This window comes from Calonectris borealis, chromosome 12 (genome assembly GCF_964195595.1).
Source record: "Calonectris borealis chromosome 12, bCalBor7.hap1.2, whole genome shotgun sequence".
Classification (NCBI taxonomy): domain Eukaryota; kingdom Metazoa; phylum Chordata; class Aves; order Procellariiformes; family Procellariidae; genus Calonectris; species Calonectris borealis.
This window is the reverse complement of record NC_134323.1, coordinates 19,475,119-19,547,207: the sequence shown is the minus strand read 5'-3', so window position 1 is coordinate 19,547,207 and position 72,089 is coordinate 19,475,119. Positions and strand designations below refer to the sequence as shown.

At 40.1% G+C, this 72,089-nt stretch overlaps 2 protein-coding genes and 1 long non-coding RNA gene across 5 annotated transcripts in view; 2 read left to right on the top strand and 1 right to left on the bottom strand.

Moving 5' to 3' along the window:
• The window catches only part of KCNG4 (potassium voltage-gated channel modifier subfamily G member 4), an 18,863-nt gene extending 11,955 nt beyond the window's left edge, over positions 1–6,908 (top strand). Inside the window, exon 2 of the mRNA XM_075160729.1 lies at positions 5,384–6,908. Coding sequence (XP_075016830.1) covers positions 5,384–6,169 — 786 coding nt within the window. The 3' untranslated portion in view covers positions 6,170–6,908. The remainder of the gene's footprint in view (positions 1–5,383) is intronic.
• Positions 6,909–13,230: 6,322 nt separating this feature from the next.
• Positions 13,231–41,586, bottom strand: LOC142087031 (uncharacterized). Of its 3 annotated transcripts, none has more exons than XR_012675306.1 (4): positions 41,423–41,586; positions 37,761–37,924; positions 36,336–36,453; positions 13,231–13,419 (listed from the first exon to the last, which is right to left on the bottom strand). It is a non-coding gene; the product is annotated as an uncharacterized LOC142087031 (long non-coding RNA). The 3 variants fall into 3 exon arrangements; XR_012675304.1 differs by lacking the exon at positions 13,231–13,419 and adding an exon at positions 26,615–26,909; XR_012675305.1 differs by lacking the exon at positions 13,231–13,419 and adding an exon at positions 29,691–29,706.
• Positions 41,587–42,166: 580 nt separating this feature from the next.
• Positions 42,167–45,119, top strand: HSBP1 (heat shock factor binding protein 1). The gene is made up of 4 exons (XM_075161499.1): positions 42,167–42,295; positions 43,027–43,093; positions 43,312–43,431; positions 44,858–45,119. The coding sequence occupies exons 1-3, from the start codon at positions 42,251–42,253 to the stop codon at positions 43,428–43,430; spliced, it is 231 nt and encodes a 76-aa protein (XP_075017600.1). The 5' UTR covers positions 42,167–42,250; the 3' UTR covers position 43,431; positions 44,858–45,119.
• Positions 45,120–72,089: the final 26,970 nt, after the last annotated feature.

Here is a 72,089-nt window from a genome sequence, read left to right as displayed (position 1 = left end):
AGGATGGGAACAAGCTACGACAGCGGCTGCAACAGAGGTCTACAAAATCACAAACGGTAGGAAACGAGTAAATGCCAATCAAGCAACGAGCGTCCCTGCCAGTGACAGAGCTTAGGGCCGTCAGAGGGAACTAACAGGAACCTCGTCCAAAGCAAAGAGGTGAGTCTCCATGCAACAGGCAGCAGACAAAAGAATGGCCAAACTTTAGAGAAGAGCAATTCAGTTTGCCTGCACGAACACCACCTTCAGCTCAGGAAGCTCTGGAGTGGAAAATAGAAGCTGGGAGATTTGCCTTGGGCATTGTTTTCTCAGGCTTTTGGAACAGGGCACTGGGCTCACTGGACTCAGTACTGCCGTTCTTGTATGTTATTATGAGCCTATTTTTTCATATCTAAAGAGAAGTTAATAGAAGTATCCTAAAATGAGCAATTTTACTGTAACACTATAAACATTCCATCGCATAAAAGAACCCAGAAAATGAGCTATTGCCTTATACAGTGGAAGGCAATAATGAAAAGGAAGCATGAATTGATTATTATCTCTGGTGGTACAGAAGTTTGAAACAGCCACTTTGCTTCTTTGAGGTGGTTTATAGATTTAAGAAATCACTCAATATTTCAGGCATCAGGCTCAGTATATATCTTTTTACGTACAAAATATTGTTTCCTTCATTGCTGAGCCAAATACTCTTTTCATACGTAAGATCAATACCAGGAACTCATTTTATTACATTTATATCATACATTGCAGAATTTCAGCTAGAGACAAGTTCCATAAATCCTGACAAATTCTTGCATTGTTCAAAAGTAAATCTGCAGGATGAATAAAGTATAAAGAGTTAGATACTCGCTCACCACTGGCTTTGTGGTAAGTGTTCTCCCATCAGAGTCGATGATAGTTTGAGTACTGACTGACGCTACGGTAGTGTAAAACATGTCAGACGGTTTTGTTGAAAAAGCCCATACAAAATATGTTGTGGTCAGTTATAAATAAAACCTCATCTTCCCCTCACGTTCACAGTCAACACCATTATGGCTTGGAGCTTTTATAGGTTCCACTACACCATGGTACTTCGGGTGAAAAAATGCAGACGGGGGAGAAAGAAGTCAGTGACAAATTTGACTCAAAGATCTGAAAATAAAAGCTCAGAATTCCGCTCTATTTAATGGCGAGGTCAAGAGAGAGAGTTGTTTGGAGTGTTTTGTGTTGGCAGGCACTGATGGCTAGAATTTCCCAAATGTGTTTGCTTTTTTCAGAAATAGGAAATATATAAAAGTTGTTGCGGCACAGAAATTCCTTTATGGGCCATTTATGCAAAAAAGCCCTTTCATGGATCAGAGTATTTGGGCTCTAATTTGACAGTTCACTGAGAGCAATCTAACGGGAATTTAGTGACAACAGCAAATTCGAAATCTACCACTGACACAGAGGCATCCGTACTTTGGTAAGAACATAGTAGTTGAAGTCAGTATGTTATTCTGCCTGCTCTTTGGACAACAGTTGTAAGTGGAACATAAAGCATTCTGAGATCTAAAAATCATCAAAAATGCTGGGAGAAACAGAAATTGGCTTTGGTACTTAATATTTCCTCTTTTTCCTCCTTATTCCAATATTCACTGCTTTTGAACATCCTGTTCAAGAATCTTCAGAGACTGACGTTAGAGAGAGATATTCTATATAAACCATATCACATATATTACATAATATATACAAATATTCCTAATATATAAAACATTCACATACAAACTCACCAGATGAAATCTATCTCCCAATGTGAAATCAATAAGCATGTTCTCATAAAATACCACAGCGCCAGGGTCTTACACTCTTCTTCCAGACACTGGTGACAGAGAAATAAAGACAGGCAGAGAAAGAGGTTTGGAAGTTTCTGGCAGATGTCATATATGGACTGGCTAAATCATGGTACGCCTACGCTACGTAATGGAGTCAAACGGCCCTGCGGCGAGATGGCAGCCCAGCTGCATTATTTCTAGGGCTCGAGTTGGTCACCTCCGTACAGAACTACTGTCCTGCATGGATAAATCAGTTCCCTCTGAGAGAAACAGGGCTGGGTTTGCTGCACGCCTTCACGTAGTGTAGGTATGTCTGAAGCAAACACATCCTTCTTTTTCTGTCTCTTCCAAAAAAAATGAAGCACAGAATTCTCTGCATTAGTCACAGTGTCAGAAACTGTGATATTGTCACTCTTTTGTTTGCTGCAGCAGAAAAAGGGACTGCGGTTTGAATCATATGCAAACATTTCTGAAATGTCTTTTGCAAAGTACATTAAAAAGACAAAGTGTGCTAACAGGGGAGAACTCACTGTACTTTACATCCACAACTATGCATAAAGGAAAAATAAAATGTGCACAGTAACATTCCTGAAAAGTTTGATTTGAAGGATGCTCTTCTGAAAAATGAAATACACGTTTAGGAAGCTGACTGCACAAATTGCTTTCTCTAAATATAGATAACTTTCCATGGGGAATACTGAGGCAACCGTGGATGGCGAGAAGAAAAAAATCTCCCAACCAGTCCTTACAATGCTACACCTTGAAATTTCACCCTCAATTCAAAAGACACCCTAGATCTTAATGGTTAAAACTTCCAGCAAACAAAATTTATTTTCTTGTATTTTCCAAGGAAAGAATAGTGAAAGCCACATGATGATCTGAGAGCAATGTCACCTGTAAATGTCTAAAGGTAAATAAGTAACAGATGTACTGGAAATTCAGCCCAGTTAACAAAAAATAAGATGGGAACGATGAATAATTCACAGGCCACACCACTAGAGTGACCACAGGCAGGTCTGTGCAGAGTCCAGGCTGCACTGTACAAATAATTTACAACTCAGAAAAAGTGAACACTGCATAACACAACTGCTGATTGCAAGCAATCTCATCAAGCCAAGTCAGCAGCTCTGCAAACATCAATGCACTCTAGGCACTGCCATGGCAATGACTTCAAGAGGGGCTATAACCTGACCCTGTACGCCTAACTCTAGCAGGGCCAAGTCTTCATTACCTTTCGTGATGTTTACTTTAAGACATAAATGATGATCTTGACAGTCTACTGTTCAGAAAGAGGAAAAATCCCCAAATGGTGCTACAGAGCTAAATTGTTCTGAGGGTTAAGCAGGGTAAAACATATATGTAAGGGATATGTTACCACTTTACCTGGGGAATCTCAAATAGCCAACGATATAAACACTGCCTGTTACTCCCATGAATAGCAGTAATTCTATCACAAGGGACACTCTAAAAAACCAACATCGCATTGCAGTGCAGAGGGTAACTGAACACTGGTAGTAAGTTTAATTAGTAGGGGTATGTGTTTCCCGTGATGTTTTTAATCAATATTGCTTGTGAAATTTGGCTGAGAATGGATAACACTGTATGAGGAACTGTTCCTCTAAATTGCTTAATTTCAGAGACAGGCTATCAGGAAAGATGCATACAGTAGGCCTGACTTCCTTCTACAGAGGTTACAAAAAAGCCTTTCACGAACCAGGGGTCTGCAATTATTCCTGAATAACGCATGGCCACTCTGCTCTCCCAAAAGGAGGTTCTTTCTCTGCACAGATCCTCCTTCGTCATCCCTAGTTCTGCTTGATCTTCTGCAGTTGTGAACATCTCAGAGATGCAAGTCCCTGTTCAGCAAGAATACAAGGAGAAGACCCTTTAACCTTGCTAAGCCTTCATGTACCAAAGTTGTAGGTGGAAAGAGCTATTTGCTAAATATTAATTTTCAAGCAGCTTAAAAATCTAAAATGAAATTACTGCCTTCTACATTTGGGTTTTCTGGAATATGCAGTGACAACCCATATTCTGAGTCCAGCCTGGAATTTCAAAGGGTTGCCATACTAGTCAATCCCTTTCTCTGATTCCCAGTTATAGCCAAGATTTCTCATTTTCACCAAAAATTCAAACCCTGTACACTTCATATGCCAGTGTTTTGATAATGTGCTCAGCAAAGAAAAACACATAAGACTGCTTCAAAGTCAGCCGAAGTCCATGAAAGACTCCACTTCATTTGAACTGGTTTTGGATTAGAACTGCAATCCAAATATTTGCACCGATGCAAGAACTTAATGTAAATAGCAGCATGCCACTGTGAAAATATCATACAAGTACCTGTTAGGTGGAATTCTTCAATAAACTTATTCACAATGCTTAAAAAGAAAAAAACAGCGTTAGTCCAACCACAAGACCACGTTTCTTAAGAACATATTAAATCTCTGTACAGGAATGTATTTATCAATAGGATGGATAAGGTGTGTAAGAAAGCAGTGACACCAGTATTTAAAAACAATGTGTTCCTTTCAGGGGGAGGTATCCAACTGCTAAGCAGTATATGCTTGCTATTTCTTACCTTCTATAAGGCAAAAAACGGTGGCAGGACCTGGTTTGTCTTCTGCCAGTTGAAATCCAGTAAGCAGACACTTGTGCCTACGAAGGAGGCAACACGTACACCCCAGTCCCTGTAACCGATGTGTCCATTTGTCAGCTCGCTCTTTGGATAGATGTAACCTAGTGGCTGTCCCTCACAAACGGATAAAGCTCAATGTAGTCTCTTGCTTACCCAAATAATTATGAGTTAACTTACATTTGCCTCTTCGTTTCACTGGAACAGGCCAAAAGAAGTTTCATTTTTTAAGCTCAGCTCAGGAACATAAAAATTGTGAATCCAAGGTAGTTCAACTGAAGCAATTCCTTTGATAACAAAACCAAGAAAATACTGCTTGTAGCTGCAGGAGAGGATTCTTCAAGGCAAGTTTCACCTACTAGGTAGATATTTATTTTCCTTTAGATTAAAACATTTGCATGTACAGAAAGAAACATGATTTATATATGGCATAATTGAGCCAAGGATCCAGATGACTTAATGAATATCTCTGAACCACTTTTAATTGCACCAGAGTACACAGCATTTGTGAAAGCACCATGCATTGATCAGCACCAGAAGTTTACAGAGACATTCAAACATTAATCTTTCTTCTGAAGAGAAACAGATTTTTGTACAGGCTTATAAGCCAGTCAAGTTTAAATTAATTTCTGTTTGAGAGCAGAAAGTGGGACTTACTTGGGACTTACAGGCTGCATGCCAAGACTTTATACAGAGATGAGTTTCATTCATTTAGACTGGAAGAAGCAACATAATAAAAATAAGCAGGTGAATATATCTGTTCATTCAGATATTTCACATGCTCATTATCGTCTATACACCATTGAAAGATGGCTGCCATACGACTACCTGCTAGCTGGGATTTGTTCATTTCCGATACCAGTGACTCAAGCAGATACATATTGCTTCTTCCTTAGTGTTTTTGGATGCTGGTTCACAGACTGTTTTTTTATTTAATTCTCTTTCTATTTTGTGTCAGGGCGAGTGTTCCCAGAAGTGCTATTACATCTTCGTCATAGAGACCATCTGTGTGGCTTGGTTTTCCCTGGAGTTCTGCCTCCGATTCATTCAGGCAAGGAGCAAGTGTCAGTTCTTCAAAGGACCCCTAAATATCATTGACTTCTTGGCTATTTCACCTTATTACGTTTCCCTCATCTTCTCAGAGGATGACTCAAATGAGGAGGATGACAGGCCAAGCAGCAACACATATTTGGAAAAGGTTGGTCTGGTGCTACGGGTTTTACGTGCCTTGAGGATCCTGTATGTAATGCGCCTTGCCCGACACTCCTTGGGCTTGCAGACTTTGGGCCTCACAGTTCGGAGATGCACACGGGAATTTGGCCTGCTTTTACTCTTCTTATGCGTGGCTGTCACTCTGTTTTCTCCTTTGGTCTATCTCGCCGAGAATGAATCTGGGAAGGTGCTTGAATTTACAAGCATACCTGCTTCTTACTGGTGGGCTATCATTTCAATGACCACTGTGGGCTATGGAGATATGGTACCGCGGAGCGTCCCAGGCCAGATGGTGGCTCTGAGCAGCATCCTCAGTGGGATTCTCATCATGTCTTTTCCTGCAACATCAATATTCCACACTTTCTCCCATTCCTACTCGGAGTTGAGAAAAGAACATGAACGATTGCAGTCTCGGCTAAACAGAGTAAAAAATGCCAATCACTCTGGTGAAAGTGACACCTTCAATGAGACAGACAGCTTGATCCTGGAGGATCAAGCATCACCAATCAAATATATTTACACAGGGAACTAAGCCTGGTTGTAAAATGTTCCCAAGAACAGGAATAGAAATATACACATATGTATGTCAACATAATACACAAAGCAAAGCAGCAACATAGGTTATGATGCTAATTTTCTCTGCCAGCATAGGTATAATAAGCAGTCAAGCCAACGTGGCTAACTCCAACACATCATTATGGAGCTGGAGGTTTTGAGAACGTCAAGTCAGAGTTTATTCAATAATAAATATTCCTTCTTCTCTGTGACTAATAAGAATAAGCTTTGTCTCTGCCAGTCATGTATCTTGCTGAATACCTAATATTGAACGAGTAACAAACAAAACAGCTTCTGTTGGCACAAATACACTTGTTATTTTATTTGCCTTTGAGTTTCCAATGTTCTTGCAATTAACATCTTGAGCCAAGCATTAGAATGGATTCTTTCAGGGCTACGCACCCGTGTTGTTTATACAATGCTCATCCACCAGGCATACAGAAGAAGCCTCGATACAAATCTGAATTCTGTATCTAAAGCCACTAATAAGCTTAAAATAAAAGCACTGTATGTGAAAGCTTTCAAAGTTTGCCTGTAGCCAGACGATCAATCTAGAAATAACAAATGGCACTGCTATTGTATAAAATACATAGTGTTTGCAAGAAAACTTGCTTGAAATGCAGTTGCAATCTGCAAACTGTAAACATTTCATACTAGACAGCAAAAGTTTTCAAACTTCTTTTTCATATACTTATTTAAAATAATAACAAAGAATAAAAAAAAACAAGCTTATTGACCATATTAAAAAGAGTTGGTGTTATCTTTTTTACTGAATGGTGATGGCTTCTCTGGAAGAAAGATAAAAAATAGAGTTATTGAAAATGAGATGACAGCCCAGAAGTATCCAAAGGTATGAATAGTAAAGAATGAGGTGAATGATTGCCAGAGAGGCAGTGGGAGTGATTTCCTAACACAAATGGAAGATGTCCCTTTTGGGATATCCAAGAATAGCCATAAGAAAGCGACAGGACTACACAGAAGTCAACAATGCTACTTCATGGGATAGTCTATATGATCATTTACAGTTCGACCTTTCAGATGCTGTGAATGCAGTTAGTGAAAACGGATACCAAGACATGAAGGCCGGGTCTGTGCAAACACCTCTGTGTTTAGGGCCTGCGTCAGCTCACAGATCCTCGGTTTGTAAGCAGTCCCGTTGATACCCGCAGAACTTTGACATGCTGAATGTTGAGCATGTATTTAAGTGCTGAGATGAATTAAGACCTACATTACTTTTTAATCAGATTTTCAGCTTTCACTATTCCATTTCTCAAATCTTACCAAGGTCCCCATGACCTTGTGACGGAGCAAAGCTCGGTGAAGTGACGATTCCGTTCCAGTTTTCAGCAGGCGCCATTCCCGCACAGGACGGTGCGGTTTGGAGCCCGGGGGTGCCCCAGGCGTTGTGACCTGTCTCCCACGTGGACACGCGAACACGGTCACTTGCAGAGTTATGCAACTTCACGCAGGCATTTGGGAGTTTCGGTTTTTAGATACTATCCTCACTGCGCTGCATAGCTGAAGTACAGAAAAGCACAGTTCTTGGCACAATTTGGATCACGTGACTCAAATTAATCTCTTGGATTTATCTTGCTACTGACTCTATGATTTAAACCAGAGAAACTGCAGCGGATTATAGATGGGCTGTTGCAACACAATTGGAACAAGTCGACACTAGATAACAGGTATATATATTTGCCACAAAAAGGGTGGAATTTATGCTGGTTTATGCCTAGATCCATCTGATTTTTTATTTTTATTTTTTGCAATTAGCATTTATTTTTTGCCAGCAATTCTTTACAATAGGACTACTTAGGTGGTAAACCAGTCAAAATCCAACCCCGATCTGGACCATGATCCAGACCTCTCCAGGGTCCTATGCATGGTGATGCCACCTGCATTTCTCTGGGAGAGTCTGTATTTCTTTAGAGTTATTCCAGTTTCTTAGGAAAAACAATTGCTCACTGCCACAATACCCAGCACAGCCCACTTCTGCCCCTCTGGTCTGGCAGAGCCAAAGACAGTGCTTGCTCCCTGCTGACTGATCCCTGCTAGAACGCGTATCCTGATGCAGAAGAGCCACATCTTTAAAATTTCTCCCCACTGACACACACTTTGGAAATACAAACAATTAGGTAGTGCAGCTCATTTGCTTTTTCTAATTAACAGTTTTCTTGCAAGTTCAGGAGTTAGTTCAACATGGTCCCACAGAAAATTAGCCCAGCCAGATTGCTCTAAACATGCAGATAGTTGGAAAAATATCGGAGATGTTACTGCCCGAGTACTTATAACAGCATAATGTCCAACAGGTTCTGTGATGTAGGTGGGGTTGTGGACATAACATGCGTCCAAATTCACAGCAATCCAAACCTTGAGTCAGTCAAGCATTTAAGCTTGTGTAAGTTCTTCCAAAACACGTGAAACATGGAGGTAAAACAAACAAACAAAAAATCATCAGTGTTGGAAGTAAGTGCTTGTACTTTCAGCAGAATCAGGACCATAACATATATTTTTGTTCCTAACTTAATCTCTTCCTATAGCTGGGTCTGGGCTGCACCAGCTTTCATAGAAAATGGCCTTCATGATTCATTGTTACTAGGAAGGGAAAAAATATGTTGAGAGGAACATTTAGTTCCTGTGTAACTCAACTGAGTAACAAATTCAGAACAAGCAGTTACAATTAGCAGATATTGTTGTTGCCAAGATCATACCATTTCATAACCAGACTTAATTAAAAGAGCAGTTTAGGTGCCTGGCATCCAGCTTCTCTTAGTTCAAAGCCTTTTCCCTGAATCTAAATCCTAGAAGCAGCCAAGGAACAGCATCCGTTATCCAGGGGAAACCATGTTGTTCAGCCCTCACCAATACATTACATCTTTTTTTAAGCTGCTAATTGCTACTCTGATATAGCAACAACTCTGTCGTATAACAAAGGGACCCACAAAACTCCCCACTGTGCTGCTTTGTTTGGGGAAGTCGATAGATATCCTGCCCTGCAAACCAGCTAGGGACACCAGACAGAGAGTGACACAATCCCATGGAAATGCAATACAGGCCCCTTCCAATTAGTGGTCTGACTTGGAACCAAAACACAGTGAATGGGTTTTGATCACGGACTAAATGCAAATTTTCTATGATGTTGAAATAGTACTGAGGGGCTAAGACCTTTGCTTTGACCGAACTCTCATTTCTCCAGGGATTCTGCAGACTGTTTCAAATTCTCAGTGCAGCCCTCGTACCTGCCAGCTATTCTCCAGCTGTTTCTGCTCTTTGACTTCCACCAGTTCCGCTGGTAGAGAAGCATTACATAAGATGGACATATTATTATTTCAGTAATTAACTCCCGTTACTTTCATAGGTTCAGTATTTTATTATTTCAACCTACTGTTAGATCTCCTGAAATTTGCTTTTCATCTGTCTTTGGCAATCTGAAATTTGTATCCAGTCACTAGTATTCATAATATAATTAAAGTTACCAGGTTTATTACTTAAGTCACATAAATTCCTCGAAGGGAATAGTAAATTATTTTAGGAGTAAATTGCAAAAGAATTCACTAAGTATACTGCATATCCTATGTATAAATTATAGCAGAACTATTTAAAACTTGTATTGGGCAATATTTTTATTTCGAACATACCCAAACAGTATTCTGCAGTTATTTTGAACAATTAAGCACATCTGCTGATAAAAATTACACTCTGAATGACCCTTCTGATTTTATTCCTAATGAAAGATTTTTTTCCCTTTATTTGTTCAGAAAATTATTTTAATACATTGCAGTAATCTATAAATAATGATGAAAACCTAGAAGGTCAAGGAAATGAGAAGTACAGCACATTCCCTGAAGAAGCATTAGAAAGTTTTTACTTCTACAAGTAATAAATTATTAGCCACATGTTAAAGTTAAAGCTGATAAAAGGCAGATACGATACTCACGTTTCCTAAATGTAGTCTGTTTTCTGCATGGTAAAAAGCTAGATATTCTAGCACATCTTACTGAAAGTATTAAATTCCTTCCTGTGAACTATCTTGCTTCTGTAGCAAAGGCTTATCTGAGCTAAATGGGGCTTTCACCACTTCCCTGAGCCCTAGCCATAGCACGATACCTGTCAAAGCCCTAATAAATGGGACAAGGTTGTGAATATATCAGGTACTCAATATGCATACTGGGTTCTCTGCTGGCCTCTGACATGGGGCATTAAACCGGATTTTCCAAGCAGGCAATGCACAGAGACTGAGCTGATACTTTTCTCTCCTTACAGGACTCCAGCACTCAGCTGAACCCAGGTCTGCAGAACTCCCCGACCAGTTTGGGCAAACCGATAGTTGCATACGGGGTGCAGATCTTGTTAAGAACCTTCAGTTCTTAATTTCATAGAATAGTTTGGGTTGGAAGGGACCTAAAGGTCATCTAATTTGCAATATTAGCATGAAACCTAATACTCCAGGTTACTCTAACTTTTTTTTCTGGATGACTAAAATGATACTCACAAGGAAAAGATGATGAAGAGAAAGAACTAAGGTGTCTCCCTTCCCCCTGCGCTCCTGTCCTCATCATTTTACTTCCGATACAAGCCAGTTCCCAAAAAACTTATTTTCCCCAAAGTTTAGTGTTTCTGTAGTTCCCTTACGCCTGTACTGATCACCATAAAAAGCCCACATAGAGGGGAAAAAACCTAATCCAAAGCTACTTCACTATAAGAGAGATCTTCATTCAGAATAGTACCAAGTAAATTCACATAGAAATTGCAGGCCTGGATCATCAGCACCAAGTAGAAGTGCTTAAGGAGCACCTTAGCAGAATATAGTAGGTTCAGCAAGAGGGATAAAAATCCAGCTCAGATTTCATTATTTCTATACTTGATTCCTGTCACAGCTACAGCAGTTGTAAAAATCAAGCATAGGTCTAAAAGGGAAGGGCTGTAGAAGACCCTTCAACTGTTTCTCTTCTGAAAGTTATAGTCTGTTATATCACCAGTAATAAGGCCCATAACTAAGTAATAAAACTTAATCATCCTGAAACAACACTTAAAATTTTTAAATCTTAAATGAAAAGGTCTACTGCTTCATACCTGACAATTTTGTTTAAAAAAATCCTTTAGGATTTAACGTATTAGCATAGAACTATATAGATGCATATAATAAAGTCATAATGTCTTCCAAAATTTCCTGCTTGCCAGTTCTAGCATCCAGCCAAGTATTAGTCAGTTAGACACCAACCATGAGTCAACAGGTTTTATCGCAGCTTCTTCAAAATAATTTCTTTCCATCAGCTTTCAAGAAACTCTGACTATTCTCAGTCAGAACAAATGAAGCGATACAGAATCTTTCTTCTGCCTAAAGTTAAAGCAGATGACGTACAATTTATATTGACCTTGCAGGGCAATGAAGCCCTCACAATGCCTCTGTGAGAATCTAATAATGTTTCACTTATTTTCAGACAAACAGCGAGATCATTTGCTGATGTTCCACCATCTGCTTTAACTCCGCATCCAGGTCCACATCACTTCCCACACAGACAGGACGCTGACCAAGTACCTTCCTAGTTTCATAGCTTCTTTTGTTTTCGCCTGCCTACTTTGGAACCCCACATCAGGAATTGTTCATTTGCTACACAAAAAGCCATCTCGTTAAAGAATTTTCTTATTAAAATTCATAACCTTAAAGGTACCATGTGACAAATACTAAAGATAATTGGATTGCACTCATGAACAGAGAATACTAACAAAACAAAGGAAGTGCTTTTATGTCCTTCAATCAACAGGTCTTGTACTGTCCTTTAAGTGACTTACACCATCTTTTAGGAAAATATCTGTTAAAATTTTCTAATTAAAATTTCACTTGCAAATCACTGTGCTTGAAATATCTTCACCAGAACAACAAAGCAGGTAACAATCATAAAACTTTATGCCTTGAGGATCTACTTCTCCCAATTATTTAAGTTTTCATTAGTCTGATGTTTTACCTAGCTATCCCGAAGCTTTCCTAAGTGCCTGTGGAACTTTTGGTTCCACACCAAATTAGTTAGAGTTGTTCTACCTCTGAGAGACTTTTATATGAGAATTTCACAAAAATCATCTCAGCTCAAAGACAACAAATTCCAGGAAATTTCAAAGCTTCAGAGAGACGAAAAAGCTATGAGCTACTCATGATTAAAGAAAAAGAAATTATTTCACAGTTCAGCAAAGACACATTAATAGACTCATACAGCACAATTACCATGGTTTTTACAGGATATTTTTAGGAAAGAGAGGGTGAAACCATACAAGTTGAAACCAGCTCTATTTGTAATTCCAAGTCTGATACATAGGTTCATACCTTGAATGGTGCTCGCAGTCAGTAGGATTTAGCACAGTCATTTCCAGAGTTGATAAAGATAATGCTATTAGCTCATTAAGGTGTAAGTGTGCATGCTTAAACAAATTAAACTAATTTCATACTGATACAAAGATACCTAAGGAAAATTGAAGGTCAAATAGATTTATGCCATAAGTGAGTCAGAGATTGTGAAATGTTCTAACAGAATTTAAACCTGCATTTTGTCTACAGAATTTTGCATTTCTGAATAAAACAGTTACCAAGGGTCCATTCCTCAGAGTTATTACACAAATGGCATTTAAAAAAAAAAAAAACAAACCATCAAAAAACACAGAAATGCATTTCAAGAGCAAGAATATTGGACGGAACACTACACAGAACAACAGATAAATCAGTTTCAAATTATTTCCCAAAAGAGCAAAATATGTCAGCAGTAATAGGATAATAGGTTTCCTCGTCCTTAATCACTGTTTGTTGAAATAACAGCAAATTAAAGGCCATTTTTGCAGGTTGTCGGATAATTCCTGTGAGCTGCTAAGTGAGTCTGGCTTTGTGAAAGTCTAGAGAGTTTGAATCACCCAGTATACTGAAAACTCTAAGAAGTGCAACTAAATATTACAATAAGGTAGTTAAATTTTATACTTGACTATACTTTATCTCACTGAAGTAACACAGACTCTGACTGGTTTTAGGAAAGACCTCTGTGTTTCATGCTGCCTGCTTCTGTATCTCAGCTTGGGATACCAAAGAAAAAAAGAAAAGAAAAGCAGCCTAGATGTGGTGTAAATCAGTATCACTCTTAAAATCCATAGACTTAATCCAACTTACCACAGCTGAGAATAAGGCTGTAAGCACTTCTACATTGCTGCAATATGTTCGCTGTCATTCTCCTCCTTCCTCAAGGGTTTCTAAAATGTAAAAAAGCCAATCAGAAAGCTGAAGAGAAAGATCAACCTTCCTTTTACCACCAACCGTGATCAACACTTCAGGCTTCACGAGTTTTGTTGGACTGTGACCCCTGCAACCTGTTGACAAGAATTGCAAACACAAACACAAGCCTTTGTATTTCCATTCTTATCTATACTCCTATCACTGCATGCTGCAGTTTTATATATACATTAATCTTCCTAAAAACACAGACCATGCACTCTCTGAAACGGCTACACCAAACGCTCCCAAACACCCGCATTTCCAAAAGGGAGGGAGTTTCATAAGACCTTCAAAGATTTCCACCGTGGCTGATTCTGGGCGGGAAAGTGGAAGAAAAGGGATGCAATTCTTGATTCATCCTGTTTCCAACAGAGAGAAGAGGGGCCACCAAGGGGTCTCTACTAGCCGGGAATATCCCAACCTGTAAACCACTATTCGACAATCGTGTTCCTGTGGATGGGGGAGAATACACTCCAATTATAACTACACGGAGGTACTGAACCTGCTCCTTAAGGGCATGCTTGTTTGAGAGAAAAGCTGGCATAGTCATAGCTGTTTGCTTGCTCAACTCTGGCTTAAAAGCAGCACTGAGGACTGCCAATATTTATGTGATTCTCTCATTTTATTCAGAGAGCAAGAACAACCAGCCAAAAAGTCTTGGAGCACCCTGAACGTAATAAGACAGCAATAGCACTCATTTCTCCTAACTGCTTTTCTGTTGAATAATCAAGCTTATATTAGTTTTGGAAGTTTTCCTCTTCCAAGATGTGGTGGGTAAGTCAAGCTGAAGACTCTGCACGGAGCTTAACCCTGCAAAAATTTGTGCATGGGAATTGTCCCAAGGAACAGTATTTGCATGACTGGGTCTCATGAAAGAGCGGCGAAGCAGGTCTACAGGAACAAGTACTAATGGAGGTTTTTCCTCAGGAAACCTGTGGGTTTGCCTGTAAGAAATTACTCCAATTTCCACAGCTCTCTGGTTGCCACAGATACAGTTTCCCTCTTTCTTTCTTTCCATTCATGCCTTTTGTGCTGCACGGGGGCAATCCATTTTTTATTCATAGGCGTTAGGAGGATCAGTAAATACACTGTGCCACGGCAGACAATTTTTAAGCTAACATCTCCCCAGCTGTGACCTGCAATTGCACATCTGAGGAGTGAAGTGTATCTTTGTAACATTGCATTGGCCTGCCTCCCAATACAGTCACTCCGTGTACTTTTACTGACTGAATAAAATTGTTGAAGAAGCATCTTATCAACATATGCGCCAAATGTCCAGATGAGTGTAACTGGATCTGCAGGAACACCGCTTTGGTGTTCAGCCAATATTAAGACATCAGTGTTCAGGATTTTCTCCCACTCTTCCAGTCCATCGAGGAAGTGAAGCACACATGGACGGATGAAGCTCACTCTTCACGGGCCCTGTTCCAGCTAGATCTGAGCCTAAGGCTAGGCGCCAAACGGGACCCCCACAGTCAAGTCACCGTGCTGGTCCCCTTCTTATTCCACATCTTCTCAATTTTGTTACTGCCTTCCGAGACAAACACTTTGTCTTATCACAAGGCAGCTTTAAGATACACTTCTAATGCTGTTACACAAATTATAACACTAAGTTGAAAAAAGGAAAATGCTCCAGTGATTCAGCCCTTTTTGTCTCTGGGACCTTCTTTCCCTTCAACATATGAACTACCAAATCAGAGCTCACTTAACCTGACACCGGTGGCTCATAGAGATGCCTCCAGCCTATGAAAACCCCATAGCAGACATGAGCACCCTGCCTCTGAGTGATACTTTACAAGCCAAAACATCAGTTCACTTATAATTAACAGTGACAACTCGCCTCATACAAACACAAGTCAGTATGATTAAGTCTCTCTCCCTGTCCAAAACTTTCTGATAGTTAAGACCCCACCTCAAAACCACTTTGTAAAGGCTCTGCATTGAATCCTGATCTGCCCTGGGTGCTCTCCCGGAGGTCCTCACACCTTCTGTCTGACAGCCATCTAGTGGTACCTGCACTACTTAGCAAGGTCAAGGAGCAGCTAACTCAGTGCTCAGACGGATGGGTCCTCTCCTGTTAGAACCAGCAGCTGTTCTGTGAGGAAGGAATATATATTCTATATTTATGTCACTTTATTTATTTGCTATTATCCTATTAAAAAATTACTATGTATAATACATTAGACACATCACCACAATGCTGTTCGTGGCTGTCAGCTTTTTACGGTTGGCAACTGTATTCTCCGATGCATCCTGCCTCTGAGGTGAGTCGAGATAACGGATAACAGGGCTAGCACAGCTTCTTCTACCAAACAAATGATGGTGCAAGACCCCCCTCATTCCTGCAGCCAGGCCTCACTTCCTCTCCAGGGGGAAACTAAGCATGTGGTATTCCTGCTTCCGTCCTGCACTGCCGCCCAACGGATGATTGCTCCAGGACATATACAAGGTATACAAGTGGTTCAACCACGGGCACAGACACTGAAGACACCACTCCAGCCTCTCTGAAAGTCTTGCCGAAAGGTTTTCATTATGAAACGCACATGGCAGTGATTCTTATGGCTGCCTTTAGCTGCTGCATACTCCTTCTCGGTGCCCCTCTTGTCCCTCCCCTGCTTTCAAGCATGCATCTTGTGCAACGCAATTAAAAGTTGTCAGATTCCTTCTGCAGACTAAGCTCCTTGCTACAGTAATTTCCAGTTGACTCAAAGGACTTCCTGCCCACTGTAACAAATGCAACCTGAGCTTTTCTAGTTTCTTCCTCAGTTACCAATTGCATCCTTTTGTACTCCAAATGCTCAGATTTACACCACCTGCCCAGAATCACCTAGAAATCTTTGTCATGCTTTTGCCTTCACATATCCCCTTCTGTAATCTCCTTTTACTTGAGCCTTGGTCTGTGTTGTCCCCAGCAGAAGCAATGAGAGCTAGAACAAATCTATAAGATACTTTGCATGACAAAGTAACAGAAACCCATGTAATGCTGAGTACATTTCTAAGCTCAGTAGATTACTGCACTCATTCCTAACTGCAGACATCGTTCACTAGTTTTGAGACTTTACAGGTGCTGCATTGCCTTGAGGTTCTGAGAACTGTGAAATTAACAGTAAAATATCTTGGGTAGCTTAGCATGAAGACAAGAAGATTGCAAATTAATGTTAAGTTTTATTCAGGTTTACCCAGTGGGCAGGAATGTATTCTAGTGTTAAGTGAAAAAAAAAAGGAAAAAGAAGATTTATAGAGTCAGCATGAGTATTCAGAGTCCGATACGATTACTCCATATACTACAAGCAACCCAAAGAAAACGAGCTGTCTCCGGTGTTTGCCTTCAGTGTACACGTAGGGGTTAATTCATAGTAGATAGATTGACACAGTTCAGGGGAACACCTCATTGCCAAAAGCATGATTTGACCCCGGAACACAGTAGCCAGTCAAACTACTATCCGAGTGGCATCAGGCAGATTACTCAGCCCCGGGTTCCTACTAGAAAGAAACGTTCTAAATAGGATTTGAAGGAACGTGAGTTCTGGTCAGGAACAAAGATAAGGATATTGGCAGATCTCAGCATACTGGACTTCAAGCTTACTTTTCCTCTACCTTCAATACATTCAAGCCCTAACTTAATTAAACCCCTCAGCTTATCTCAGCAGAAATACCTTATAGAGAAATTGTATGCGATGTTTTCCTCCAGCACTCCGAAGAGATACATGAAACCCTACAACCAATAAATAATGCAAGAGAAACTAGTTCTAACTTTAAAGATTGACAGAGAAAACCCCCCTTACTTCCTCTAGCCTGAATTCTCTACAGAAAAGAGAAACTTTTCCTTCTGTCCACCAGCACACCGACCACCCAGCCCCAGCTGTCTGAACTTCCCATGCTGTTCCTAGCAATTTATAATGATCCCAGCTGGCCCTCATCTCCCTGCCTGATTAATTAACACAGAGATGTTTCTTCACTTGCTGTGGCTCTATGTCTCTTTGTAAAGTCCTGCAAGCAATCAAAAGGAAGCAGAGAAAGGGAAAAGCTTTAGCTGGCACCCATCCAAACATATATTGTTATGTGGAAGATAATATCCTTAGGGAGGAAAAATGACACAATAAGCTTCCCAGGACATAGTGCAGCAAAATAATGCTGTGTTATGCACTCTCTGAGAAATTAACTTTCAGCTTCTTTGCCCCTATTAAAAAAGGCAGCGGGTTTTGTCATAGGCTTTATACCAGCTCCTTTCACAGTTCAGAGGCATCAGTCACAGGGCGGTGTCAGGACCAGCCCTCCTTCACAATGAATTCACACTGAAAGAAGTAAATAGACTTGATTACTGATGTATACCTTTCCTGAAAGGAAGCTCCAACTAACAGCTCAAAAGCTACCTGGGACCTCCTGGTGAAACAAATTACTTCTTTTTTTAATGTATCAGAGCAAGTAGACCAAATTACAGAAGTATTAAAAATCAGGCTAGTATTTTGTCATTTACAAATGCAAATACAATGTGTGCAAGCATACAGAAAAGCAAACAAATTACTCCCTATCCCTCTGAAACTTGAAAAGGGGGGTGGGAAAGAAACATGACAAAATGAATTGATCTTTAGACCTCAGCCTTTTCTCTGCAGACAAATCTCTGTTGAAATTAAACACAAGTAAGCCAGATTAAAAAAATCTAACCACAAAACCAAAAGAGAACTCAAGTTAGTAATGTAAGAGCAATAGGAAAATAGGGAATATTGAAAATGAACTCACATCTTTATATTGGCAAAAGATTAAATGCCATGTTTAAAAGATTTAAATTCCTTCATCGTGTTACATTAAATGTCTTTAATCTATAATTGTCATTTTTTTACAATGGTTTGCTTTTACACTGAGTAGTAATATCCAATGTTACTTGAAGTAAAGCATAAAATTCTTAAAACAATTATTCTTTTAACACAGTGGTTCCATGTTACATTGACAAGCCCCTACAAATGTGGTCCCATTAAACTGGAAGCCCAAAAACATGATTTTGATCATCCAGTCTGGCCTATAGACTTTGCCTTCACATTAAGCCACTGAAATGACTGAATCTAAGTCCGACACAGGGTTACTGCTGATTGTCTGCAGGTCCAGCAACATTGTATACTGAATGTATTACCTGGAGAAAATTAAGGTATCTGCTCAAAAGAGTTCACAGTCAATGCAAAAGGTAAAGGAGGGAGAGTGATTTATTATGAACATTTTTCATGTGTCTTAGTGGTTCCACACTTTTATGCAACGTTCTTATTTTCAGCCATCTATTTTTAAAATATCTCAGAAGGATGTGCCAGTAAGTCAGTCAGTGGGAAGATCTGAAGGAGGCAAATTAAAAAGAGAAAAATGAAGCACAGTGGCCAAGGTTAAGCAGGCGAGTCCATGCACAGGGAACTGGGCTGGAACACGTACAGTGTAGGAGAGCTGTCCCACTGCCATAAAAGCACATTTTGAAATGTGGCTTTAATTGTAGCCCTAAAGCTTGTAATCACCAGGTCTCACTGATTTTCACTGAACTACTGACTTGTCTGTGAAGTACTCTCACGCCTGTATTTTGTGTGGCGTGTACCCAACAAAAAAACCGTGACCATTTCCCCTCCCACATGATAGCACTAAATATGCAGTAAGGCTAATAGGAGAAGCAGAATGTTCATTAGTACTATTTATCAAGTAGATTTTCCCCACTTCAGGAACAATGCAAAATCATTAATTACGTTATTGACAACACGTGAAGATTCAAATCCTGGGAGAGCACAAATTCCAGCTAAAAACCAAAGCTGACACCTGACTTAAAGTTACAAAGCTCAATCCTGACCCAATTCTCCACTTCTCTGCTCCTTACATACTAATGTACTGAAAAAGCCCCTCAGCTGTTTAAGTATCACATACTAAGCGTGAGGCAGCACTAGCAGGTCCATGAAGAGTAGCTTAAAGTGTAAATCTCAGCCTGATCGGACATTTTGCTGTTGGCCAGGCAGTTTTTAAACTTACTTAAAGTTAACTTTTTGCCAGTCTGTGTGATTGCTGCTGTGGAAATTGGACTCTTAGGAAGATTTTTTTATACAGAAAATGAGCAGAAAGCGGCAGATTAGGAACACATATCTTTTGAAATAGCATAATACTGCGGAAATGTCCTTAAGGGAAATGTTGATATGGCATTTTTGTCTCAAACGGTCCTTTTTTTCAAAAAATATTTTATCCTCATATCAACAAAAGATATTAATGACATTTTGCAGATTTTTTTCTATTTATATATTTTTTTTTCTTTTTACCAAACAGCTGTTTTTCTTCCCAAGACAATTAAAATCGTTGATTTATGTGAAGCTAGATCAGATCTTTAGACATAAACACCACCTGTAATTAACAGGTTTTCTTTTCTTACTTGTTTACTGATGAAGTGGAAGGGTGGACCTTTGGTCTGCTCTAAGAGAATATAAAATGAAACCCAGTAAGAACTGACCATATATGATGAGGATGCCTGAAATAACTGGGAATACTGTAATTAGAGATTTCACTGAAAAAAAAAAAAGAAAATTGAGGAGAAAAAAAATCACATTTCATTTTTTTCTGTAACAGCAGAAATTTTAACATAAGCTTTTAGCTGGCAGCAGTAGAACATGAACTGTTTCTTAGGCTGAATTATCACTACATGTTTCATAAGGATTAACTAGTATGTTGTTATTAGAGTAGTCAGTGATTCAGTACGCCAGAAGATTGGAAGATTAAACAAAAGCTAATCTCTAGAAAAGTAGGACAAAATCCTTTGTTTCTTTTTCAGGAAAAAGAATTTACAGCTTGCAGGTTCTCAAAAGCTGGCTTCCCACTTGCTGTCTCGGTAAGACAAAGTTTTTCTCAACAGCAATACTTTCCCATCCACCTCTCCCAGAAGAACGCAGCTTCCAACAGCCGTGCGTTACAGAACATTAGGGATCAGGAAGCACCAGTGTTGTTCATTTTTTTGACAGCTCAGCACTAACAATAATGAATTTTTCTATAAATCAGGCAACTCTTCTGTTGCACTGGTGCGCAGAGTTTGACACAACTAGAAAAGGCTGACACATCAGATGATTGCCACAAAGTTTGAAGAGGTATTCAGCAAACAACTGATAAACAAAATGCTGTAAAAAGTGTTTATGTGTATTTTAAAGAAAACTGTTGGCAGATTCAACATTTATTTTAACTTGAATGCACAGTATAAAGCATATTTCAAGTTCTTGTCACTGACTTATCAGCTGTAGGATCCATCTTCTAAGAGAACAATGAGATCAGTTCGACACATCGTGTTCTACCAAAAATCCCTTGCTACGAAGGACATATTGTCACTCTCACATAACCACGAGTGCTGCCAACCTTTAATTATTTTCAAAAGAAAATAGCAATCTGAGTTTTGGATGCAAAACCTCAAATCAAATTATTCCAGGTTATAAGCAATGCCTCTTTATTCTTTTCTTGTGTTTCCATTATGGCCTGTAAATCTAACCCAAAGCAGATGCGTGTTCACGTCTTAGCTTTTGGGACTCTGTTTCTAAATGTAGAAACAACATACTATTGACATATTGATGGAAAAGGTTATATCCAGTTCTTGACTAGGCAACAATGTCACATTCTTCAAAAGAACAATGAAACAGATAAATTTTCATTTAGCATGATATTTAAATAATGTTAATTTTTTATATGAGAAAGATGGTGAATTTAGAGCCAACCTTCTAATACAATTCTACATCAGGTTTTCCTTTTATATTTAAGTATTACATTTTCAGCAGCACCTCTCACCAAGTTCTCTATTGGAAATATCAGTGGCATTCAGGACTCTGATGAACAGCTAAAAGATAACAATGATAGATACAGTTCTCGGTATCATAAGACACAAACAGCAACTGATATGCCTCCCACACAATACTTAAGATTTTCAAAGGTGGCTTAGGTTTTGGACATTTTAAAGAGATTTTTAGTATTTAAGGACCTTTGAGAGTTATCAACAAAAGATCCGGGAGTTTAGCACTCAACTCATGCAGAAAATTATGGAAATGGTCTAAAATAGCCTTTGAAATGTCCAAATATCTTCAGGAGCTCTGGAAAATATTTAGTGTATCATGCTGTATGACAGAGAAACACCACATATTAAGTAGATCTCTTGTATATTTCTATTAAATATTCTCCAGCACTGGAAGAAACCTCCCATCCAAATACAGGAGATTGGCCAGGAATGGCAGTAGCACAAATATCACAGTTCCTGGGAGGATTTATCCAGGAGAGAGAGAAGCTTTAAAACATTTGCAATTCATACCCGAGTGATCTCTTACTTTCCTCCAGGCTCCCTCTGCAGTCATGTTCTGCTGAGAGTCCCAATTAAACAGAGGAAGCTGCTAAAATTAGTTATCTTAACAGCGATGCATCGGTTCATGCCTCTGCTTGGGATCAAAGGCACCTCAGCGGGAGTGACACTCTGACAGCTGGAAAGGTCACCTAGGAAGTTCCTGCTCATCTGCTCCAGGGTCAGATCTTTCCGGTGGCAAGGTCTGGACCCAGCAGTTGGTAGTGGGCACTTCTTGCCTTCAAGGAAGTTCTGACATGGATGCAGTGATGTGCTAAGGAATTCGCAGCAGCAGGACTGGGGTCTTAGGTCTGCACAGCACATCCCCTTTAGTTGGACTATGTAGGAAAATGTAAGGACCAACCTTGACTTCCTGAATTAATTAATTTTAGTATTTCTTGTCAATCTTGCAGCACAAAACTGTCTATCGTTTCAGACTGAAACTCAGCATAGATTGACAAGCCATAGATAGTGGTAATCTGCAGGAGAAAAATGTTAAGACTACTTATCAGAAATAAAGTACATGAAACATTCTTCTCAACAGGATTAGGCAAATTACAACAAGCTTAAAAGTCCTTGTTCCTTTTATCTCTATTTTGCTTTGCTCTCCATCTCCTACGTATGCCACTTATGGTACCTGATTTAATGTCGCCCTGTACATCTCTCAGGAAATGTGAACCGAATTAGTGTTCAGTGAACCCACGGGAGGCCTCTTACTGATTCGTAGTTTCAGTGAGGTCCGTGTGTTAAGCATCATTGCATAAACAAGTGAGAGCGCGAGCTAGCTTTCAACTGAGGATACTCCAGACTAAAGGCTAGAACGGAATGTTTATTAATCAGATCATATATTCACTTACTAGCTTGTTCTGTTCCCACAAGTTCCTCTATCCAATCCCTTAAAATTAGAGTAACCATTCCTCAGTAACGAATAAAGTTGCTAGAGTTTCAGATCTCACAGTAAAAAATTAACTGTTATCAGTGTTACAATATTTAGCATCTGCTGCAAGTCATTCACAGCTAATTATCAGCTCTATCTGTGGCTCCCTAATGACCTTCTTAGAGAGGGAGAGGCAAGGACGAACTACATTCGATCCACAGTGAGTTGATTTAGCTCATGCTGGCAGGCAGATCCGGCAAAGGTTTCTCTTGAGTGACATTTTTGATGGACATGGCTGCAATGACACTTGCCAGAGCAGTATCTGTAAAAGCGTAAGGGAAGAGCACATCTATACCTGTATTCTGTGCAGGCCAGCTGAAAAAAAGCTGTAAGGAAGAACTTACCAGACGTTACTGTTTGCAAACAGCCATTTTGGAGGATTAATAGCTCCTATAGCCTGAATAAAATGGCATAGTTGGGGTTTTTTTCCACTGGAAAATAACTTTCCTAACAGACCCCAAATCAGAAGGCAGAAGATCTGTTCAGAATTCTACACGCATCATTCTACTTTCAGTGAATGTTCCACCGAAATCAAAGGTATGAAGAGCATCATTTCCAGGCTGTTTTTGCCAAAACGCGCTTGTGTATATTTGATAGGTAGGGCCTAGAGTCCTTCCACACACAATATATCTCAAAAACCACACAGTCAGAAATTTTTATCCACATTCACAGGTATGTATTTCCAAAATACTGTATGTGCAGTGATTTGTTCAAGATCCAAGGAAATATCCATCATATCCTCAGCTGACGTAAACTAGCATAACTCCACCGAAATAAATAAAACCAATTTCTAACAGATTCAGCTAATAATTTCTTATATGAACTGTATGAGATTTCCTCTGTGCAGTTCATTTCTAAGGGAGAAGAAAGATGACACAATGATGTCCCATTTTTAACAGGCTACAAAATGAACCCTAAGCACCTATTGAAATTATTAAACTGTGATGACTTACATATCAGCAGCTGACCTCATTCTGCGATTCAGGTATGGTTACCTGCCTGCTCAGTTACTTAAATTTTCATTGAATAATCATTTTGGTTGACACCAATTCCATCGTATTTTATCATCTTGGGCTCACCATTCACTTGAAAAAAGAATCTGAAAAATTGACTATTCATATCAAGACTTACGGAGTGATGTTACAAAGTGTTTTGTTGATTAAACACATATCAAGACTTAGAGTTATGGTGACAATTCTTAGTTTTCCTGAGACAGCTGGAAATTAAAAGAATGCAGAATCTGGAGACTTTTATGACCTTTTCACTAAACATGAATTAGACATGAAAAATCATTTTCTACACACTTATTTACAGTTACTTGAAGATTCAGGCTTGAAAATAGGGATAATTCTTAAAGTATCTTTCAGAGACATACTAATTGTTCTTTCTCAAATCAGCTTGTTTCCCCGTACATTAACAGTTCCTTTGTGCAAATTTTTACTCTGAACACACTGCTGATTTGTAATCTACTTTCATATCTCCATACAGTTAAATGCCACAAGAAGATTTTCTGTTTACATCCAAAGTTGTAGTGACTGGTTGGGATCTTAAAACACACAGTAGGACAGCTATCCATCGGGAACGCCTAGCATGGCCTGGAGAAGCAGGAAATATCATTGGCAAAAAGCAGTAACACATCCCTCCCCCAAAACCAAGTGCAATCTTACACAACTGGTAGCTTTTGGAGTAGATCTGACCAGTAAGAGAAATCCCACCAATATGCCATATCCACATGGAAGGAAATGGTAAAGTTGGAGAATGCCTTGTCCAGTGCTCCCATTTAGCTAGGTAATTGGGGTCCCAAATTAGCATCATTTCCACTAATACCTTGTATCCTTGGTATTAGAAAGGCTGAACTACTGTTTATGACTGTTACTCAGGGTGAGGTGCATTAGTAAGGTTCAGAGTAGAAGGGCATTAGAAATTAAGAAACCTGACTTTTATGCTTTGCATTTGTCAGAGGTCCTAACAACAGGGTGATTCTGTACTCAGTCTACTAAATGGACTTAGAAAGAATTACAGTTCCCTAGTTGTGAATGATTGATTACTCTCCTTGATTTCTAATTTTTCCTGAGTAAATATTTCAGGTTCTGGTCTCGAGGTTGTAAAATAAATCATAATATAATTATACCTTGCCAATGTTGCAGAGGAAAAAAGTGCATGAATTTATTATTTCTGATGAGCAGTCTTATAATAACAGAAGCCTGAGGTTTACCAGCAAGACAAACAAATTAACTACTTTTATCCGTGCATTTCATTCCAGATTAAAATGGCTAAACTCAGAATTTAAAACCGAGCTACTTCATTCTGGAAGATGAGCAGTCTAGTGCTTATAGACACAAGGATCATGCAGCAGGACAAGCACTTGTACGTTTGAAAGGCAGCTAGTTCCAAGCTATCAAATACATCAAGCCAAACAGTGTGCACTGAAGCATTGTATATACTGTCAATGGATATAAATTGCTTTATTTTACATAATGAAAGTGCAATTTGTAAAGCCAGTGTTTGGAACTCAAGATAGTGAATTTATATTGTAAGCTACCTGATTTTTGGCTGTCAAGCTAAAAACCTGTCTGGAGTGGATGGAAGTCAAAGGCTGAGATTCATTCAAATTCCAGAGCAAGATTGTCATGACAGATTGGACATAAACTGTGTGACAGAAGAGAAAAACACTTAATTGTATGTGATAATTCTGTATGTTTGTAGTTGGGAGAGTAATTTCCTTGTAACCTCATCACTGTCTAGCTCCAGAGACGCCTGCCACTTCCTTTCCTTTTCTTAGGCACATAGGTAATAACTCTCCTCCAGTGCATAAATAGGAGTTGGCCTCAGTCAGCATGCAGAAGCAGAAAAGTGCAATTTGGAAAGACTGAATTAGCTCAAACACTTTTGATTTACCCAAGCAAAAGCATGAAGACTTGATCCTGAATTCATCCTCAGATGCAAAAGGCAGACACTTCTCCTGGTCACTTCCCTGCCCTGTTGCTAGAAAAACTGGGCCTTATTCAACAGCCGTGACGGATAATAATCTAGCTATTTGAGTTAATGCATACTCACTCAGCCAGAACAGGGCTCTGCTTGGCAGTAATCATGACCCAGACCCATAACAGCACTTAATGTCACCAGTCATCTAAATTTACTGTGATAAATGGAATAGTTCAGTGGATCCCTAATGATTTCTATTATGAGAGTATAAAAGGCAGAGACCTGAAAAACCTAAATCACACATCTCATTGCTATTTGAATGATAATAGCTCTGCTGCCTGTTTGCCTGGCATGCAGAGTGAGTCGCACAGAGCAGAAAGTGGCAAGCTCCCACTGCATTTCTTTTCTCTAACCCATTTTAACCAAGCAACACTCAATCTGGGAGACATTCATGTTACATCTGGCATATTATCGGAAAGCAAAGGGAACTGAAGCTTGAAGAAGTGGAGTCCATGCTTGCTCTGGACAGCAGGTAGTCTCTCCATACGGATTACTTTCAGCCTTCTAGTCTTTTAAAACTTTTTCTCTTTTGAGAAGTTCTGAATTATCTACCAATATCTTTTTTAGCAATGGAAACTCATTTTAACCACTCTGCTTCCTAATCTCATTGTAATTGTAGCATTCAAGAATGAGGAGGTCTCAAATTACATTAAACTCATCAGGAGACACTCTGGAAAATGCTATGTTTTAAACATCAGATAGCAACCTGAGCCATAAATTCAGAACAATGGACTGTACTAACTAGATAAGGAAAAGAGAGTTAATTTCAAATTACCTGATTTAAAAAGACACTCAGCTGTAGTCTTCCTATAATCACCAGATTAATTCTTCAAGGACTCAGCTCAGTTAAAGCATGTCATCTACCTAGTGTGATTCCTGCGGTACTTTTTTCTTGCTCATTTCAAAGATATGGGATTGCTAGAGCAGCTCTGTGAGATTTTTATTACCTACCATCAATGCTTCAAGAGGGGAAGGTATGCTAAAAATTAGGGGTATGGAGCCCCCATCCTTCTCAAACACAAGAGATTATCTCAGTTGATGCAAGGCAGGGGCATGTTGGCATGATCATTGTGGGAGAGAAGGTGAACTCTTGCCTCTGTGCTGCAGGGAATCTCATTTCTAGCTGCACTTATCAGAAGACTTCACCTGGTGTGGGCAAGATCAAGAAGATCATGCTGATCATGACAACAGATCTTGCTCTGCACTGGCACTGGCTCCATTGAAATGTCCTGGGAGGAAGACAAAAGTTTAGGAAAAGCATGATCTCTCAGAAAAATAGGATCCAAATGCACTCAAAGCTCTAAAGCTCAAGTCTAATATCTGTTATACAAATATCTAAATTCAGATATAAAATAATGTTTGGCCAAATCCAGATATCTGGTGAAAACACTCCAGAGTTTTGGCTTAGGTTGCATCCAATTTGAAAATGTACATACTTAAAAAGAACCTTTCACAAAAGTAAAGGAAAAAGAAGAAAACCCCCAGCAATACTAATTTTGAATGCAATGAATTTGAAAGAACTACGCAGTCATATACTGAGAGATTGAAATTTACACACAGTGGGTTGAAAACAGAACCTAAGAAGGACATTGATGGAGCAGAGGCTTCATGACAAGCCCTTGCTCAAGGCTGAGTTTTTCTCTGAATGCCTAATTCACTGTAGTGCACTCTGAAAAATTCCTACTCATCCAAGGCTTTTAAAACTCAAATGATCTCTGAAACTGGCGATTGGTCTCCATATTCAAATTTACCCAAATATCAATTCAATTCTCTCCTGTTTGCTTCAAAACTTTCTGTTTTGACAAAGACTGCCAATTTCAGAGCACCCACAATGATGTAGCGATTGTCATCATCTAAACCATAAATAGAATTGCTCAGGTGGTGGTCATACTGCTACAGTCATTCTGGATTAGAAGACTGCTATGATTCACTATGGATATCTATTCAATTAATTAAAAGTTCTATAGAACGTACCTACACAGATTTAAAGCTAAGTGGCGACTGACGTGTGAATGGGTTTAACCTGAGGTTAGCATTAAACGAAAAACAAAGGTAAACGACATGGCATTTGAATGGACGGTAACGCCAAGAAATAAAAGTTTACTACATGGAAAAGGAATTTTAGAACAAAATCTTGTATTAAAAAGCTATTGACTATTCGAGGATATTAAAAAAAGATTTCATACAAGCCACTGCTAGGTAATGTAATTTTGTAGAAAAGCCACAGTGAATTGAAAGAGTTCATATAGTGGTCAATGGAAGATTAAAATAATGAAATTTTGACCCTGCAAGATATTTTAAAGCATATGATTGGGATATGGCAATCCCATTATCCGGTTCATCATCTGATTTTATTGAGGAAAGCAGCTAAGAACATTTCAGAGAGTGGATTAGATACTGTGAATAAGGACCTCTATGGCTGTGAAAAAAAGGCTAGGGTGTGGAAATGCATCTCTTAGTCTTTGCAGCAAGTCAGAATGCTGAAAATAACATAGTTGGGGTGACACTGAAACTTTTACATGCATGGAAGGATGGGAAATAGATGAAGATCCCTAATGATTTCCTTAATAATTTCCTGAGAATTTGACATTCTACAAAAGTACTAGAAAGCCCACAAGGATGAGGATACCTCTTTAGCAACAACGATCAATAAAAACACGTAGAATAAATAATAAATGCTAGATCCTATAAGCAATCAGACATTCTGAAGCCTCGTTTTCCCTTATGGGAACTATTAACCTAATAAAAAATTCAAAATGGCATTTACACAAACAGAATTTTGCAAACATGCCTGCTACAGAGACCAATCTTATTGACTGTGGGGGATTCCCAAGGTGAGACACTTACAAATGCATTCCTCCCCATATCAGTACTCAGGAACACTCTGGTGAACAAAAGGCTTCGCACTGGATGAATCTAGGTCCACGATACTCAGCACAAATTTTGCTATTGAAGGAAGGGTCCCTCTACAGAATATCCCATTGAAGAGAAAAATTTTGTCCCAAACTGATGACTTCATTGCCATTGAAAGTAGTCTTTTAATAATAAGGAAGAGTTTTTAAGACAACAGGTTTCTAGTTCACAATCCAGGCACCAATGTTAACTCTACCATACTAGTCATTTCTGTTTAGCTTTGTATTTCAGGTAAGACTTATCACCTCATTTACACGTCTGTGGCGAGCATTGACAAAATATCGTCCTTTTCAATGCACATGCAAAGTCTGCAGCAAACAGCATTGATCGTTCTATTATCACTCTGTTATGCTTAATTTCCTCTTCATCTTTCAAGTCAAACTCCATCTCAGGCTACATCAATAGTGGTGGCAACACACTGAATGATTACCCTTGCCTTTGGCAGTCATGCCTGCTGCAGGTACGTTGTAAGATTGCTTTTGTGTTACCCCAGCACAGCTGAGCTCTACTAAACTATTCAAAGACACAAATTAACAAATGCATTGCGATCTTTAAGCAGTCTGATATGACTTTGTAACAAGCAATTAACTGAAGCAGCCAGACAGTTTGATAAAGCACTAGAAATCTCTGCCAAGAGGAGGACTCTGCTGCGAGCATAAACCACCTTCAGCATCCACCTGGGCAGCTCCTTGCCTCAGTTCTGCCCCGGAGAGGAACGGGCGGGGCTCAGGTGATCCTACCCTTTCCTAGGCACGCAAAGGAGGCAGCACGACTGCAGTATGGAAAAGCAGGGATAGTCATTCAGTATTCTCCACTCTGAATGAATGAAAGCAGAGCAGAAAATTAAACGCCAGAAACTTTGTGAAATGAAGCAACTCCTTCATCCTTCTAGAGCAAAAGAGCTTTTGGGAAGGAATGTCCTTGGAGTTCCTCCTGACAGTATAGGTAATTTCCTGATGAAATCAATGGTTGCCATCGGCTTTGATTTAAAGGATGAAAGAAGTGCTTTTCCTCTTCCTTCTCCTTTCCAGATCCAGCCAAACCACCAGCACTTGCCTCATCCACAGCCCAGCCAAACGGTCCCATTGTCCTATGGCCCCAGAAGTTAAATTACTGAACACAGTGGACATCGGGATTATAAGAAAATTAAAAAAAAAAAAAAGGAAAAAAATCTCATCAGTCCATCTTTTCTGATACCTGAAGATCCTTTGAACCTTTGGCATTTCCAAACATACCCAGGATGTTATCAGTAACTTGATTTCATAGTTTATCAAATAGTATCTTGCAAACTATCCTGCGTAACAGCAGTCCATAGATATGCAACTCTTCGAGCAGACAGAAACTGAACAGCAGGTCAGAAGCTGTTTTGTGAAGCCTCTTGTTTTGTGAAGCCTCTTGTTTTGTGAAGCTTTTGTCCCTTTACATTTAGCTGTGCTGGCTAAGGCCCAAAGCTTCCCACAATGACAGGTATTACCTGCAGATGCTGCTTTCAAACCTGTGTTGTAATCTGCAAGCCAGTGGTAAATCAGGGAAACTGCTCTATTCCAAGATCAACCAACTCAAACAAGGATATTCCACAAGTTCCTTGCCACCAGCGCAGAACCCCCACTTGCAGGTTGTAGTAACGAAGTAAGCCCATTTGAGAAAAAGAGAACTTTTGCTCCATTTTTTCTGACAAGGTCAATTTAGTAATTTGCAGTAATCATTACAGGTGCTCTGAGTCTACTACTGTTTGTGTTCCCCAGACACTACTGGTGCAGATCTGAACAGAAGTGGTAACTAAAACAGCCAGCATACATTATTAACTCTGCACTAGTTTAATTTCAACGGCCTTTGATTATGGAAAGTGCAAGAAAATAACCACTAGCTTTAGATGGAGTTTTATTCATGGCTGGCTGAATAACGAAATCACAATGTGCACAAATAACATGTTGACAAGTATTGATTCACAAGTATTTATCACATTGTTTCTAGGATTGTTTTCCAGTTCCAATTTATTTTCAAAATGTGACTCCTCTCAGTTTCCATCTTTCTCTTATGTATATGACTATGCGTTACTGACTCTGCTTATGTATTTTGACATCTGAAAGTAGGAAACTTATAGTATACAACCTTAACTCTTCCCCTGGCAGTCATGCATGCACACACAATTTTTGAAATAATACATCGCTTGAAGTTTTTCAGCCCACGTAGTCTTAGAGCAGGGAAATGAAAGATGACCTCATGTCCCTTTCAGGTTATGCTTCTAATGGATTTCTTCTACAGCTTGAGATACAGTAAAAGCATTTCTAAGATAATGTAACCAGAATTATAAGAGTTGAGTTTTACTGCCATGCAATTAGGATGCTATTAAAGTTTAATTCCATTTCTTCTTAAACTTGCTGGTTGTTTCTTCCAAAAGGGTTATGACTCTCTGATCCTTTCAATAACCTTCTGCTTGGCATAGGCTTCACATTTTTGCATGGAGCTAGACAAAACTATATTCATGCAACAGGAGATTATAGCAGTAGTCCTGCATACACTTTTATAGCTTGATATTGTATATTGTTATGCATTTTACTGCATAAAAAAGCACTCGCTATTGAATATCAAAGGAAAGGTATGGAAATGTACGGCATCCAAGAACTGAAAACAATCATGTACTACCAATGCAGTCTAAAAATAGGCAGTGTTTTGAGACCCAAGAACAGATATGTTCTCTCACACGCAGACAAGTGTAACTCTCATTTATCACATGCTCTGAACATCTTTATACAGTTTATAACAACATAAAGAAATGTGGATCGGTGGACATTTTTTCACAGCCAAGCGTTAACCGCTTTCCCTGTACTGGGAATCTTATTTATCTTAGCAGAGGCATAAGTCCAATATTAGGACCTATCTGCTGTTAAGTTCACATGAAGAGACCTTGTTGAATTATGATCAATAGAGACAGAACAGCATTGACATAACCTGAAACTAAGATACAAATTGATGAGGTGTGGTAGCATAAAAGGCTAACAGGATCTTTAAATGTATGCGTGTGGGACTAATAAGTGGGAGTAAGAAAGTTATTTTACAGCACAGCTGAGGCAGAGACTGGAAGACTGTGTGCGGTTCTGGTAGCCAGGTTTGAAAAGGATATTGAAAACCCATGAAATGATGGATGAGCTGTGCCTGGTACCCGGGGTTCTGTCCGACTGCTGCGTGGCAACAAGGGGTGCACGCTCTTGGCCCAGCTCTTGTTCTCAAAGGAGCGCCTTTGAAGGGAACAGATCTGCCAGCTGCAATCTTTCCTACAAACCCTCCTCCATCGTCTGACCTCGTACATGGATTGTCAGTCGAGCTCAGGAAAATGGTGAAAAGTTTTCATTCCTCTCACAGATAAAAGGAAGGGGCCCTAAAAAGAGACAATCTAGGAATGTTATGCTATGATATGAGGATATCATATACGCTATGAGGATATCATAGGATATGAGCTATCACCTATAATTAAAGCAGATTTCTTTTACTTTGAAGCACCTCATACTGCCAGTTATGATGCGCTTGAAGAAGCACCTATTTTTCACTAGTAGTATTTCTAGTTTGTCTGTGATAACAATTTTCTGTATTTTTTCTACTGAAGACAGTTCAAGCTTTTCTTGAGGAAGAGAAAGGACTAAAACAAATGATTTTTTTTTCCCCAGTATTGGAAGAAAAAAAATCCAATCTCCTTTTTGCTATCAGTTTTTGCCATGTGGTAGAACAAATGATACATACGTGGCTTCCACGCCACGTTTGCAACTTGAGGAAATCTAAATCTCAGGGCTTTAATTTTACAGTACCATTTTGCCATTTTTTAAAGACACAATCTTTCCTTCCTGCAGTAGGGGCAACAGGAGTACACCCTCCATCCCATTCCTTACCCCCTAACTCTAGGGTTGAAAAAATAAAGCAGTCTCCCACACTGAGGCAACTGATATGCATAGTGTCTAATGAAGCAGCTTGAAGACTCAAAAATCAAAAGTCAGACTCCAGAACCTATACAATTGCCCCCAAAGAAGACATATTTTACTACAAAAAAATTATGCTCACATGCACAAATGTATTCTGTCCTTCTGCCCCACTATCTGTTGAAAAGGATCGATGCATGCCCCAAATCCCACCAGGGTTACTGGAGAGACCCCTTTTACTTCAGTAGTTTTGGGTGTGGATTTTTGTGAGCAAACCACCTTTTCCTTTTCTGATTCCTACTTATTCTCATCCCAACCTGATCTAAACTGGCCTAAGGGCAGGGAGTGCACTACCATTAAATGATGAGGATCTTGCCTTCACTTTATTAATGCCTGCCTTGGGAGCGCTAAGGACCGACTGCGAGAAGATGATCACATTATCAAAAGCTCTATTACTCAAAGAGACAAGTCTTGAGAGTTTGTTTACATCAGATGTAGTGATTGAATTTCACTTGACATGTCACAAGCATCCAGTCTGTTGGCCACAGAATAAAGTGAATAATTTAGCAGGGACCTGCTGTGTGCCAAGCAAACAGGTTGTAAAACAGTACTGCACAAAATCTGGGGAACCAGCTGTCTAGATCTGAGGCACAGAATAGTATTTATTGCTTATGCATCATGCTGAATTGCTAACAACAGGGCTCAAAACTGGGAAAACGATGATGAACATGGAGGAATTCTTTTTTCTTGTCCATCATCATAAACCCTTTTAGCACATGGAAAACTACAGGGAACTGCAGGCACTACTTCTAAGGTTGCTAACATTTAAAGAAATGTATACTAAAGCAGATACTTTCACGTTGCAAACATGGGAATATCACTACAACAGATAAGACTACTGCAGATTTTCATGAGATGAGAGCACTGGTGCACAGTTTGGGCAGGAAACGGAGGAGTCATTCTCATGAGTAATTTGGGAAGCTAAATGTAGACCCGTATTTGCCTGGATGTTGCAGTTAGAAAACCTTTCCTTTCCTACCATGATACTGAACAAACAAATGCTGGGTTTATTCGTTCCTCGGTGGGTGGATTTTGCAAAAGAGCTCAGCATTGACCTAACTGTGATCGTGCCGGAATCAACAGGAATGTAACACCAGATTCAGCCAGAGTAGGAATTGGCTATCACTGCCCCAAGATGTTCAGTGTTACAGATTTACACATTCTGCAAAGCCTTTATAATTACCCCGTTATTCAGAGTGGCTGTACAGCCATGTAATTGCCGCCTTTTTTGGTCTGGCTTCCCTGCTGGCTTCCACGGTTGTCCATTTGTTTTCCAGGTGGCACCACTGTCCATTTACAAATGATGCCTTTCTCCTGGCTTTATAGAGTTGGAATTGGAAGGAAACATTTCAAATTTCAATGAGGAAAAAATTTAACTGTCCTTAATTTTAGTCTAGGGTATGTAGTTGTAAATTTGTGATTGATTTGCCAAACTTCTTTTAACTCAGTAACAGAGGGAAAAAACATCTTAGTGGAGCAGACACTGAGAATAATTACCTATTCTCCACACATGAAGTATTTATAATTAAATACATCCAGCTTTGTCTATTCAAATGCCAATGAATTCTTTAAGAAATATTCAAGGAAATGTCATCCTTTAAATTTTCAGCTAATTCTGGGTAGACTGTTAACATTCAAAAGGTAAGACATACCTAAATTTAACGGCTCATCCAGAAGAAGGCAAGAAATAAATTAAAGGAACATTTCATTATTGTGCATAAAACACTAAAACTGGGAAATAAATCATTGTATTATCTTTGTGGAAAGAAATGAGGACTTCAGCAAACACGTTGTACATGGAGATATATTAAACAGAGACAACAGCTGTAATTCAAGCAAAAATGTATCACCATTAGAGCAGAGAAACTCTTTTAATAGAATGACAAATATAATAAATGGAGTTAGAAGACACGAGAATAACAGTATTGACGCCTCTCAGAAAAGTCTAAGAACTAACAATGATAAAAAATTTTCAGGAAAACAAAGGTGAAATAGTCTTACCATGTAGTTACAGTCGTTGTTCGGATATAGTTTACAGCACTCAAGCCTCAACAATCATTGGATGGAAATTCCCCCCTCACCCCACCGGAGTCTGTAGCCTCCAAAGCACTTCTCTCCCCATACCCCACGCAGGATTTTTACACAAGAGTAAACCGACGTAATTTGTGTCCTTTACTGAGGTTGCTATTATAACCTTGGATTAAATTTATTTTTTGCTCTTCAAACTTTCCCAGCTGAGATTAAATATTATCACCTCATTTGTGGCCCAAACACCTCTGAGAGCACTTTTAGTATTTAAACCAGAAACTGGCCAACATGTAATTAGTGTCTGGCACACTCTATAACCTACAGTGTCTTCCCCAAGCAAATGACTGTAGTTTTGCAGGCTGTGTTTTTCCGCCTTCTGTGTGACACTGACCTCGCCCTGCAGAAGAAACATGGTTCAATCCTGCAATGTCCTGAGGTGCTCAGCACCTGCAATTCCATATGACAGCTGTGGATAATCAGCAATGTGCAGGATCAGACTCTTAATACACACTCTTTTTTTGGCAAAGAAGTAGACAGGGCTAATTAACAGGATAAAACTGTAAAGACACAGGCTTATCTGTCTATGAGTTAAACCATAAAATAACTTCACTGTACTATACCCTTGTGAACTTTCAAGTAATTCCCTGGCTTGATTGATTAGACCCGAAATGCAAAGACTGCAAAAACAGCATTCAGTTGTTCTATTTATTATTCAATTTAAAGCTGCAAGTAAACTAGCTCGCTGCCCAAGTGCAATTCCACTTCCTCTAGCTCAGAAAAACTACTGCAAAACTAAATACATTATCTAGCACTTACTGACTATCCTTTCCTTAATTTGGGAGCATGAACAGTAAGACTGCATGCTCAAAGTCAAGTTCAAACTGGTTTGGCTACATCTTCAAAACCAACAAATTTTCATTTAAGTGGGTCAGATGTTAGTTTGACCTCCACCCTTGAGTGCTGAGCAACAACATTGTAATATCAACCCCATGTTTGCGGATAAAGCACCACTGAAATGTCTCGATGCACAAGTGTATCTCTTTGTGGTTAAAAGCCAATTCTTCGCCCTGCAGTACAATTACAAAACAGCTTGATCTGTCTCTGCTCTGAAGGTGCATCACCAGGAAATGCCAGAATTCAAGACAAAGGAAGATTACTTCCAATGATGCTGGAGACAAGTTTCATATCTCACTGGAGCCTTGTAACTCTTAGGCTAAGATGACAATGGCCACTCAAGTACCTCTGAAAGCAGCACACCAGTGACTTTAACAGAGGCAGTGATCTGTCCTAAAAAGCATCATGAACAACCACCTACACCAAAGCCAGACCCAGCAAGGCATAAAACATTTCACTAGCATCACTACCTGGAGAAGAAACTGAATCTCCATTAAGAAATTCTCTCCTTCTGCACTGCAAATCTCCTTTTGCCACAGAAAATTTCAGCCAACGTTCCTAGTAATTACTTGATTGAAAAATTCAATCACTTACATTTAATTAGCACAACAAAATTATTCCTCATATCTGTGGCATGATTGCTCTTTTCAGGAACTTTAATGAGATGCCTTCTGGAACGCTTATAATTGAAGGAGAAAATGGACTTCCAAGTTTCTAAAAATGAAGGTCTTCAGGCACTAGAGGTCATAAACGTCAATGTATGTGAGAAGAACATATTTCATTTTGGTGCGTGGTCCACACTGCACATAGCTACGATGAAAGATTCATATCTCTACATGAACATTTTACCTGTAAGGTACTGGGCATCCACAGAGCTCGTTCCCTTCCACTGAAGTTAGACTCTGTGATTCTTCAAAGAAAAATCAGCTGGTATTTGGTGCTAAGGGGCAGCAAATCAGGGATGGACCTGAAATTGGCAGTGAAAGAAAGTGGTATTAGAGACTGTTATCTCTAGAACCGCCCAAAGGAGCCCAAGACAGCAATACTTTGTGGCTCTTTCTTTTCTCCTCATACTGCCTTAGCTGCAGCAGCATTGAGGCAAGGAGCAGCTCAGACAACTTCACACTAAAAAAGACTTTCCCTTTTCAATAGGAATTCCTCCTGGTCCTTTGGCGCTTGACTGAAACAATCCCGCAGCCTGATTTTTCTGTCCTGTGCAGATGCCCATCAGAAGTAATGGGATTCTGGATTCAGTGGTCCTCATGAAAGTTTTAACAGGGCACAGTTAGAGTTGGAAGTTGCAATTTTAAAGTAAAGTATTTTTTTGAGATCCACCCTTCCTTAACTCTACCATCTTGCAGTCTTTTCTCATGCTCAATTTAAAATGTCCCCACATATAAAATACCAAAATTCAAATGGCTTTATAAAGTTGCTACACTTTCTTTCTCTTGTACAATCATGCATTTCTCTTGGTGAATTTAATTATTGCATTTAATGGACTGCTACCAAATGAATTGTACACATGCTGATCATGTGGATCATGTACATACTTTTATACGTGTGCTAATCATGGATTCTTTGACCAACATGACCAGTATCTCCAAAGACTGAATCTACCAGAGGACAGATGGCCATGTGAAGCAAAACATATCTTAGTCGTTTCTTCTAAGGCTCACCTGTCAACAATGAAATTATCTATATTTAGTTGATTTTTCTACTAGTGAAAGTCTGGTTTTGTACATATGACTTGTCCTTTTCCTTACAGAACCATTGGTTCCACTAAAAATAACAAAGTATAATCTTATAATCTCTTCATTATCCTCTTATAGGTTGTTCCTTCAGCACAGTTCCTCTTGTTCTGGCCCTAGAGATGCCAGTAAGCAATCCCATACATTACCATGAATTACAAAGCAGTTATTACTAGGCCACTGATATTACCATGCAATGTCACACTTTGGCATTGTTTCTGATTGCTTTCTGCTGCTGAAAACTTAGAAAAATCTAAAGCAACAGTGTAACATCCTTCTCTTCCAGCACCTCATCAGGAGTTTTGGAAAGGGTTTCTGGCTTTGTGGTCATTGACCATCAGCAAGCCTTTACCTTCTAAAGTATAGATTACAAAAGCTTTTCTTCTCTCAGTCACAGAGGGTTTAGTAGCAAGTAACATTCTGAAGTGTCTGTGTACAAGAATGAAGTGGGAGAGTGAGGAGGAATGGGACAGGGAAAGGGTAATGTATGAAATATGATAATATCTCTCATATCTCCATCTCTTACCTTGCTCCCCTTCCTCTGGTCCGACCTCCTAAAATGAAATCTGTCTACTCTTGATGAATCCCTGCTTGTCTTTCTCTTCCGTCATGGGCCCAAAAGATCTGAAGTGCCCAGGGAAGTACTCCTTGATCAGTTCTGATGGCAGGTAACAGCAAGCTTATCAAAAACTGAAAATGCAAAATATAGGATAGATTACCAGAGGGGAATAACTACCGCAGAAATAATTTCATTTTGTAACAGGAGTTCACTTCATGTGAGAACTACTCATACAAAAGCTATTTGTTTTAGTGGCCGAAAGCTATTTGTTTTAGTTGCCGAAGAGTAATCTGACAACAGCCCAGTGAATTGTTTCTGTTTTAATACAAATCACTTTCACACTTATTCTAGACCTGGTTTTGCTGTTTCCATAATTTGTGCTTTATCCAGTTAAATATTCACATGAGTCATGATATTGAACATTTACTTTTCCCTCGACAGTAGTTTTCTAAGCACAGTTCTTTGTTTAATATGTTCTGACCTCATGTATATTTGACAGCCTCTAAGGAGTGTTATTCCTCTGGAAGTAATAAATGAGTTCTATTTGCTATATTTTTGTATTTTCTCAAGAATTTCTGCCACGAGCAACTCAGGTTGCAATTGAGATATTAAAATTTCATTCTCAAGATTTCATCGTAAGTCTTTGGCTTGAATAAAAAAAAAAAATCTGTGATTTTACATGCTGAATATCTTAAGATCCATAAACTCAGCACACTCCAATGAGGGAGCAGGTAAGAACAGTTGCAACAGTTTGAGTGCCCAATCATTGTACGAATGATACTTAGAACTACCACAATTATCTGAAAGTCATCAGGGAGCCCAAATAAGACCTGATGGTCAAAGCAATTAAAGTATAGTTGCTATTTATTGCCTCACAGAATACACAGACACAATAATTTAATCTTTTCTAAACTGTTACACTGAGCTAATGCACCAGAATTCTACCAGGAACACGGTCCTCTGGAAGAGCTGCTATTTAAAAGATGTAAATATAGGACCACAACTCTTTGAGGTCATTACAGTGACTTCACCACAACAGTGTTTTTGGTAAGAACAGGGTCTGTTGCAAAAACATCTGCCTTTGCAAAGATTGCCTTTGGGGAAATTTTATTCTGCCTTTTTAAACTTACATTTCATTAGATGCCTCCCAATCCCTGTGTTATAAATACTGGAAAGGAGGCCTAACAACAAATGTATAATTAATTCTGCAGCATTAACTACTTAAGGTGATTTTGGCATTAACTGGCACAAAAAAAAGCTGTTAACAGATTTTTTTTCAAGTCATTACTTGATGAGAATTATATTGAGCCCTAATCCTACGTCAACAAAGGAAGCAGGAACTGAATCAGACCTAAAGACGCCAGTACCAGAAACATCTATCGTGTTTCCACAAAGGCAAAGTTCATTTTGAGTTCTCTGGAAAACTGAAAATGTGCCTGCTTTTGTACAAAGCCTGACCACAACTTACTGCTATATGAGGTCCAATCATTCTACTTTGGAATTACATATCCCCGCATTTTAAAGGAGTTTCATTAACTGTTTTTAAATTAATCTTTGTAAATTCCCCTTGATTTTAAAGAAAATAACAGGCTCTTTGTAAATCTTTAAGGTCCTCCTTCTCTGTATGCTTTAAATTAAGACTTTGTCAGTAAAAATCTAGCAAGAGAATTCAGCCTTCTACAGCTCCATTCATTTTAGTAATCTCTGAACATTACTGTGAAAGGATCATTAATCCTACCAGTCCTCCTTGCATAGCATTTTCTTTCAGTCCAGTCTCAAAAAGGAGACAAAACTCTGCAAATTTTAAGTAAGTCATTGTTTAACTATGCCATGCTAGGAAACAAATGAATAACAAAAATGTTTTATCCTGCCATGAAAAAAAATTCCTAAAGTTATGAGAACAAGTGTGCAGCCATTTGACACTTACTAAAAATCTTAATGGCCTGAGGAATCATTTTGTTAGTCAGATCTGACTCCCTGCATAACAAGGACTGTTACACCCGTTTAGTGGATGCACATTTTAAGTGATACGTCAAAACCATCTAGGGCTTGTCCATACCCTAAAGTGGAACATGGTATTGGCATGTTTAAGCTAGAAAACGCACCAGCTGAATCTATAAAGTGCCCCATCTAAACTTGCCACAATTAGTAACAGTATGGCCACAGTCACATAGTGCTGAAGTCAAATCAGTAATCTCCTCCTCAAGGTCAAGCTGCAACAGAACCATCTACAAGAAAAAAGCTGGAGAATCAGGCCAATACATATTTTTTTCTTGTTAAATGATGGAGAACCAATAAAGGCATGTGCACTGTCACCCGCTGAAACTCCTGGAGGGCTGCTGCAGGGAGTGGGCCTTGGACCACATGCCTTCTCCTGGTAGGCATCTCGCTACAGGCTGTAGCGATCAGGAGGCTAGAAGAGACAGAAATGGCCTCCAATAGCTTGATATGTCAAGCAGCTTCCTGAGAGCCCCCCTCTTTTCTGCACTACCTAAGAAGAGCAAATACCAAGAAGATAACTGGACACAGCAATTGAGTTTTACCAGAAGAACATGTAATAGAATAAAGATCACCCTCAGCTCGGAGCGAGAAGACACAAGCATACACGTCAGACCTCTCCGGCTCTCCCCGCTGTGCTTGCATCTGCTGGACTCAATGCAGAAAGCCACGATTGCCCGACCGAGCAACACATGGTGCACGCGGGAGAGTCCATGTCAGTGATCGCTGTGTCGTCTCCCTGTGCAGTTTTATGTTCAAAGGCGTGCCGGGGAAGACACGATCCCCAGACAGACGCTGCTATGCCACATCCTTTGGGGCCTGGAGCGGCCGGGCGGCAGCCACAGCCCGACCCTGTAAGGACCACTGCCTGCCGTGGACTCACACCAGCATTCGGGGGAGCCGAGAGATCGGCGCTTCCACGTGCACCAAGGGACCAGATATGATGACTTTTGCAAAACAATAGTTTATGTGATTCAAAATAGCAGTTATAAAAACAACACCCTTTGTAAACACATCAAACAAACAAATGGGAGTTAATTTCTTAGCATTTTCCAGAACTAGAAGACGTCTTTACTTTTAAACAGACAATAAAATTTCCCCAAACTGGCAGTAAGTAGTTTTGTTATTACTACTGCAGTGCTCCAAAAGGCACATTAATAATGCAAACGCCCTGCATCTCACATTTGTGACTAGTTATGGGATAAGGCACAGTGTGTCAGCGCATTGTATGGGCTTTCAGGTGAAATGAGACATTTGAGAATCATCTGCTGCTAATGGGAAATGTTCTTCATTTACAAATTCATATTCAATGTTTTTGTTAACTTCAGTTTAGATCTTATCTCAGTACACAATAACCAAGCTGTGTAAACATCGACTCGCTTCACAAACAAAAACTACAAATGAGTAGTTTTGGTCTAAAAAGCTTATAAACTTACACTTAGGAAATGCTTATGCTGAGTCCATCCCCACCGTGAAAATCCAGTCTACGAAGCTTTTATCTTAAAGACCATGTCACTAACCTGTGGCAGACGTGAATTTAATCTAATGCATGCAACTTTGTTATTTGTACGTACTTTCATGAAGACAATATGCCACGATAATATATTCCCTTTAATCATCAATCCACTTACATAACATTCCCAACTTCCAGCGCTAATCCGTAATGCCGCCCTTCCTGCAGTGAGCCCCTTTCTGCAGCCAGATCACCTGCACGTTTGCTGGCCGGGCTTAACTGCTCATTCCCTTTCAAATTAAACGCTAAAAAGGGAGACGGCCTCTTCAGACAGCACTGTTTCTCAGCCTAGAAAAATACATTTCTAATCTCCCCAACTTGCAGATTTAAGAGCATCAGCAAAACCATTAGATCTCACTGTGAGGAAAGCTTTTATTCTAAGTGTAAGATTACACGTAAGCTTAATGCCCTGGGGAAAAAAAGATGTTTTAATGCCTTCCCTTCCCATGCAGCTGTGCCAGTGCTCTTTGTATGAGACTTCGCCTCCTACGCAGAGCTAGGATGGACAGGGTAGGCCCACAAGCTCCTTACTTTTCCTACCCCGCTGCCAGCGGGGGCCCACAACGGCCGCCAAGGGGCGAAGGGGAAGAGGCCGCAGTCCAGGCCGGCAGCCTGCGGAGAGGCGACCCTGCCCAGCGGACCACGGCCCCCACCGCCGTGGGCTGCCTGGCAAGGGGTGAGCGGGCTCCCGCACCCTGCCGGGGGACGCTCTCCGGCGGCCGGGGAGGGGGGCGGGCAGCCTGGAGACGGGGCTTGCGGTGGATTTTCCCGGCCACCGCCCGGCGCTCCCGCCCCCACCCTCGCCCCTCAGGACCTGGGGCGGCGCGGACTACACTTCCCGGCATGCCCCGCGGGTCGTCGCTTCTCGCGAGAGGCGGAAGTGGCGAGGCGCGGCCCGGAAGCGCCGCTGCCGTGGAGACGGGAGCCGGGACCCGCCGAGCCGACCATGGCCGAGACCGACCCGAAGACCGTGCAGGACCTCACCGCCATGGTGAGGCCGCCGGCACCGGGTCCCCCGCCTCGGGGGAAGCGGGGAGCGCGGGGCGGGCGGGCCGCGGCCTCCCTGAGGAGAGCCCCCCGCAGAAGGGGGTGGGAGCCTCCGGCCTCGCCCCGTTCGCGGGCCCTGGCCTTACCTGCCGGGGCCCGGCGCGGCCGAGCTTGGGTGACCCGCGTCAGGCGGAGGGGCTGCTGGGCTTGCGGTGTTGCCTGGGCCTTTTTTTCCCGGGTCTTACGATAAACCGCTTCCACTGGAGAGTCCCTCGGGGCGGCTCGGGTGGGAGCGCGGTTCCTGAAGTGCCCTTCCTCCAGCCGGGGCAGCGCGGGCTCCCTGCGTGAGAGGAGTCACCCGTGTCTGGAGGGATGCGGTTCAGAGCCAGGGCTTGGCGGCGTGGAGGGGAAGGCTGTTACTCTGACACCGAAAGAAGTGTCGTCATGTGATTAACGGAGGACGCGGGAAGCGGCTGCTGTGGGTTTAGTCCTGGTTGTGGAACGCGGGCATTTTCTAGATCTTAAAATTGTTTACTGTGAGCCTCCGTTCTCCTGTGTGTACATATATATATGTAAAAATATGTTGCTTAAATGTGGAATTATACTGCAGAGTTTGTGCACAGTTGAGCTCAGCAATGAAAGAAAACGTTGTGCTTACCTCATTACATGAGATTAAATACTGTAACAACCTCTTTAATGAATACCAAACAGACTTCTTTTTTTCCTTTCTATTAGGTGCAGACATTGCTTCAGCAAATGCAGGACAAATTTCAGACCATGTCTGACCAAATAATTGGAAGAAATATCCTTTTTTAAAGTCAGATAGGTGCTGCACACTATAGATGCACAAGTATTTTAAAGTATATTTACCAGAGGGATTTAGAAGATAAATTTAAACTGACCGTAAGTGTTTGAGCAAAGCTGTAATAAAAACCCCAAACCAACAATAACAAAAAAAAACCCCTAAAAAACAACCCAGCCACTACTAGATTGCAGTCACAGTCCTTGACTCCAGTGAACTTGATGACATGAGCTGTCGCATAGATGACCTGGAGAAGAACATAGCAGACCTCATGACGCAAGCGGGAGTGGAAGAATTGGAAGGCGAGAACAAGACCCCTGCTACTAACAAGAGTTAAAGTGAGACAATTGCTTGTGAGCCTTGAAATGAATCCTCAGGTCACTTGAAATTAGTGACTGACTGACTTTAAAGTAGATGGACTTTTTCCTTTGATTTGTGAGGTAGTCTGAAATTAATTCAGAGCAGCTTAATACAAGAAGCTTTAAAAAGCTCTCCTCAGCAGGCTTTTACTAGCCTCTTCAGCAAAGACGTTTTCTTCACCAATATTGGGAGGAGAGTTATTTTCTTCATGTCTAGTTAATTTTGAGGAAGTGCAATAGCTGTATTCACCCTCTGTTACTCACTCACTCTGGCACTCTTAGTAAGATCTGAAATAACGACTGTCTTTGCAGCATGCGAAGGAGAGGAGATGGGGAAAAAATACCAGTAGCAAAGTGAGCTCTTCTCTTCCCTTCCCTCATCACATTTGAGCCTTCTGAAAAGGCCCATAATCTCATGCCTGTTACCAACTTCCACTCCAGTTTCCATAGCTAGAAAGCTAGTGTGAGCGTGGTGCTACTCCTAATCTCCCACTGCAGACTTTAGCTCCCACTAAGCCCCGAAAGACAGTAGACTTGCTGCTGTGCACAGGGGCTAATGAGGGAGTTGCTGTCAGTGAGCTGTAAATCCCTCCTGTGGAAGTTAGGACTTGCTGGGAGAACGTGACTGGCACACACCACTGCAAAGCAGCCGGTCCTGGCTCGGACAGGCAAGGCATATGGCAGGGCAACGCTCCCTGGAAAAAGAAATTTCTTGTTGTCAGATAGATGTGATATTATTATATATTCTTCTTATGTAATTTCTTAATTGATAACCTGCCCCTATAATACACAAAAACATTGCAGAAGTAGATATTTCATCTACTTGGCAAGCAGCAGTTCAAAATCTAGTACAAAAACATGTAAATAAATTCAAGTGATCAGGTGGCACCACACACAGCATTTACAACAAATGCTAAAGGCGTTTCAGAAGATGGGGGCAATGCAAGAGTGCCAAAACTGCTACAGCATAAACAAGGTGTGTGTGTGGTGCTTATTATAATATACGAGCACTAAGATTTCACTTCAGTTTGTATAGAATTTGATTTTTGTAATCCATGGAAGGCAACTGATAAATAAACTACGACATGTATCATGTTAGATTAACTTTTTTTTTTTAAGGTGGCTAAGAGACATTTCAGCCTCTCTTAGGCTTGAAATTCTGAGGTCACATCTAGAATGCTATGCAGCCTATATAATAGGCATGTGTGTTTGAAACAGGTATACATCTTTATTGTTAAGGTACCTATTTTTTGTGATACTTTGACAGCAATACAAATTATTACGGGCTTCATTGCCCCCAGTGCCACTTCCCTTAGCCTGAACCCCACAAATGAACATTTCTGATGAGCATGATTCTCTTAATTCTTCTCAGTAATATATTTTTTTAATTCTTTTTCCCCAACAGGTTGCCAGTAACTTAAGATGAATCCTGGAAGACTACTTTTTTTTTTTTCTACAAATCCTTGGAATTACAGAACAGCTTTTTGCAACTACTGTGTGTAAAAGCATTTTTATATTGTTACAGAGCTTGCATTCCTAATGTATATTGTATAGTTAGGGATAGGTTAGTTTATATTTTGATTTGTGTACTGTAATTTCACTTTTTGAATTCTTGTTATGAGAATCAATTAGTTGTGTTATTAAAACACAGATCTTATGGATCTCAACTACTGGGTGTATTTTTTTGTGAAGTCACTTTTTTCTCATACTTTTTCTAGACATTTCATTTTTGATAGCTGAACGTCTAGTGACTCCCATGAAATGGTAATCTTAACTTGTCCTACGTAACTTTGTGGAGTGAAGCACAAGATTGAAACTTAGCATTAATCTTAGTTCTAAGCATCAGTCACTCAACTAGTTGAGGACTATGTGTTGTTCTCTCATAAATGTAATAACGTGATTTTGGAAACATAAGACACTGAAGATCAAAATCATATCTCCTACTCCTGGTATTACCTTACCTGCGTGTTCCTAGAACATAAACCAGAAACAGAGATTTAACATTAGAGACATCTGTACACAGCTGAGCAACCACTGCCATTCAAATCTGTTATATTTAGACAGAGAAGGAACTATTAACTATGAAAAATCTCACTACGGGATTTAAGTTTTTTAATACTGTAAAGCTCTACTTTGAAACAGACTGTGTCATTTAGCATCACCTTCAAACAATAATTATGGTTAAAATAGTGATACTGGACAGAATAGGGATGGGATTGCGGGAGTGTCTGTGGTCTTTCTGTTTACATCACTGGCTCGTTGTACTAAACAGTTTTGCTAACAGAGCTGTGATACACTGAGTAACAAAAAAGGAGAGAACCCAATTAGAATTTTAAAGCCTTGCTTCTCTTTTAATAACAACTAGCCGGAACGCTTCAAAGTATTTGGTTTAGAAAGATGTTTGCTTTTATAATCGTATCCACATTTATGGGCCTAGAATATTTTGGCAATGAAAAATGTATTTAGAAGGATCTGTACTTTGTCACTTGTGAAGAAAAATGACCGATGTCGGATATTACTGACAATCATTGCAATGCTCCTCGAGCTTGAAGTACAAATTGAAGAAAGCACTAGTGGCTGTCAGCAGTTGTATGTGGACCACACTTAAGACTGCTCTTGGAACACCACCAGATTAGCACCTGTGTATTATGAAGGCAATATGACAGGTCATTTTTCAAAACTGAGGGGAAATTGTAATAAAAGCTCATAATAATAGGGGAATTTTGTGAACATGGGAAATGTATCAATATACCTTGTAATACCAGCCTTAGGCTCTTTGTAATGTCATGTAAAAAATCTAATAAACTATTATGTGGTACCAAATAGTCAGGTCATATATATTAAAGCAAAATCTAGCATAAGTATATCATTACATGTGAGATTGTATTTAGTTATATGTTATGGAAGGACTTCAGCACAGCCTCTGCTTATAGAATGTAGTCTAGAATATAGGTGTGTTCTGTACAATAAACGGATGAGCATGATTCATGCCCTGTCAAATCTGGATTTTACTAGGTCATGACAATATAGACCAAATTCATAGAAAAGGGTATCAAAGGGGAGGATCATTTTGTATGATGTTTATACAACTATAAATTCTCATCTGGCCGCCTTCCTCCTGTAGGAGAAATGGTCGTTCTTGAATTTGCTTGCTCTATCCTATTTACAGCAGTAATAGGCCTGCTTTCCTGAAGTTTATTGTGTCAGAATAACTTCCTGGAAAATTTAAGATTCTAAACACTTTTCAGTAGGGGTGGTTTTCCCTCATAAATTTAACACTTAACTGATTTGAAAAGTAACAGTTCAATTCAAAACAAGCCTTTCAGACAGGAAGGTATTACTTGTAGCTCTTTAAATACTGCATATTTTTGAGAAACATTTTTTATTCTTACTCCGAACCAGTGATAGAGCTTCTACATATAAACAGCACATGCAAGCCGAAGTAGAATCCTTTTTGGCCACAATTTCCTAAAGTGCAGTTAGTTTAATACACAAAGCAAAGCAGAAAATGACTGTTCTTAAGTATTACTTTATATGGATTTGATAACACTTTACAAAATAATAGTGTCCTTGGTTTTTTTCTCAATATGCTGGTTCACATCTCATCTGACAAATATTTGTCCTTTCCACTGGTCTGCTTCACTTGCAAAGAAAAAAAAAAAGTCTGAGAATCAAGCTCGTGAATAAGCACTGTCTGCCTTATTAGGATATAAAGAAAGCTGTTCCATATATTCATTTAAATCAAACTATGTGGTGCTGTGTTTTGTTTAGGACCATCCTTTGAGACTGCAGCTTGCGTTTTTTAGTTATTTATCTCTATGCCAAAGTCTATACAAGCACTTTTTACTTCAAGAGAAATTTTCTGCTACCTGTCATCATGGTAACATACACTTGGATTTTATGATTGATGTATTTACCTCCTACAGTTTATTTTCACAAACAGTTACAGATTAAATGCACCCTACTCTGATTTCCGTGTACAAGCAGGTGTGGGGGATGCTGCATTTTCCAGCTTGTGGTTCAAAGCTGGTTTGAGCAGACCTGCTGTAATTCATAGGCACAGCAGACCCGTGCTGGGGCAGCAAATGGTCTGCTCTGCCCGCGTATCTGCTCACGTCGGCCTCCTGCCTCCCTGGGAGCGGGGAAAGGGTTTCTGGTGTAATAGGTGCCATGGAGGAGGAGGCGAGATAGGTGGAAAATGCACTCTCTTGAACTTGCCGCTTCCTTCATTCTTTCCCGTCCTAGCCCAAGCAGCAAGTAAGGGGATAGCAAAGCTGCTTTTTGTAAGTGAGCATGAGGCATGGAATTACACCGAACAAGTAGAATCTACAGGTCCTGCATTTATGGGGAAAAGGAAGATCAGCTAAGGATGGAGAAGACAGAACCCCCTCTGCTCCGGTCTAAGTTCCTCAAGCTCTCCATTGTCTCTGCTCTCACCTCTCACCACTTCTACTCCAAATTTCCATTACCACCATCCTCTTCAACTCCAGCTTCTCTTCCACTCTGACTCTTCAGACCTCAATTTCAGCTGTTACTGAGGAAAAAGCCATTGTTTCCAAACTGTCTCCAGGTAACTACTAAGCATAGATGCTTTTTCACAAAAGATCTACATTAGGAACAGCAAATAGAATCATTTTTTTTCTATGACAGGAATTATGAGTGACACCATGCAAGTCTCCCACCACAGTTTTCATAGCCAATCCTTAACAGCAGTATTGTTTTCTGGATGCTAGACTGAAGACCTGAGAACCCAGGAACAAGCTGAAGATCACAGCAGCTGTGTGGCCTATGCATTTTACACTGGGCAACAGAAATAAATCTGAAACTCCTGTCTCATCTCGTTTGGTGTCTTAATTCCTATCTTTATAGCAGGAATGATGCTCTCTCAGTACAGAGGAATAGTGTTACAATAAATCCATGTTTTGAAACACTTAGGCCCACTGATAAGTGATCCAGAATTATGGTATCCTTAAGAGGATTTTTCATTTAATCTCTGCCCGTACGGTAAATAAGACTGCACACAGATAGCTCTTCAACTAATACCATCTGGTCCATGCGCTAAATGAAGCTGGTTATAGGCCAGAGGGACACACTGAACTAAGGCACGCGCTGTCTGCAAGAGCGAGGTTCGAAGGCCTCCTTTCCCCGAGCTGAACCCAGGTCTCCCAGATGCCTGGCACTACCGATGCCTGCATTGCTGCCTGCTTTGGGACGGATCTCATGAGAAGTTACTCGGATTCATCTTGCAATTCTTGCAATCCGTTGTTGGCAGGGAACATTTGTGCAAATTCATGTTATCTGGCCTCCTCTAGACTTACTATCTCAACACCCCCAATCAAGTACTGTTGGTTCCTTTCTTTAGATGAATGAGGCACGGGAATTGGTTTGCCTGAGATTACTCAAGTGGAAATCAGTAGGAGACCTAACCCTCCTGTCCAAACCCTGGGGGAGTGCTGAAGTTGCTCACTGGTTCTTCCTCCAAACTTGAAAGCTCACAAAATTCATTCCTTCATATTGTAAATGCATTTGACACTGTGCCTTCAAAAAGAAAATAATTTTGATTCTGTTTGGTTTTGCTGTGGAACACCTGTAACCAGGGCCAGAGACCATGTCCATCCTCTCTCTAAAATTACACTTGAGTCTGCAGTTTTCCTGGAGGTATTCACATGGAATTATTTAATGAAGCTTTTTATTTTTCCTCAAGATTATAACTCTCTAGCAGATACTGCCTTCTAGTGGGCACACTCTCACTAACAGAAGGAACACTACTCAGATTAATTATTTGGTTACGTTTAATATACAAGTTCAGATGTTAGGACTTTAATGAGTCACATGCTGTTTTGAAATGTGCTTATTACACAAGACACTGAGGCTTTGTTTACAATTAAGAAAATTAATAGGATACACAAATCCCTTCCCAAGCTTTAAGCCTTACTGTGTTTTGAAAAGACCTGATGCTCGCTGATATGGAAAATACAGCAAAATAATCTAACCTTTTAAGGGCAAAATGGAAAAAACAGGCAAGAAGCTACCTGAAAAGTGGAGGCAAAAGAGATGAGAGAAATTACTCAAGGCTTCACAGCAGATCAGTGGCTGAGCCGAGCCTTAGATTTAAATCTTTCTTAAGCAACCTGCAAAAACCACTTGAGATAGACTATGTAGCACTTGCCTGTCTCCCAAAACAGGCAGGCAGGCAGGTGTACTTGCAAAATAAGGATCTGCTCCTTCACATCTGAATTCCCTTAAGAGTTTAGATCAGAAAAAAACCACATGCTGCATAGTCTGCTCGTCTGCAGCAAAAGGTATCCCAAATTTTGATGCAGCATAGCATTCTGTTATATGTAGGTGTCAAGTGGAGACGTGTTTGTCCAAATGCCATGGCACGTAGGAATATCATCAGCTCAGGCTAGGTGGATTACCGACAAAGACCTGACTGGTATTCTGCCAGCTGACATTTCCAGTTGCTTGGGCTCGAAGTAATTCACCTGCAGGGCACCTCAGTTTTTACTTACAACATTCCTCCTCAGTCCAATTCCTCCTTCTCTAAGAATACGAATTTCCCAATGGATAGAAGTTTCTGATTCCCACACAGCTCTAATAAATATTTAACTTATTTCTGTTGCAGTCGTGTTTGGTTTTGAAGACCACATCCCTGTCTCTTTAAAGCATATTAAGGAAGCTTTTTGCATTTTAACCTGCACCACCACACTGGAGGAAAGCTGTTCTCCATCCACTAACATGAAATATCAGTTCCTTAGGAGCAAGACAGGAAGGTTTCCAGGAAGTTTTTGCTTGTTCATTTATTTTCACCTTCACTTTGAGAGGCCAAGGATATCCAGGACAGACATTGTGTAGTTTGGGAAAATTAAAGCAACTGATAACACAGAGCAAAAAGAGACCAACTTTAAGACATGAGGCTAGCTGCTAGTTTCTAGGCATTTAAGACCCCACATGTGAAGACTGTATGTGATGAACTGTCCACCATGGTCTGAGCTCTGACATACGACACATCCCAGTGGCAGTAACGGAGTGTTCGTCAGCTTCCCAAGAGGCTGCTCAACAGCAGGATAGCAATTCATTTAGTTTGCCAACTGCTATAAAACAGGAGAAGTTTTGTATCGTACAACAGGTGCCCAATTCAGTTAGACTGTTAAGAGGCTGAACCTCAGCCAAATCCTCTCTTCAAAACATGTTCACTCTAAAAAGTATTCTTTAGTGCTAGAAGGCAATAAGAAAAAAATCAGAGCACTGCAACAGTTAAATATCTAAGGCCCAGAAGTGCAAATGTCATTGACCTTTGCAAACAGATTGATTCTGCGAGGATTTTGTTTACTCGTGAAATACCAGAAAGAAGACCCTTCAAGGCTCATCACCAGATCTTTTAGGAAAAAGCATGTGAATTTCTTCCTGGCTTTACAGAGCAGTAAATTTTTAATGCAAATGACTGGTCAGCAAAGATAAAACAACCTTGCTTGCCTAAATTAATGCTGAGAAACACAAGTACAGGACCTCAGTCATGTTATTATCTTTTAAAAAAATACAACAAAGTTCCAACAACTGAAAGAGTGATTGTTAATTAATGTTATGTGATATAAGGGGGGAAAAACCAAACCAAAACCTTACACTTTTTTCAGTGAAGCCAGCCCTCCTGCTGTTGACGCACAAAACATATTATAAATCAGACCAAATCTTCTTAAAAAATTAATGGGACTGCAAATGTTAAAATTAATGACAAATGCAATCGACATTTATTAGAAGGGACATCACTGTGATCTCCAACAAGTCAGGCAAAAAATTTAATCAGGTTCTTATCAGAGGGTTACAAATAGATGTGTCATTTTAATAAATTCGACAAGTACCATGCAACTGAGAATTGGGTGCATCTTAAAAGACAATTAACCGTAGATCCTTGAACAGGATTCACTGCTCTGGAAATTCTTTGCAAGACCTTTTTGCAAATTATTAGCGTTACCCTGTCATATGAGAACATACAGAATTGTGATTTTCTTCATTAGTGGCCCCAATTCTCACCTTTTTAACTGAACATTTTAATAAAAAATATATTCAGAACCAGTACAGAATTCATAAGCAAGAACTCTTCAATTCTTTGAGTGTTACAGGTGGCAGTGGAGGAGATGATTGGGGTACCTTTGATAATCTGGTTTTAAATGTTCTTAATTTTATTTTTATACAAGGTCTTCACATTAACATTGTTTTTCTTTCAGGTCAGAATGACTTTTGAATAAAAATCAAGAAGCAGTTTAAGACTTTACTACTGAGCAACTGTGGAAGTGAATATGACCATGAAGTTTTAATTTCTTCACAGAGATCCCAGACATGATCAAGGCCTTTCCCCCCACATCCCCACTGAAGAAACTCTTTGGGATTCAAGGTGATTGACAAGTGAGATTATTAGTGCCACTCATTAGCAAGAAATGTAGTAAATTGAAACCCTTGAAGGAAAGGTCTGTCGCTTGCACAATAAAGCTCTTGTTTAAATTCCATTTTGAGCACTTCTAAAACAACAGACATCAGTAAATGACATTTAGCAGAATGACACCATCTGCTATTTTTTTTATCATCTTTCCAGTGTTTTAAGCAAGGATTTAGTTACAAATACTTACAGTTGGCACTATAAATTATGATTTTTGTGTTCTCTGAATAGTGAGGAGCAAAACCAAATGAAGTGCAGATTTAAATCTCAGTTTTCACACATTATTGAGCTTGTGAGATGTGTTTCCAGATTAACCAGCTCCTGCCTCATCTTCATGGGAGGGGATATGGACACTGCTGAAGCACATTCACTGAGGTTTGTAATTGGTTCTGCATTCAGTTGGGCCACCTGGAACTGGGGACAGCGTTCTGCTTCATGGAGATAACGACGAGATGAATGGCTGAAGGAGTGGAGCAAGACAAACCAGTCACCTTTGCATTTTTATTTGGAGGCCCTTTATGTCCCAACGCTGCTCATTCTAAGGCTTGGACTAGCAGAAGTGTCCTGTTCTTCCAAACACTGTGAAATTTATAGGAGCGCTGTGTTCTTCCAGTGACACAGGACAACAAACAGAATGGAAATTTCTACCGTCTTTACACAGTTGTAGCCTCATTGATCCAGAGTGTTTTAGGAAATCCTGCTCCACATCCCCAAAAGCACTGAACAAAATCACTGTTTCACACATCACACAAAATTAAAAACAAATTTATTGAACCTGAGGCGTGTTTAAACATCAGGAGGCTTTTCATGCCGTAAGTTATTTTAAAACATCTTTGAAACTACTCCATGGACTGAAGTTAAACAATTAAAATGCATAATCACATTTAAAAAGCAGCACCAAAAAATGTAAGTCATTTTGTCACAGAAGCTGCTCCAGCATGGTTTGATTATTTAATGTTATGCTCTAAAACAAATTTATACCCTATACCCTAGATCTCTATTTCAATTTCAGGATGTTAATGCATGCACCATTGCTGTATTAGCTGATAGGGCAGAACAAATACTTCAGGAAAAGTCATGATTATAATTTGAAATCTCTCTCAGCCATTTTTAATACCCAAACATACCTCACTGGCTTTTCCTGCAGATTTCCCCCACTGGAACCCCATGTTTTATACTGGAAAGAATGTGCTGACTTTGTTTCACTGTGTACAACCCTGCAATGAGAAGATATTAAGGGGTTTGGATCACTGAAGCACACTGCATGTTTTGAAGCCTCTAACACAGCCCCGAGTTACATTCATTCACTGCTAAAGGAAACAACACGCTAGATAAACAAGGAGACAGAATCACCGTTGCAGGATAAATGATTTTGTATTCCAAGCATTGGCAAAGAAATGAGTGAAATCTGAGGAGAAGCTTATTTATAGGAATTTAGCCCATAGGCAACATTAACACAGAGGCTACCATCCCCTGTATTATTAATGCTTTATTAATTGCATGCATACAGCCAGTAAAGTGATTCATTACCTTTTCTTGATCAAGACATATTGTGTATAAATATAGTCCACTATTGGAATATGCATTCCCAAGCATCTCAGACTAACTACTTGTCTAGCAGAAGGATATAACACATACTTCTGCAGAAGGCACAGGGGGGCAACTGTTCACACCCTCCCCGAATTCCTCCAAGAAAAGAGGGATATTGCAGACGATTGCTTGAAAGGCACAGAGAGATGGGGGCAGTGTAAAGTGTGTGTATCCATGTCTCAAAAACCAGCTGGCATAGATACAAGTCTTTGCCCCTTCAAATGAAGGTGTAGATATGGTTCAGTGCCAGTTATCCACAGAGCAGTTGCCATTTCAGGTAGCAGAGGGACTTGCACTGGAACCAGGATTTACAAGGCTGGTGCCTGCCTTGGAGAAGGCAGAAGTGTAGTGCAATGCTTCATAGTGGCACAGGAAAGGCTATAGCAACCTTTTCTGTGTCTGCAACAGGGCTGTCTCAAAAACCCTGCTAAATAAGCCTGATTCCTATAAAAAGGAGCAGATAACTTGAAGGAGAAAGCTTTGCCTAGAACTAAGTGAAGAGTTATTTTCACTGCATACTCCAAATTCACTCCTAAAGATCTGCCTGGTGTTTGTGTAATGAATCTTCATTCTGAGGACAGAAAGCTTTCATTTTTTGTATCAGTTAGTCTTTTTCTTACTGTTTCACAGCTTGTCTCGGAAAAGGATGGAAACCTCTTCCTACAGCAACCTCTTAAAAACCACAGAAAGAAGTGGCTCATTCTTGGTACCAACACCCATATATTTTCTGAGAAAGGTTTACTAAGCAAAGGGACTGTGACACTTTGCAAAAGTTCTGCAGTTTTTCTTGTGCCAGATAGGAAGGAATCGTAAAAGTGGAGAGTTGTCCTTCAAGTGCCCTTGCCTAAACAAAATGAACAGCTTGAGTGCCTATCATTAGCAGGCAGAACACCTCTGCAGGAGGCACACAGCTAGAAACCCAGAGAATTCTGCATGATTACAGCTAAGTAACTCAACAAAAATCAAGCAGAAAGTTTTCCTGAGGGAATTTATCTATGAAAAACTGTTTACACTAAGGTTAGCGCATATTAACTGGGTCTGAGTAGAAAAATTGTTATTTGGAGATAAACAGAGAATTTCAGCTCTCAGAGGGAGAAAGAGTCAAGGGCGCATGCCCTCACTGGAAGGACACAGACGATACACGCTTCACCTCAGGGTACTGCGAACAGTATCTCCAACTCCAAGGTGATGAGTGAACACAAACTGACAGCATAGCATAAATATACAATTATTGGAAATTTTCTTTAAAGATGGGAAAGGCTATGTGCCACACAACGCAAGTCTACTTGAAAACTGTCTGTCTCTATTAAATGGGAAATTGGAACTGCTAACCACAATTACGCCATATCAAGGTTTTTCTAGCTCTGTTTTCTCTGATTCTGTCTCTAGAATCACAGAAAAAAATAGAAAGTACCTTGAGAAGTCAGCTATCTCTCAGTCTGCTGCAAAGCATAACTATGCTATGAAGTTTGACAGATTTAGTTTAACTGTTCTTACAGATGCTCGGTGATAGAAATTTCAGTGAGGTTTTGTGATTCTGGAGCACTCCCACTAGACCATCCTCTTAGACCAGCCTCAGGGATGATGTTCAACCTGTAATTCTTTGGGCTTTGGATAACGCATGCCAAGGTGGAAGACCAGAAACAGTGAGAACAGGTCAAGCAGGTCAACTTTTTTATGATAAACAAGGCTCTTGTACTTCTGTAGGAGGAGATCCTACAGGTTAAGCTTTATCACAAACTAAATACACAATATAATTCCTCAGAATTATTGCACAAATGTCACTAGAATTTTTATTTAACTAAGGAATTTGGACTAAAAATGACTAAAAATCCTCTAATTTTCACCCAAATATCTATTGCTATTTAAACATCAGCCCATTCTACTTGTTACAATGACTGTTTGTTAAATCCTAGTCTTATGGTAATGTTAACTGATTAGATTCCCACTGTTCTCTAGTGAATAGAACTGAATTGTCAACTGGGTGGCAAAAATCTTGCTAACAGAGGAAATACTTCTATAGGTTCAGTAGCAAAAATATGTTTTTTTCTGAGCAGACCTCTTTGGACTGGTGCTACATTTCTATTACAGGAGCTTATTACAGCTGAATTTTTGTTTGAGTGTGAAATTAGTCCAGGTTTTTGAGAGTCCAGGTAAGCCAGCTTGCATGGAAAATACATAAATCTTCTACTTTAGTCATTGTTTTGATTTTACCACTTTTCATGTATAGTTGTTGGAACTGATTAGCTTCTGAAGAGATCACATCAGTGATCAACCCAGCCCCTGAATTTTGGTAAGGTTCAGAGCCAAACTTCCTTGTCTCCACAGCCTTTAGCAAGATATTTCAACAACCTACGAATCTGCAGTTGTTACACTGGAGTCAGAGCCTCGTGAAGAGGCAAGAACAATCCCTTGATTTTTCCTGTTCCAAAGAGCAGGAACAGATTTATTGCCTGAAGGGAAGGAGTGAAGCAGCACTACAGCATTTACAACTGTCAAACCTAGAGCCCCTGGGATAGCAAACCTCCCAGGTTACATGAAAAGAGCGAATCTCATCCATTTTCCCCTTTAGATGACAGGTGCGTATAGCCTTTAAAAACACTCAGAATAGTACTATTTAATTCATTAGCTATAGAAAACCTCAATGTTTGAGTTAAGAATCAATCTCCATTTACTATAGGATTCTGGCCCACCAAGTAGATCCTATATTCCCTTCCTCTCTCAGAACAGCCTTGTTCTGTGTATGTTTCTCAGTATAACTGGGAAGCTTTCAAGTAACTGGCATATACAATAATCATTCACAAACAGCTAAGAGTTCAAGAGCTATACAATTGCAAAAGAGTCTAAAAGCTGATGGAAATATATGTGATTTGGATAAAGATTAGACATTTTCCATTAAACCTGTCAAACAGTCTTCAAATCGACACAAAACCATACAGGAAAGTGGTTGGAATAATGTGATTTCAAAATTGCTTGTGTGACTATTCTGTACTACTGACACTAAGTTGTTGTCCATTATTCATCGTTAGTGTATTCAGCTCTAGACAGAACATAGAGGAGGACTCAGACCGCACTGAAGGAGCAGAGCGCGCTATCTTAAATGAATAGTCAGCAGAGAGCACTAGGATAAATCGATAAATGTACAAGATCATTTCACATTTTTGAGGAAGGTACAAAAACACATTGACAGCCTGATTCAGTAGATGGCACTCTACCCTCTGTAATGAAGCCATGCTGCAGCACAGCATTAAGGGAAGAATCAGGTTCTGGATGAGAAGTACAGCTGAGATCCTTACTCCTTGTAGTCATTAGATGCTCAGATACCGTGGCAGTAAGTGCCACTGATAGGCCTTAACAGATGGCAGGATCCAGGGTGCTTTTCAACTCCAGGCTTGGTAGCCCAATGACCCAGTTGTAGATTGAGTATTGACAATCTACCTCCCAAAACTCCTGTGAAGTTGAAATTGGGCGTAATGGCATCATTCATTTCCTGTCCTAAACTCCTTGGTCATTTCAGTGCCACTTCCCAACCCAGCAGTGAATTGTATTCCAGCCTGTGCTGGATGATTTCTGGATGTGTAAGTATAACACCTGGTAATCCACTGGGGATGAAGAGACATCTCAGACAGTAAAGATATTTTGCTTAGGCTTAGGGGAGGCACTTTACAAGTTACATAATTAAGCAAATGAAGACATGCTCCTTCAGTTTTTCACAGCCAGTCTCCTTCATGGTGTGCTTCCCTTTTTTCAGCTCCTTCTTTGCTAAGGGAAGTCGTTCTCTGACCTCAGTCTAAAGGAGATAGACAGACCCATTTCAATAGTAGCACCTTTGTGAACCAGACCTCTTATTGCGGTACAGGGTCAGACTGCAACCAAATTCCCCATGGTGTTAAAACTGGACAGGATGGTATCCTTTACATCATGTCTTACATCACTGCTGATAGCAGTATTCCAATCCAGTACATAGGCTGCATATCAACTACGGATAAAACCATGTGGGCTTACATGTACAGCATTTTAGGGATATTAGAGGGGTGGGAAGGTACTGCAAAATTCAACACAAGCAGTACAACAATCAGAAGGTATTTTGCTTACCAACTGAAAAATGAAATGGGTCAGAAACTTAGCAATGAGATTGTGTTGGTGACCAAACAGGAAGCAGCATTTCTGGCCCACTTTCTCCTACAGAAATAGAAAAAGAAGGTTTCAAACTTTTTTCTAAGCAAAGCAAGAATCTGTAGAATCTCTGTGTTCCTCTGCAAAAACCTTATTCTCTTTTATTATCTCAGCACAAATCAGAAACAAGTCACTTCAATGAGGCAGAATCAGAATGGTGTGAGGAAATAAATCTTTTTGTTCCTGAGGGCTGGCACCATGAGTGAGGTGGGATGGATGGGTGCATTACTGATGTCCTCCTCCTCCCCCCAGCTCAGGTGACAGTTTGGAATATTAAAGACCCATGACTCTAGGGATGGTGAAGCAGGAAGATGAAAGCCACAAATCACACTGTTACCTCTCTTTTGGATGAAAACAACAACCTTCTCTCTTCTTATATTCACTTGAATTTCAAACCCCATGTTGACAAACACAGGATAAGCACAATTTCTGATTACAGTGAAAATCAGATTTATGTTGTACTTTTATGCCTGCACTGTTCCACTCATAAAAGAATACGTGGTCAAGAGAGATCATGTTCCACCCATCATACTACTCCCATCTGCCCAAGCAAAAAGAGGAAAAAATGGCAGATTCAGCATTCTTCTGCTGAGAATTCATCCCTGTCCCTCAGCGTTTTGGTGTTTCAGACCAAAAAAAAGCAAGCCTCCACTTTAGTTTTGAATAGTGATTTTTCAAAATGAACTCATTCTGCCATGATTCTTCTCATGACACTTTTCATGTTTTTTCCACATCAGCAACTTTCTAATAGCAGCAGAGAAGGAAAGAAGAGCTTCATAAAACAGTATTAAACAAGGAGGCTCATTGGTAATTAAAGTGGGAATGGAGATAAAGGAACACTGGGTAAAGCCTGCTGGAATGCCTCTTTGGGATATTTCAAACAGTTTTTTGAAATAACATTTCTGTCTTTCTAGAGCTAATTATACATTTGCTGCACACTAAGCAGAAGGCTAAATTAATTGGAAGAACAAAGGTAATTTGTTGCGGGTTGGAATGAGGCCATGGATGCTTGTTTCCTTTGTGGGAGAAGAACTGATGACCTATCCTAGGTTTGTCATCGACAAAAGATGGGATGCAGGACCAGGACTTGCATCCCACCCAGCTCATCATGTAGCAGTACTACCCTCCAGCCTCCTCTTCATCCCTAGCTGTGCCGCACTGTGACTACTGACTGGGTAGCAGCAGGTGGAAAGTCCCTCTGCCTCTCCTTCCAGCCTCCCTCCATTCTTTCACCATCTGGCAGTAGATTGCTTCAGTAAGAGCTGCCAAATTCAACATGTCAATATTAATCACCAAAGTCACAATGGAGTATTTGTGAGGCCCATACTCACGTTCTGCCTGTCAAATAGATCATCTCCTTTGCGCTGGTTCTTCACAAACAGCTGGAGATTTTTAAAGACCTTATTAAAATAGAATAGATCATCAGCAGCTGGAGCATTTCAAAGATGAATAGGCTTTATGCCAGTAAATATGGTACTTGCCAAAAAACAGGTGGCAACTATAACTGCAACTCTCTACAAGACTGCTACCTTTCCTCTTGTATGTATTGATTTGGACAGGCTATACCATGTGGGACAGGTATTGAATACCTACCTCTTTTTCCCAGGTTGTCAAAAGTTGCAAATATAAAACATGTATTCTCAGACTTCCAGAATGTCTGCTTAAATGTGAAGCACTTCAGTAGTTCCTTTTTCGGATGGGGAAAAAAAGAATATGATCAAAAAAAATCTGCTGAACATTTGCAGAAAATCAATTTCTCTAAGGTACAAGACAGCCTATACTGCCAAACTTGGAAGCCATTCAAAAATATACATTTCAGTTTGAGATGTTAGTGCTTTTATGGCAAAACACACACATGCAGTTGGTGTCTTTAAACTCAATTTTATTTCCCCGTGAGAAGGATTTAATTGGCTTCAAGTAAGAAATCACTGTTTTACATAGTACGATCTTTCACTTAATACCCGAGAATCCATGTCATGTATTTAAACTACAAGTAAAATACTTACTAATGAGCTAACGTTTTGCAAACCCACAGAAATATTTGAACTTAACCACTTTCCTTTTAAACAGGATATGGTGTAGAGAGGGAGGTAGCTTTCTTGGGTAACCACAGTGTTGGTGAGAGAACAGGGCTGTTAAACAGAATTGTGGCCCTTCATTTTACTCCTAGCGTTTCCCTCTAATTCACTGTTTAACTTCGGGAAAGACACTTAACCTCTATGCGCCTCAGTTCACCCATCTGTAAAATAGTAGATAAGTCACCTAATTCACAGGGATGTTATGGAGATTAATTAACTAACGTCTGGAAAATGTCTCAAGATCCTTCTGTGAAAGGCATTATAAGGGCAAAGGATAGTAGTATAACCATGTGCAAAAGGTTTTATCACTTGGCACAAGACAGTTTGGTTTTATCCTCTTTCCCTCTGCAACATCACTGAGTATTTTTACAGGGACCGTTGACTAATAGCAGACTCATGCAGCTTTGCAGAGTAGCATTATCTTAAGTCAAAGGACCTGTCGTTTCAACCTAAGGAAAATTGTATTTAGTCAGCTCCTGATACTGCTTCAAGATCCCCAATGAGATCAGAGCCCCGGCAGGCTAGATGCTGTACACATAGTCCTTTAAAAACAGCCCTTGAATATGTAAGAAAGCTGCATGTTTAACATAAGAGATCTTTTTAAGCTAATTTAATTGAACTGACAAATATGCTATGCAGGCTGTCTTTAACAGTGGTGTATTTTCACGGCCAGCTCTAGGTAGAGGCAAAGCAGGCACTTGCCTTGAGCAGCAGACTGCTGTGAGTAACAAAATGGCCATGGGCTCCCTGCCAACTTTGCCTGTGCCAGATCCATGAAAAGTCTGACTGGCTGTTGCTGCTTCCTGACAAAAGAAGAGCTGGGACGGGCTGAGATGTCAGTTAGTGACCCCTCCTACCCCAAAAATCAGTGCCAGCAGGCTCCCAACCCCTACCCTTGCTTTTCATTTGCCATTCTGAATATGCTGTTTCAATCAAACTGAAAGAACAGATTGCAGCTCTCTGACGTGAGTTTGAGCTAACCAGTAGATTTGAAGTCAGACCTTACATTAATCCAACTTCGCAGTACCCACAGTCACTGCTCTTTGGTGCTTGCCACGTGAATAGGAAGAAAAAAAAAAGGCAGAGCAGAACAGGGACAAAGTGGGGAAATTATATGCCCTTCAATAGCATAGTCAGAAATAATTCCTAGAGTCCCTCATGCCTAGTGTCCTAACTCCCAGATCTAGCTGGGGCCTGATATGTACTAGTGATTTGTCTTGGTCTACCCGCTTTTCCATCAACACTGTCTTGTATTCCCTGATAGAGCTTTTACCCAGGAAACTGAATTACACCGTCTTCTTCTCTACTGACCTCTGCATGCAGCTTGACATGCTCCACTCCCCTTCACTTGTTACCTGCTCTAAGATCCAATTTTAAAATAGAAAAGTATCTTTCACAACCATGTTGCTTTCAACTGTAGCACAGCACATTGCAGTAAATTTTTATATTGGGAAGAGAACTGGAAAACTTTGGTTTAAGGCAGCTGTTTATCTTCTTGAGCTATTCTGATTCAGTTTCCTCTTTGAACAGCAGACCTGGAAGGGCAAGGGAATGGGGAGAAAGAAAGGTTTGGTCACAATTTAGAGTCATTTGTTCCTGTCAGAATTTATATGAGCTAAATCTCAAGCCTGGACAAGCCTTAATAACTATCATATTTAAAGTTCAGCTTTACAGGGGAAGACTGCGTGGCCCAAGGGGATAAGTAATAGAATATAGAATAGTTCACCTTTCATATGCCCATGCATACCCAATCCAGCAAGAACAGGCTGGTGCTGGCCTTTCAGAGGCATACATGACATGAATTTAGCAGTCTCTAGCTAATCCCTTTGGACTAAACTACTGCTAATTGGTGCCCTTGCTGGATCAAGTCACTCAGTAGGTCACTGACAAAGTCAAAAGAGCTAGTTTTACTGCTAGTCCTGTGCTGGAGGGATGAGAAGCCTCTACTTTCTCGTGATAAACAGAGCCACCCAAACAGTTTTTAATGTTCCTATAGATACTTTATCTTTACAATCACGCAAGGTTTGTTTCAAAAGAATGCACCCTACTGAGACATCAATCTAAAAATGAGAAAAAGCAACGTGTGGGTAGACGGATTTTCTTATGGAGTGAGGTGCACTGTGGATATAAAGACAAGAAACAGAGCCAAAGATTCTCCTCCATTGAGGTCTCACAGGTCACAAATGGAAATGTTCCTCACAGAAAACTTGGGAATGGCTTTAGCATACTTTTACCACTGCAGACTACTAAGAAATGAATGATGGCAAAGCAAAGCAGTAATCTGCCAATCACCTCTTCAGAAATTGGCCATAAACAAAGACGTGTCTCCCATTATCAGTCTTCTTAAGTTCAGACCTTCCCTGCTCAAGATTACAATAGTATGTGTTCTCGTTCCAGAACAGAGGAGAGCTAACACAAGCAGTAGGCCTTTACCAGGAATATTTCTATTTTAGTTGATAAAGGCCAGTGCATTCTGCGTGGAAGGTCCCAGAGTTGGTCCCTGCTGACCTGTTGCTGTGAGGTTTACGATCAAGAGGCATGAACAATACTGCTAAGAAGTCCCCCTTGCCGAAATCACTTCTGACCGTAAAGCAGAATTCAAAGCTAGCGTGTTCAGCAGTAACCTATTTCTTGTTAGTGGTTCAGTCACGCAAGATATCCACAGCAGCAGTCAGCGTTCCCTGTGGAACTTAATGGAAGAGGCAGTTGGTACAGACGGGTGTCTTTCCAAGAAGGGAGTGAGGTAGAGGCGAAAAGAGAACAAGAAGAGGGTGGAAAAAAGGTAGTTAGGAATAAGTTCAGTTGGGCAACAACCTTGGTGGGGATGTGCATGAATGCTAATGGGCTTGAATTATTAATGTGTAATCTGGTGTGAAAAGGCCATCCCAACAGCCCTTTGTGATATCTCTCTGGCAGCAAGAAATCTCATTAAAAACAAGATCTGAGAGAGAGACGGATCTGGTGAGAAAACAAGAGCAAGAGGATCCTCCCATAACAGCGGTAGCTAGAGAAGACGTATTTCTCCAGCAGTAGAAGCTGACAGCTTTCTCCAGCACTAAATTTGTTTTGGCAAAAGGACAAACACAAAGAAAAGGTCTGACATTCTGCATCAAGTCTTTAACCTCTCTCCCCATGTCCCCAGCTTCTGCACGTAGGCAGTACAGAAATAGATCAGGTGAGTCCTGACAGCAGCTTCCACACGCAAGTTCACCTCACTGCACCACGCTCTGGACACAGCCACAGCCCAGAAGTGCAAAGGCTTGTTATTTCTTATTGATGACCAGAGAGCTCCCTGTTCTTCAGTGCTGCCAACCATTTCTGTTGAGGGGCAGCAGCGAAGTCTGAGGTCTGTAGACCACTGAACCTTGTTACTCATTACAACCATGAGACTGTCACAGGGTATCAGCCACACAAAAACTTGCCCATTTTATTAGTTTGCTGATTGGAATCCCTACCTGAGGGGACCCCCTTTGTATCTCCCCATATAATATCCTTCAGGTGGAAGCTGGGACCTTGTGAGGAGCTTTAGTCTATAATGTGCTTACTATTAGTGGGAGTCCACAATGAAGAATATATATGCATGAAAGATAATGTAGGGGAAAGGAATATTTCCTTATTTTTTAAAATCAATCTTATAATTTGTTTTAAATTCTGTAAGTTGAAGCTGAGGCCAACTTACAATTGGTAACACCAGGTTTGCATAGAAGAGAGAAACAAACATCTCTAAAATTAGAAGACTAAATAATCTCGGGTTTAAAAGCATCACAAATGCTGGTCTTGTAAACACTCTCATCAAGAGAAATACAAGTATGCTTGCCATGTAATTGCATATTCAAAAATAATACGGAGAGAACATTTTGTAAAGAAATGCAAATTTAGCACTCATGAAAGGTCCTGTCTGGACAGCCTACAGAATGAAGCTGCTCTGCTGACTCACTAAGGTGATATGGCAGTAAGGCAGGTCAGTCTCCCTTCAGTTCTGCTCACAAGGGAACAAAATCAGTGCAAATAGCCCCTCATTTACACTTGGCATTCCTGTAGTTCACTCCTCTTGCCCCAGAGGTTTCCAGCCTTTCATTACACCATCACAGAAAACAGATCTGTAAGGATATAAGTTCACTGACGGTCCTTAGCCATTTTGCCTCAAGAGAGCTTGTCAAGTAAAAACAGAATGTCTCAACTGTTATAACTTCATTTCCTTAGACCTCCAGGCTACAGGACGTTCAGACAAAATCCTTGCTATGCCTCTCTTTTACTAGTAACTCCATATTTTTCCAAATCCTTTTCACCCTGAAGAAAAATAAATAGGGATAGGGAAAGATATTTCAAGATGAGGGAAAAAAAGGGGTTAAAATAACCCCAATTTTCAAACACTTCAGGAGTCTGGTGTAGGCTAAATCTATCTCCAAATATCTCTAGAGCTTCTGGGAGGTTCAGGATCCAAATATGAATTTAACTAACAGTCACTCCTGTCTCTTAAAACTGGAATACATTTCAACTATTATGAAACTGAGATGCTGCTATTCCAATGATCTAAGACCAGACACTCCTACTAGTGGGTGCTCAACCTTCAGACCCAAATGTTGCAAATTTGCATTATCTTCATTTTTTTCTGAAGATGTACACTTACAGATAATATTGAGTAGGGGATGGATCTACAGAGCTGCTGCTAAGCACTGAACAGAGGCATATTAGGAGGTTTCCCAGAAAACCTTGCTCTGCAGCTTCAATGTCTCAAAAGGGCATTTGCTAAAATAAACCAAAACATCGCAATTTTAAACCTCTGCTCATGGCTTTCACACAGCTCTAGGATCAGTGCAGAGCTACCAGATGGTGTCATATGCACTTACTGAGCTGCAACTTGGGGACCAGACCAAATTGGCTGAAAAAGCAATGGAAGAAAAACCGTGTAGATAATACAGGGCTTTTGCAACTCTTGCAGCACATTCACACACAGACATGTTCTTCAAATAAAATCTGAATCTCTGCTATAATCAAAGAATATTGAGCAGTACATTATGCAGCTTAAACATAGACCCAGAGACTGGTTGTACCAGTTACTGTAACTTTAATCTGCAAGAAACTTTTTTACTGAGGCATAAATAGTGCCTGTCAAGAGCGTAACACTAATCCTATCTGGTAAACCTTAGCATTTAGATCCCTTTTGAATACATGACCTCATCTACAGTGTGTAAGACCCAAAGCGAGTCCTGCTGACAATGTTTTCCATGTTAAACTTGAGCACTATTCTTCCAGACTCATTCTAGTGAAATATTGGTTTATCAAGGGAAATTACAAAAAAGGGATGGATGCACTACATTCTCATTGACTTTATTCAGATACATTGGTGGATGCATTTTTTAGTAAGAGCGAGATGGAAGTGGGGTGGAAAGCAGTATGCTTTGAAAAGGCACTTTGAAAATACTTCAGTAGGCACTTTGTAATGAGATTCATGTGATAAGATCACTTGTAACTCTGTTTCTGCAGCTGTGTCAGTCAGAAGCAGTAGGGAGTAATAACCGCAGCAATGGAGGTCTCCAAGTGTTTCCAAAAGGAATTCTCCATTTTAACGCTTCCCGTGTGATATTATGTGCTTGCAAGAGTGCCCAAAGACTTCAAAAAAGCTGCCCCGAGGGTCTGCCATGCTAAATTCTCCAGATTTACCTAGGAAGACACACACCCTGAAAAGCTCAGTCTTATTTAGCCTTGCTAGTATAACATGCAGTACCTATATTGGGAACGGTAACACAGGGTGAATAAAGATTTACTGGCATGAATATGAGTTGACCATCTTTTTGAACAAAACAGCAAGGTTATATGTAGCTGAGAGAGTTTAGCAGAATCTACCACCATTAATCAGGGTACGAAGAAGGGGCATTCTCCTGCCTCCGGTAGAGGTTAACACCATCCAATTACGACAGCATCCTGGGGAGTTCAGCCACCTTACCCTTAAGGCTCTTCCATTCAGACAAATAAAACCAGCTTCCCATTCTGCAATACAGACACTTGAAACAAAATTTATGAGTGATGTTCAGCCAGAGTGTTTGCTTTGCACTAACAACCAACGTGCTTACATCCTAGCTCAGATCAAATGTAGCACAGAGTATATCCACTCCCTCTGAGGATTAATCATCAAAATAGGGCTGGAAGTGAACCTCAAAGGTCATTCAGTCTATCTTCCTGCCTAAGGCAGGCTCAGCTACACAAACTATTCTTGACATATGTTTCTCTAATCTGTTCTTGAAAGCCTCTAAGGATAAGGACTTCACCACCCTCAAGGAAATCTCTTCCATGCTTAACCACCCTTGCAATTCCAAAGTTTCTCCTAGTAAGTAAAATCTGCCCTGGTTTAAGTGACTCATGAAATAGCAAAACAGTGCAAAATGAGGTCAGAGAGGCCTTCTTGGCTCCATCTTGCACATTTCATTGCCATGATTTTTTTATTTTTTTTAGCCATAGCACATGGCCATGACATATTTGATAGATCCCTGTATCTTGTCTGTCCAAGACGCCAGCCAAGCAATAGGATTGTCGTGATGAACTTCTTTCCAGTTGTGACTTTATCTTTCAGATTGTAATGGAACAATAGAAAAAAGTTTAAAGTAGTGACTGTAAAAGAGTGCATCTCACTGAAATCAATTTAAATTTTATCTTAACCTGATTGTTAATTTGGCCCTTTTCACATTTAAAGACTTCACTATGTTTTCGCCTGTTTTTGCTGTGACACAGGCAGAAGAGAGCATTGATTCAAAAGAGATTCTTTTGGCAATCACGCTTATGAAAGGCTTTTCATAAGGTTTCCCTTGACCTGAACCAGCATCAATTCCATCCACAAATCTCTCCCAATCTCAAGTCAATGATATAATCTCATATTAGACCAAAATAAGGTCCTTAAGACAATTTCTTCTTGGGATGTTCAGAGTGTTTCAGAGGGACTTGCCATTTGGTCAAAATACACAGATTTTAGTGGTCAAGAAGCAACCCAGAAGAATGAAATTATGGCCAGAGCAACTAAGTAAGAGCCCAGAAGAGGAGACTCGCTGCAAGAATACAATGAGTAGCAGGACCATGCAGCGAAGTACCCAAAACCAGCCAACAAATGCAAAGAATTCTGAAGACCCTCCGCAGCTCTGCCTCTAATGAACAGGTCAGAAGGCCATGCCTGCAAAAGCAAGTGAAAATAATCCAGAGAAAACTTTTGCATTTGCTAAATAGAAAATGACAGCGAGTCCCCCACCAGGCACATGTTTACAAGCTTTCACTTCATAGCCATCCTCCCCTTCAAGCAGAATTCAACACAACTGCAGTACTCCCAGAAATGGAGAGACATGACATCCAGAAGATGGTGCTCTTGGGTAAAGCACAACTTCTGGACAAAAAAAAGTTTCTTTAAGATTCCCTTGGATTTCATGGTATAGCAAGGATTCCTGCACATTTTGTTCTTAATTCAGAGAGGAAGCCTGTGTAATAATCACCAAGCAGCAGAAAGGAAAGCATAAGGAGGCAGACAGATTAATGGAAATAGCACTGTGCCATTGAGAAATGCCTCTCACCCCTTGCGTGTATATACACACAAACCATAAAATAGCAAAAATAAACAATTTTGCCTCCAGTTTGATCAAGATCTATTCAGGATCAAGGGACTACTTGGAGTCCTCCTCTAAAACCCAGAGTAGAAAATATGCCAGAAATACTGTGGCGAAGAGAAACAGATGAAACATGAAGACCATGTCCAGCAATTCCCTCAATCATCACATAATCTTTCCTGGGATACTCATCAGGGTGTGCAGAGAGCACCACCACTGACTATTGCCCACAGAGGAGGAGGCGTTACTCCCAAGGAACCAGGAAAGGAGGCAGCTGCATTATGAAGCCTCATGAATCAGTATTATTTAGCCAATGTTTCATTTTCAAATGCATCTATCAAATAAACAACATTTTCTCTCAAGGATCTCCAAGTATTTTACATAAGAAAACAAATACAATTATCTACATAACAGAGATTGAAATTGAATTATTTTCACTGCCAAGGAAATCTGTTTTCCTTCCCTTTTAAAAGAGCAAAACAACCATTGTACTGTGGAGATGATGCACTGGAGTACGCTACTGTGCCTTGTTCCTAGATTTCGATACAATATATGCACACTCCAGAAAGAAAATAAAATATATTTTATGTAGATAGATATCTAAAAGCTTGATTTGCAGAAGAGCTAGTTGTGCTTGCATCTGATGCGTAGTGAAATCAAAAGCAGATAGAAGACTTAATGGATATTAAGGTAAGCTTCAAGTGACTTCCAAGGCTGGAGACTGAATCTGTGGCAGCACCAAGGGTAGGGCATCTCTCGCATTCAGCTGAACCCTCCCTGCCACCTTCTTTAAGCCCTTTGTTTCCAAACAGGCAACCACTTCGCTCAGCCTTATCATGGGCATGCAATGAAGCCCAGGCTGCCTTTTTGCTAGAATTGGGACATCCAGTGAGATGCGGAAAGCAGAGTTTCTCCTTCTATTAAGCTAAAAAGAAGTTAATAACTTTTGTCTTTTTTTTTTTTTTTTTGGTGTTGGGTTTTGGGGTTTTTTGGGTTTGGTTTTTGGTTTTGGTTTGTTTTTTTCTTTTTTTAAAGAATAACCTTGTACCTCAGTCCTGGGCTGGAAAAAAAAGACTTCACCAAAAATAAATTAAGACCAGACCAGCAAGCTCAGAAACCTCTATTCCCTAAACTGAGAGTCAATTAGTTATAATCAATTAAATAAAATTAAGGAAAACAAAGTCACATGGGCTTGGGAAAGGAAAAATGATAAATGAACAACCATTGTAGTCACCTGGGGAAAAAATGTCACCATCAAGGAGAAAAAAAATGGAAGCAATTAAAGAAGTTAAAGACTTTCCTTATTGCAGGGAGATGAGGGAGTATGCCAGCCCCTCAAGGTTTTCATCAAGACTTTTCAATTCATTTCATTTTTGCGTCTTTGCTGACAGTTTCTGGTGGGCTATGGGGCCCGGAGCCTTGCAAAGTGCCCTACTTTGCGAATCCAAGTGTAGCTGCCATCACTTGTGCTAACATAGGCCAGATGCTTACAGCTGACTTCAACCCAAATGTTTTGTCCCCGTTACATTTTAAGAACGCCCTGCATGGGCAAAGAATAATCCTAGACTCTACACAACTGTCAACTTCTGAAAATGGATATTCACAGCCAAGAAAATGACTAATTAGACTCTGTGCTCTACTAGCTGCATTTAGCAGACTCCAGGTAAGACCCAGAGAGAAAATACTTTAGATGAGGCATGCAGATTACAGTAAAAACACTCAGAAAAGTCCAAACTGCCCAGGACATAGGGCATTTTCTTGATGATACCTTTTGAAGCCTGCACTGTCTGGATTTGAGTCCAGACAAATCTGACAAGTCTAGTATTAATACATCTCACTTTTAACATAGATGGAGCTTCCATGACACGCTGCCAACAAGAATGTCAATGAATAGCAGCCTTGGTGGTAGGTTTCAAAATCAATATAATCAGCACAGTGTTCTATTCACAGCTTATAAATTGCTGTCACAGTGGCTAACTTCACAGTCCTATCAGTTCCAGAAGCCTTGTTAAAATTGCCTGTGAAGTTTGCTGGACAGAGTTTTGTCAAGAGGTATTCTGCCTGCAGCTTAACATGGGCACACTATTCAGTGTCTGCCCAGAAACTCCCCACATGGCAACAGCAGAGAGGCTGTGGAAGAGAAAGAAAACATGCTGAAAAAATTTCAAGAGATAAAGTAGAAGCAGAAGTGTCATATTTGGAAATTAAGTTGTTTCCCCTGCCCCACAAAGAGGCATTCTTAAAGGCCATAAATTTGGGAATCTTCAAACAGAAGCAAAAGGTAGAAAAATAAAGCAGATATTATGTAGTGTTTTCTATTTCAGTGGTTCACATTAACACCACAGACTTCCAGACATCTAAAAGCACATGAAGGCTGAAACAGGCTATTTTTCACCACAGGACAATCCTACACCGCCCACAAGGCATATATCCTTTCAACACGAATTCACATCATTATCCACCAATTTAGTCTTTCACCTATCAGGTAATCAGGTGAAGATCTCACCACCCACTTTCAGTAAGCTCAAATATTATTTCAGGATTCCTGTGCTATGTGCCTTGGATCTGAATTTCGCAGTATTTCCTAATCTTTCAGTCACTACTCCAGAAGTATCTCATTTTTCAAACAATTTGAATAAATCAATACTTGCTATAGCTCCCTTGATCTCAGTTGAGTTATACCTTTCAGTTTCAAACTTGCCAACATAGTCTTAAAATTTGGAAGAATAAAGTGCAGTTCTTCCCCCAGATAAGCCCTTAAGGCCATAATGTTTCATCATGACCCTTAGTGGTGAAGTGTCATTTAATTAAATATTTTTCCTCTATTGTATACTTTATCCTGCTACTGTTAAGATCTTCAGAAATCAAATTACCACGCAAATAAGGTGGAAAAGTACTATTGCAAATCTACAGAGAGGGAAATAGACACAGACATTAAGTGTTTTGCCTGAGCTGAGGAAAACTGTATCAGGGCTGGGAAATGAAGTGATGCTCCTTAGCTCTTCATTCAGTACTTTATTCTTGGAATCACTCTTATCTTTCTCAGACTTTACCTTCAATAGCCTGGAAAGACAACATTTAAGTGCCTTGGGTGGTGTCATCTTCTTTCACTCAGCCCTGCAGCTCCCACAGCAATGACAACTCAGAAAGCATGAGTCACTTTCACGGACAAAGCAAGTTTTTGCTTTTTAACAAGAACACTTGCCTCAGTAATAAGTTTTAGTTTCTTTCTTCCCAAATGATTTCAGGAATTTTAAACCAAAAAGATTAGCCATTATTCTTTGGATTTTCTCTTTTCTTCACAGCGTCGTTGTGAAACAGATTAAATCTGTTGTTGTCAAACTCATGATGCCAAAACACCAAATTGCTACAGCTATAAGCTTTATTAGGTAACTTGGTATTTCTGCTGAAAGAGATAGACCATATAGGAAATATCCAGTATATAAAAAAAAATCATATATATTAAAAATATCATAGATATAAAAAATATCAATATAGTTTAGATTCTTAGTATATGAATGTGGAACTGAACAGGTCTTTTCTCCATTTCTATAAATAGAAATCCTTGGAGAAGTTGTATAGAAGTACAAAAGCTTGCTGAAAAAAGGAATCACAGATCACTATCACCTGTCCATCATCTTTCCTTCCCTAAAGGACTGTAAACATACACAGTCCTTATTGGTGATATTCTACTCTAAAAGCAGGAACATCTCACTTACTTTCCCCCTGCTGCTTTGTTTACGGGCATCTCTCACCTGCAAGGGATGGACAGATACTACCCCTTTTGTACTTAACTAAGTGGAAAGATAGAAAGCGTCTGCCATACAACCTGACTAGAAAGCTGAAAACCATACTTCTCATTTTCAACTCTTTCATCTCACTTCTGCACCATCTCTTATGAGCCACCACATATCTACTGTGAATTTTCTTGTATACATCTGCCTGAGCTTTCTCTACTTTTTCTGGAATATTTTACTGCATTCAGAATGGGAGTCACATGGGTGCACTTTGCTCAGATCCTTCTGCATCTATTATCTCATGTAACATCACGAACATTGGTGATAGACTCAATAGAAATGCTTTCAAACATCAGCTGTCACTGTTAAGAATACTAAATCAGATGAAAAAGATCTTGCTAGATTTTTACCACCCCTTTTTTATACTATCCCCCCCACTTGCTCACAGATCTGTAGCAAGATAGTTCTATTTAAAGATAAACCTCCACAATTTCTGCTACAATTATCCCGTCCCTTTCCAAAAAATACAAGTTTTCATTACCTCAAGCTCTATTGCTGCTCATTTTCAGTGTGCTGGAAATATCTGCCACTGAGGTCTTTCAGTATGGACAAAAAGACGTCTACGTTTCAGCGTTACATCGCATCTGCAGTCACTATACAGGTAGACTCAAAGGCCTCTCTCACAGAAGGACCATATCTTTTCAACAGGAATACAGGACATTTTTTTTTCTGCTGAGTATTATCAACTTTGCTGAGTTACTCATACCATCTAGCAACAGATAATTAACTTCAAGTGTATCACATTGCATGTTTGAACCGAACCCATGGCTTTCGGTAAGCTAACCTTCTGACCCCTGCCCCTGCAGGCAGTGATGGATGCTCCTTACAGAGTGATGTTAGGGATCAGTCTTTGCAGAGAGGTGGAGCTGCAAACTGCTATTTTTCAGTCACATGGGGCCCAGACTTGTCAAAACATTCTCCTCTGTTTATGCTCACAAGAAAAGCTTATATACATCCTCCTACTCTCATCTAAGGC

Bases quoted from the DNA above. Each gene is read 5' to 3' on its own strand.
- HSBP1 (XM_075161499.1), top strand. From the start codon at position 42,251: ATGGCCGAGACCGACCCGAAGACCGTGCAGGACCTCACCGCCATG. The intron at 42,296-43,026 runs GTGAGGCCGCCG...CCTTTCTATTAG, and splicing joins TGCAGGACCTCACCGCCATG to GTGCAGACATTGCTTCAGCA. The intron at 43,094-43,311 runs ATATCCTTTTTT...ACTCCAGTGAAC, and splicing joins TGACCAAATAATTGGAAGAA to TTGATGACATGAGCTGTCGC.